Genomic DNA, 71,358 nt, shown 5'->3' with positions numbered 1-71,358 from the left:
CCACAGCACATAATAAGGGACTCGCCAGGCCAGTGGAGGAGGACAACGGCGGTGAAAAGCCCTGAGCAGCCTGTCACAGGTCCCGGAGTAAAAGAGGAGACAAGCTGACAACAGCCTGAAGCTTGTGTAGGAGAAGCCAGCGGAGCACTCCTGCACACATCAAGGAGCAGCTAAGCAGGTCAGACGGGGAGAAGGGATCCATCCTGTGCTTGCAGAGGTGGCAGCTACCTGGGTGAGTCACCATAATTGACCGCGGGAAGAAGATCAGTGCATGGTCTGCTCTCTGTGCCCTCCAGAGGGACGTCATCACCAGTACAGTGCACAGTATGATCTATCACATCCAATGCACCACTGCCCCCTAGTGGTCAAAGAGTAAACTGCGTGCAGACCAATAGCACATAGTCCAGAGACACTACTGCCACCCAGTGGTTGAAGAAAGAACAACGTGCAACTCAATCTCCATACTCAATTGTTGATAGAGATACAATTTCCCTGATACTGGCAATTAAGCCAGGTTTCTGGGATAAGTAACTCTTACACAACGAGCTAAATATTAAACCGTATGTTGATTTCCAGTTCCGACGCTCACATGTGAAACCAGATGGGAGAAAGCTCCTGATACCTTGCGGCCACAGTGAACAAGGCAGAACAGAGACAGCACATATCGCTGTAACAAAGGAGCTAGTCAGGTAGCGAAGGAAGCAACGAATGGAATGTTACCTCTTGAGGAGCGGACAGAAAGTACGAGGAAAGTTCCAGGCTCGAACACGCGTTGAATCCCAAAGTGAGATGACATCCACACCTCAAACCCCCAAAACCACCATACAGGCAAATGAAAGTGAAGACACCGTAAGCCCAGCACAACTAGACATGCAAGAAGAGGCTCCAGAGATTCTTCCCAAATACAGATAGCAGCGGAAGTGGCGCAAAGCATAGGTCCAGACATCCAGAAGATGATAGAACAAGCATTGCAGAACTCGCTGTCACGATTGCATAAGGAACTAACAATAGTCAATAACAGGGTGGAGACGTTAGAAAGTACAGTGAACCAACTATCTGCAGACAAGCATCACCTAGAAATGCAATTATAAGAAAGTACACAGTGTATACAGCGCATGATGGATAAAGTAGAAGATCTAGAAAACAGGTCTAGGCGCAACAATTTGAGAATAGTGGGCCTACCTGAAACGGTCAAACAGGGAGAGTTACAGCGAATCTGTGAAAAAGAACTGCCAGAAGCGCTGGGCCTAGGCCACTACTGCAGAGTGGAAAGAGCTCACAGAATTGGACCAGAGCAACCAGATCCTAAAGGATCTTCAAGGGGAAAACAACAAGTGCAACGCCCACGCCAGGTCATATTCAAGCTTCTTGACTACAATGACAAAATCTCGCTGCTGCAAGCATTCCGGACTAGAAACAAGCCTCTCAGATTTAAAAATCAAGAATTGCTAATTTTTGAAGATTTCTCAGCAGAAGTCGCCAAAAGAAGAAGAGCGTTCAACACTGTCTGCACAGCCCTATATAAAAGGAGGACCAGATTTCAACTCCAATACCCTGCGCAGCTGAAGGTGTTCAACACAGATGGAACCTTTAAGATATTCAGCACGCTGGAAGCAGCAGAGTTCGCCCTAAGAGTCTCGTCGCCACAGCACTCACAGAATCCTTCACCTACAAGAGAAGAAACAGAAGACCCAACACATCCCTGTCGCTCACCGAAATCCTTACCTACGACAGAACGCCAGCCATGATTCTAACACCACAGCATGTGATAAGAGTCAAACCCTCCCCCCTACCAAAAAAAAAAATAAAGTGACCCGAACAGACTGGAACTAAACCTCCCGGTGATGGGGGTTCAAAGCAAAAAAAAAAAGGGGGGGGATCCACATGAACATTTAGAATCACCTAGAATCACAAGTGCTACCCCAACACTGAACATTACATCAACCTCCAACTATAGCGCATTCCAGACCAGAGACTACTCCACATAATGCGCAAACACCTAACTAGACGAGAGTATGAAGAAAATTCTCACCAACACCTCCATGACATGGAAGGGGAGATTCCGATCAGAGAAAGGAGGCTGATACCAACATACACACAGGGGGTAGCACACAATTTTGGGGACTCAAAACAACAAAAGCGGCCAACGACATCACAGAAAAATGGTGGAAGAATTCATCTCAAGCTCTGATTCAATCAAGATATAAAGCAGACCGGAGGAAGGAGCCCCTCATGTGTCAGAAAAAAAAAGAAGTTTCAACAACACATTAGTGACCCAATAATTTTATAGTTACTTGGATAGTTATGTTTTTATATTTTCTAAGATAATACCAGTATAGGAAAATTTTTGGAAGGCACATATTGAAAGTCGGTAGCGGAGGTAGAGGTTAGATACAGGCTTTACTTTGGCCACTTTAGCTTAAATCCACAGGTTACGCTCCCCTTTTATTACATTGATTTAATCTTATTTATTTATTTTATTCTACTATCTTTTCTATTTTGTTGTGTGAAATTTGAGTACAGACCCTATACCTATCTCAAACGTAAAGGTTATCCGACTGCTTGACATAGTGAGCAAAAATGCATATAATTTCGTGGAATATAAAGGGGCTTGGTCACCTAATAAAAGAGTAAAGATATTGCGCTATCTTAAAAAATATCGACCAGATATAGTGTTGCTGCAGGCAACGCATCTGCAAGAAAAAGAATATGATCGCATGAAAAAGTTCTGGGTGGGGGAAGTGTTGGGATCCTCAGCCATAAATGGGAAAGCTGGAGTATTGACCTTGATAAATAAATCCTTCACAGGAAAAGTGATTTCAGAAAATCATGACCAGGAGGGCAGGCGGTCACATATAGTGGTTGAATACGAGGGAAGCAGATATAGTATATATAATATATATGCTCCAAACGAAGAAAACAAACAATTCTTCAGACAGCTGGAACAATCACTACACAGTGATACGATCACACAAAAGATAGTCGGAGGGGATTTAAATACTGTCATGTCCCTAGATGAGAATCGTAGAGGATCGGGAGGGGGCCCCCGATATAGAGATAGAGTACTGCGACCGCTAGCAGAGAACACAGATTTGTGTGACTCTCATGCACACCAGGCTTGGTGACGCATTTATTATATACTGGTATCCAATAATCTCTGCCAGAGAGTAACGGACACGGAAATCATGGACCTAGTAATTTCTGACCATGTGCCAATATCTACCAGAATACATGACACATACCAAAAGGGGACTGACTTCATGTGGCGTTTCCCTGCCTTCCTGGTTCAGGATGAACTTTTTGGAGACCCTGAAATCATGGTGGATAGAGTATGAATATTACAATGGGATGCACTCCTCAAACACGCCGCTCTTTTGGGAAACTGCAAAAGCGGTAATACGAGGGAAGTTTCTAAGCTGCATGTCGAACCTTAAGAAGACAATAAGCGCATAGTTTAATAGGGCAAGCGCAAATCTCAAAGAAGCATACACCACATTCCTGACCTCCCCATCCACACAGAATGGAGAGGCCTGGAAGATAGCAAAATTAGACTTTGATCTCTGGGTGGACAGAAAAGAAAGGGCCTACAAAACATACTTCCAGGCGGAGCTCTTTAGATATGGGAACAAAGCGGGACAACTGCTAGCCCGATTGGCCAAGGGACGCCTTCCCCCAAATCACATTACAACTTTGAAAGACGACACTAACTCTATACATAGACACCCAAAGCAAATCAATAAGGTTCTACAAAAATACTATGAAGCACTTTACAAAGCCCCAACCCCGAGCGCAAATAACGGGCAGAGTTTTTTGAACTCGGTCTCTATGCCATCCCTCCAAGAATCAGAAATAGAATACCTCAATAGGGATATAATAGAGGAAGAGGTCAAGCGCACCATACAATCGCTACACAACAACAAAGCCCCAGGCCCAGACGTGTACTCAGCGGAATTCTATAAAGCCTTAAAAGAACAAGTCTCACCAGCTTTGACAAAATACTACAACCACATATTACAAACAGGAGAAATCCCAAAGCACGCAAACACAGCACACATAAAAGTGCTCCCCAAGCCCAATAAGGACCCGCAACTACCAGGATCGTACAGGCCCATTTCACTAATAAATCAAGACCTGAAAATACTTGCTAAAATACTAGCAGAACGGTTAAGATCACTCATGCCCATACTAGTGGGACCCTCGCAAGTAGGGTTCATAAAACAATCGCTCAACAGTCGCAAATATTAGAAAGGTCCTTGCCGTATTAGACACACTAAGGCACCAGACACATCCAGCACCAAATCCAGTACTAATATCCTTAGACGCTGAAAAGGCATTTGACAATGTACAATGGAGATGGCTGGGTTTGGTCCTGGATAAAATAGCATTGCAGGAACCTTTCCGTACTTACATAAACAGCATCTACAGTAACCCAACAGCAAGAATCCACACACCGGGATTCTTATCAGACCCATTTCCACTGTATAGAGGTACCAGGCAGGGTTGTCCGCTGTCTCCCCTATTGTTTGATCTAGCATTGAAACCCCTAATACATCATCTGGAGGACTCCCCCTATTCCAAGGAATAAAAATCGGAACACAAGAAATCAAAACCACTCTTTTTGCGGATGACAGTCTCATATTTATGGCAGACCCTAAAGCACATTTGAAAAGAGTAATAGCAGACATTACTGAATTTGGGACCTTCGCAGGTTACCGAATTAATCCAACCAAAAGTGAAGTACTAGAAATAGGTGCGTCCTGCCCTAGGTCTTTTTGGATTTCCCTAGGATGGGGAGAAAAGGTAGTTAAACCAAATATTACATACCTAGGGATACAAATAGGTAAAGATCCCACTTCACTATGCACCCTAAATTATCTGCCATTGATTGATAGGATAGTGTCAGAATTAAAAAGATGGTCAAATCTTCCTCTCTCAATGCTGGGGAGATGTCAACTTATCAAGATGATGAGCTTTTCTAAGTTGCTGTACCCTATGCAAACTATACCAGTGCTGATCAAGCATGCGGACTTGTCGCGACTTAATTCAGCTTTTATAACGTTTATTTGGGCAGGAAAGCACCCGAGGATATCTTTGCAGAAGTTAATGTTGAGCAGGAGTGAGAGAGGCGTGAATTTTGCTAATATCAGAAGCTACAATATAGCGTGCCTAACAAGGCACATAGTAGATTGGATGAGAGGCACGGATGTATATTCCAACAGACTCATCAAATCGAGCCTAGCAGCCCCTTGGAACCTTATAGCATTTTTGCATACACAATTCTCCAACCTTCCACCATCAATTAAGTGATCCATAGTACTAAGAGACACGATAGTGACATGAAAGGAAGCAAGGAAACTTTTTGGACTTCCCTACTTGTTGTCCAAGTCTATGCCACTGATAGGCCACCCAGAATTCCCCAGAGGTCATGATGACAGAGTTTTTAAAGAGTGGCAAGAAAAAGGTTTAGCGGTAGCCCAGCACTTCTTGCACGAGAGAGAAAGCAGATGGCTTCATCCATTCGAGCTCAAGACCAAGTATAACATACCAAGGGCACAATTCCTACAGATTGCGCAGGCACTTCAGTTTTGCAAGACTAGGCTTAGAGATCTCAGTAGAGAGGCAGGAAAAACAGACTTTGATTCCATAATTGCTCAGCTAACAGGAAGATCCTCACTATCTACACTACAAAGGGCAATAAAAGACAAAATCCTAAAAATCAAAAAACATAAAATATTTTCCAGGTGGGAAAAAAAATAACACAAGACACGGATATAGGAGAAAAGATCCTGAAGGGTTGATCCAAATCAGAGCCTGCCTGATCAGTGAGACCTGGAGGGAAACCTTCTTCAAAATTATGCATCATGCCATATATGGCTTTGATATTCCAGCATCTCCTTCATTCCCAGAGCGCATCACACAGTGCCCAAAATGTGGAACACCAGCCACAGATCTACTTCATGGCATATGGAGTCGTGCTCAGGTGCAGGACTTCTGGAAGGAAATTACAAAATATATACAGGATCAATGGAGAATAGTAGTACCCAGGGAGATAGAAACTGTAATATTCCACAATGACGAGAGGACAGGGCCGGACGGATCTACTCCTCTAAAATTCCCAAGATTCATCCATATAGTTCTTCTAGTAGCGAAAAGACTTCTGCTCAAGCATTGGCTTCTGCAAACAATCCCAGGAGTAACAGAGCTGGTAACCCAACTTAAACACCTATTAAGCATGGAACGAGTGGAGACAGAGAGGCACAAAGAGAAGGCAGCAAAAACATTTTTCAAAAAATGGCAGATCTTCCTCCAGTCACACTACACCGACCAAGAAATTAGTAAGATAGTGACGCCCTTTCAGTATACAATATGGTACCAAATAGAGGAGGCTAAAGACTCTCTGGGAAGACTGAAAGTCAGCAGAAGGCAGGATAATGGGACGGACCGTAACAGAACATGAGGCATAGGATAGGGTCTGGACAGGGACAGCAGGAGAAGAGGAGGACAGAAATATTGAAAGTACCCCCTTCTGGTTATTCCCTTTTTCTTTTACATTTTATTATGTTTTATATTTTGTTTAATTTGAAACTCAGATTTATACAAAATAATGGGAGGATTCAAAATATTGAGTAAACTTTGGCAGGAAAGAGGCACAGGAGATCAATATGTTTGATATATCAATGTATCTTTCCAAGATGATTTGTTTCTGTATTATTTTATTAAAATTATTTCTTGCTTTTTCTTATTGAATGGTAATGGAAAATATTTGCAAAAATTTAAAATAAAAAAGATGTTTGGAAAAAAAAATGTGCCTCAACATCTTAATAAGTAACGTTAAAGTTTTTCAAATGTGCTTCCAGAATAAAGTAAACAGATGGAAATCAAAATATATATCTTATCAAAAAAATTTTACCGTATGTTTACACATTTTTGACATATTGCAGTTGAAAATGTGAAAAAAATTACAATTCTTTTTTCAAAATTTTCTCAGTTTACGCGTTTTAATAAATAAATACTAAAAATCTGTCTATTTTCACCACATAAATGAAGTACAATATGTGGCAATAAAACAATATCAGAATTACTTGGATATGCAAAAGCTTTATGGAGATATTCTATTAAAGAGACACGTCAGATTTCCAAAATTTGGTTTGTATTTCTCCTGCAGCGAACAATTTATTTATCCAACTATACATTATGCATCGATGCTGCCTAAAACCCTCAATACCAGTGCAGCGCTCAAACACCTGCATTATACCATCATTCTACAGCTGGCTCTGCAGTTCCACCATCAATGATAAACACGATGACCAGGATCCTACAATGAAGGAAGAAGCCAGCAGGGTCAGACCCAGGATCAGGCAGTAGACCGATGTCCTACATGGTTGTTATTCTGATGAGCTTCATGTTTTCTCCGTGTAGTATAATTACCCTCTCTTCCCCCGATACCCGGCGCAGCACTCCTCAGTGTTCTGCACATCCTTAGGATAGGTGATCCGCACAGGAGACCTTAATGTGTTTCCTGTTGATGGTGGAACTACAGAGCCCAGCTAATTCTTGTATAGGTTCACACCAGGTGCAAACGTATGCTGCTCAAATGGTCCCATCCTAGAATTTGTACCAAGTTGCTTATTTTTTTGAAGTGGTCGACCCCCAGCATCAGCTACTCCTGGGGTATGACTGATGGCTCTTCCAGATGAGCAGTGGAAACATCATACCCATTTTATGTGATACACATAACTACAGTGATGAGATGGATGGAGAAGAGACTGTGGTTTATCTCAGTGCTGTAATCTCTTTGATTATCTCCAATTAAAGTTTCTCACCCGTATCAGTAGCTGTATCCATGGCTGTAGACCTTGGCTATAGCTACTGCCACTAGAAGGTGGACACTAAGCAGAAAAGTGTTAGCGCCTTCTACTAGCTATTCTTAGTATCCGTCGGAGGCAGACCTGGTTCTCACTAGTCTTCAACAACCTCTTGGATTCAGGGAATACAGATAAGTAAGACTCTCCCAACAAAGGAGGGCAAACAGAACAGAGTTGACCATGCTGTTTTCAGTCCTGGCCTCAGAGGAAAAGGAAGCAAGCCCAAGCATTAATTCAAATGTAACCCGCCAACTATAGAGTCCCCCTTTTACCAGAGCACTCCCTCCCTACTTAAAGGCAGGCAAGACAGCGGAATACAGTGGCTTGATAAAGGGGTTCAGGACACCTTGAAACGTGTTTCCTATACAGACTTCTATATAATATATTGCTTGTACTGCTAATAAACAATTGGAAGAACATCTTCCCCTACTACCTGCTTTATTTGACTTGGTTAACCTGGATTTGGGGGGAGGTGGGGTGGAAGGGAGTTGGTGATTATCCAACTCCTCCCCTTCCCCCAATGAAGCCCTTTATATTTTCTCTTACATTATAGGTAGCACAAGGAATATTTTGGGGCTCATTGGGGTGACCATTATTACGCTGCTGGAACTAACAAATGTGTTCTTCCCTCATCTAGGATAGAGGGGAGTATTTCATCGCTTTCAGTGGTGCAGCGTGTGAAACCTTGCGTGCGAACTGGGCAGGTGTCTGGAGCGGAGCAGGTAGTCACTATCCTTGTCACGGGGCAGTAACACACCTGGGCCAGTAGGTGCACACGAGCAGGGCTCAAAGGATCCCACTGAGGAGTGGGGTTGGTAATCTAAAATAAAGTCACTCGTGACACCAGCACCTTTGTTAGTGTGAATGAAATCAAGACGTGATAGCAAATTCAAAGGTATAAAAATTTACTATGCTTCTTGTGTCAGTTCGTGAGGTAGATTTTCTTCACAGCAATTACAGAGGAGTATAAGACATGGCAATGAGACTTGTACTGGTAAAGATGTAGTATTTAGTAATACAGGGGAGAAGAGATTAAAGTAGCTATGCTATGTGCGGCTACAACGGACCAAACTGACTAAATAGAAATGCTGAAATACTGCTAAAATGACTGATTAGACATAGAGAAGGATCCCTGAGAGATTTCACTGTACAAACACAGAACCGCAAAATGGCCGCTGACACTGAGTGTAATAACTAATCCCAAAATGGCGGCTTGTACTGATCTGATCTGGCTTCTAGGGAGGCGCTGTTCCCTCCTGAGATGATTAAGAATGAATCGAGAAACGTTAGATGCTTTTCTGAGGTAAAATATTCAGGGAAATAACTCTGCTTGCTTTTATCTTCCTTCCAATTAGACTGAATGTAAACCTGAATTTCCCTGAGGTGATTTATTTAGTTCAGGCCGGTCACTCACGTATACAGGTGCCAGGCATGCACCGGACTATCATACATCAGGCCCGTATACAGGTGCCAGGCATGCACCGGACTATCCTACATCAGGCCCGTATACAGGTGCCAGCCATGCACCAGACTATCACACATCAGGCCCGTATACAGGTGCCAGGCATGCACCGGACTATCCTACATCAGGCCCGTATACAGGTGCCAGTCATGCACCAGACTATCATACATCAGGCCTATATACAGGAGCCAGGCATGCACCAGACTATCACACATCAGGCCTGTATACAGGTGCCAGGCATGCACCAGACTATCACACATCAGGCCCGTATGCAGGTGCCAGGCATGCACCGGACTATCCTACATCAGGCCCGTATACAGGTGCCAGGCATGCACCAGACTATCACACATCAGGCCCGTATACAGGTGCCAGGCATGCACCGGACTATCCTACATCAGGCCCGTATACAGGTGCCAGCCATGCACCAGACTATCATACATCAGGCCTATATACAGCAGCCAGGCATGCACCGGACTATCATTCGTCAGGCCTATATACAGGAGCCAGGCATGCACCGGACTATCATACATAAGGCCTTTATATAGGGGCCAGGCATGCATCAGACTATCATATATCAGGCCTTTATATAGGGGCCAGGCATGCACCAGACTATCAAACATCAGGCCTGTATACAGGTGCCAGGCATGCACCGGACCATCATACATCAGGCCAGTGTACAGGTGCCAGGCATGCACCGGACCATCATACATCAGGTCTGTATACAGGTGTCAGGCATGCACCAGACTATCATACATCAGGCCCGTATACAGGTGCCAGGCATGCACCAGACTATCATACATCAGGCCTGTATACAGCTGCCAGGCATGCACCGGACTATCATACATCAGACCAGTATACAGGTGCCAGACATGCACCGGACTATCATACATCAGGCCCGTATACAGGTGCCAGGTATGCACCGAACTATCATACATCAGACCAGTATAAAGGTGCCAGGCATGCACCGGACTATCATACATCAGGCCCGTATACAGGTGCCAGGCATGCACCAGACCATCATACATCAGGGCTGTATATAGGTGCCAGGCGTGCACCGGACCATCATACATCAGGCCTGTATAGAGGTGCCAGACATATACCGGACTATCATACATCAGGCCCGTATACAGGTGCCAGGCATGCACCAGACTATTATACATCAGGCCTTTATATAAGGGCCAGGCATGCACCGGACTATCATACATCAGGCCTGTATACAGGTGCCAGGCATGCACCGGACCATCATACATCAGGCCCGTATACAGGTGCCAGGCATGCACCAGACTATCATACATCAGGCCTGTATACAGGTACCAGACATGCACTGGACTATCATACATCAAGCCCGTATACAGCTGCCAGGCATGCACCAGACTATCATACATCAGGCCAGTATACAGGTGCCAGGCATGCACCGGACTATTATACATCAGGCCCGTATACAGGTGCCAGCCATGCACCAGACTATCATACATCAGGCCTATATACAGGAGCCAGGCATGCACCGGACCATCATTCATCAGGCCTATATACAGGAGCCAGGCATGCACCGGACTATCATACATAAGACCTTTATATAGGGGCCAGGCATGCATCAGACTATCATATATCAGGCCTTTATATAGGGGCCAGGCATGCACCAGACTATCAAACATCAGGCCTGTATACAGGTGCCAGGCATGCACCGGACCATCATACATCAGGCCAGTGTACAGGTGCCAGGCATGCACCGGACCATCATACATCAGGTCTGTATACAGGTGTCAGGCATGCACCAGACTATCATACATCAGGCCCGTATACAGGTGCCAGGCATGCACCAGACTATCATACATCAGGCCTGTATACAGCTGCCAGGCATGCACCTGACTATCATACATCAGACCAGTATACAGGTGCCAGACATGCACCGGACTATCATACATCAGGCCCGTATACAGGTGCCAGGTATGCACCGAACTATCATACATCAGACCAGTATAAAGGTGCCAGGCATGCACCGGACTATCATACATCAGGCCCGTATACAGGTGCCAGGCATGCACCAGACCATCATACATCAGGGCTGTATATAGGTGCCAGGCGTGCACCGGACCATCATACATCAGGCCTGTATAGAGGTGCCAGACATATACCGGACTATCATACATCAGGCCCGTATACAGGTGCCAGGCATGCACCAGACTATTATACATCAGGCCTTTATATAAGGGCCAGGCATGCACCGGACTATCATACATCAGGCCTGTATACAGGTGCCAGGCTTGCACCGGACCATCATACATCAGGCCCGTATACAGGTGCCAGGCATGCACCAGACTATCATACATCAGGCCTGTATACAGGTACCAGACATGCACTGGACTATCATACATCAAGCCCGTATACAGCTGCCAGGCATGCACCAGACTATCATACATCAGGCCAGTATACAGGTGCCAGGCATGCACCGGACTATTATACATCAGGCCCGTATACAGCTGCCAGGCATGCACCGGACTATCATACATCAGGCCAGTATACAGGTGCCAGGCATGCACCAGACTATCATACATCAGGCCCGTATACAGGTGCCAGGCATGCACCGGACTATCATACATCAGGCCCGTATACAGGTGCCAGCCATGCACCAGACTATCATACATCAGGCCCGTATACAGGTGCCAGGCATGCACCGGACTATCATACATCAGGCCAGTATACAGGTGCCAGGCATGCACCGGACTATCATACATCAGGCCTGTATACAGGTGCCAGGCATGCACCGGACTATCATACATCAGGCCCGCTTCACTCTATGAGGCACCCGGTCGCTTCTGATCGTACCCACATGGGAGCACAACCACCGGCATCCAGTCAGGACAGCGCACTTCTGGTCCATGGCTAATCTAACCACCTGTGTCCCCACAGCACCTCCCCCTAGCCTGCTCAACCACACAAAAACTTCTATGCACTGTTCTTACGGCAACCAATCAGCAAACCTAAGCGCAGTGTTGCCAGGTAGATTATACATTAAAGAAAAAACGATGGTTTATACAAAGCACAGTCACAGCAACAGAATATAACATGGCTAACTGCCTGTGGTCCCTGCAGCGCCACGCTCCGGGCCACTACGGGGGCATTGACTGCTGGTAGGTTTTCCCTCTTGGATTGGCACAGGACGTTGGAAGCCGAGCACATGATTCTGTCCATCGTGTCCGTTATGGTATTGCAAGTGCTGCAGGCAGATTCTAATGGTCAAAATTGACGTTTGCGATTTTTGCAGCGTATTGCTTTCGGACAATTCCTTTTATTCCACAAATGAATAGATAGATCAGCACTTCTGGGTTTTCTTAAAAGGAGACATCTTTATTCCTCAGACAGAAAATCATTGCGACGTTTCGATCCTATATATGATCTTTCTCAAGCATATGTAGAAATGCAGACAACACTAATTTATAGCACAGACTAATTTACAAACAACCAATCACAAACAGAAAGGCATACCATCACACCCACAAGTGGTTGCGATTGGGTCAGGAACCAGCAGCACAGCAGATAATAATAATAGTAGTCAGAGGGGGGAAAACAAGGCTAACTAAAGCACCTGTAAAAAGTTGAAAAAACACTCTTGAGGTGGGGGGCTATGGCGATTGATAAATGCAGACATCGACATGAGTTTGCCATGTATCAAGAAGTCATAGAGTGATGTCAAGTTGTTTGCTTTCCACCACGTGAATTGGGACTCCATCAGGCTGGGTGGGAAGTCAGGGTTGTCTCCAGAGCAAGATGGAGTAGAAGGAGAATTGCGAGCTGGTTTTTAAGTTGATTGGTAAGGGTGCCTTTGTCCATAAAAGTGTCGACCAGGTGAGTGGTATGAATTTGATTTCTTCTATAGTGGTCCATAGTGGGGCTTGGGGGCCTGTGTATATTGGGGGTGTTTGGGCTAATCTAGCAGCCTTGTAGTATTTCGTAATGCAAGGTACTGAGAGTCCCCCGAATTTCTTATGTAGGTACATCATAGATTTGGAGATTCTAGGACGTTTGTTAGCCCATATAAATATAAATAGTTTCTTTTGGAATGCTCGTAATTCCGAGACTGGGACTGGGATAGGAAGAGTTCTGAATAGATAAAGCAATTTCGGGAGTAGGGTCATTTTGATGCTGTGTATGCACCTGATCCATGAGAGGAGTGGAGTTTCCCATCTTGCTAAATCCGAGGTCAGTTGTCTAAATAACGGTTCGTAGTTCCATTTATACAGTGTTTCTAGTGAGTTGGTGATTTTAGTCCCTAGATAGGAAATGTAATGTTTTTGGGATTTAAATTGGAAATTTATTTCGATTAACTTTTGGGTATTCGGGGGAGTGTTGCAGTGAAATATTTCTGATCTTGAGTGATTTATGCTGAGGCCTGATATGTAGCTAAATTTATTTAGTGTGGCCATTAGGATGGGAAGTGAGGTCAGTGGCTTAGTTAAAGTAAGGAGTAGGTCATCCGCAAAAAGGCTTAGTTTGTTATCAGTGTTACCGATTTGTAGTCCTGTTTGTCACGACATTTAGTACCATCAGTCCATCAATTTCCAACATCCTTAGGAAACATTGGCATGTTTTGTTCGTGTGAGCCATCCTAAAATTCGGGAGTTCCAAGAGCTCCCACTGATGTCTTACCGAAGAGGGGCCAACATCTGTAATAAAGTTGTCTCTAAGGATGCACACAATCTTTCTATTACATCTAGAAAGGGATGCTTTCCCTGCATCATGCGGTAATCTTCTAAAAGGAGATACCTTTACCCACCCCAGGATGGGCCGCAGATATAGGATCAAGGGCATTTTTCATGTCGATCTTTGTGATCTACATGGTTGTTTGTCCGTGAGGTTTGCTCTATATAGGGGAAACTACAACAGAGATACGCCAACGTATCTCTAAGCACAAAAGCACAGTGCGTACCAGAAACAAAGATGTGCCAGTCGCCAAACATTTTTTGGAGGCTGGCCATTCTATAAGTCAGCTACATTTCTGAATAATTGATGAGGTCCGTGAGTCTCCGAGAGGAGGTGACCGAGAGGGAAAACTAAAATTCTTAGAGTTGAAATGGATATATGAGCTCAACACATTGACACCAGAGGGGCTCAACTTGGATTATAATGATACATCATTTATTTAATTCCTTCTTTTTGGGATATGCGGCTATTTAACCTTACTATGTTCACATTTTCTTTGAGCATTTTTTTTTTACATTCTCTGATTATTTGTATATCTGTGTACAGTCATATATTTTTTGGATCATGTTTTTAATTATATTTTTTGTTTTTGTTTATCCACAGGTGGTGCGTTGGGATAGGACCATGCAGCAGGCCCCCATTTGAGATATATATACATTAATATATATTACATATTAAATATATTATTTGAATGTCTAAATAAAATTTAATAATTAAGCATTATCAGTTATCTAATATCGTTCCTTCAATTGGGTCCCTCATTAATATACAATGTTAATTTTCCTCTAATATGGGGTTAACGAATTTGGCTGCGCAGGTCATTGTGTTGGGTGCATATTTATTTATATGCTGAATATCCCCCCCTTTGGAATGATTTGCATATTTGAATTTAGGAATTACAATACACCTGCTATTATAGAGGTCCTTCCACAGTTAATAGGATAAAGTGCAGGATGAAAGTAATTCCGGTTGGAATGGTATCTAAAATACCGTTTTCTGTTATTGACAGGACGGAGGTTTGTCTGCGCATGCGCCCTTGTGAGCGGGTGCCAAGCGCGGGTATGGGCAAAACCCCTGTTGTAAGGAAGAGGCGGTCCTAGCTACTGACGTGCTCAGGTGATGTGCCTAGAGCATGCGCAGTCTGAATATTGGATCAAGAATGGGTATGGGCATAACCATCATTGGCTGTGCCCTCGCGCATGCGCAGAGACATGGATGGGACGCCGGATACAGCAGCGCACAGCGAGTGGTATGAGGTCTTTCAACTTTTTACAGGTGCTTTAGTTAGCCTTGTTTTTCCCCCCTCTGACTACTATTATTATTATCTGCTGTGCTGCTGGTTCCTGACCCAATCGCAACCACTTGTGGGTGTGATGGTATGACTTTCTGTATGTGATTGGTTGTTTGTAAATTAGTCTGTGCTATAAATTAGTGTTGTCTGCATTTCTACATATGCTTGAGAAAGATCATATATAGGATCGAAACATCGCAATGATTTTCTGAGAAAACCCAGAAGCCCAAGAAAACCCAGAAGTGCTGATCTATCTATTCATTTGTGGACTTGCTGTATTGGATCCTTGGGTCCGGATTCCATCTCTGGATCGTGCACTGGTGGCCAAGGTGTGCCTGACAAACTGCTGGACGTGCTGTTATCTATCCAATCCTTCTTATCCCATCGCTTCGCCGGCCCTTTTTACAAATTTATGCCCCTGCTTCATACCTAGGCAGGACACTAAGGGGGGTGACTTAATAGTATGCAGGCAAGAAGTAAAGGAGTCAGGGCTTCCTCTGTTTTTCACCAATGCCTGCACAGCTTTCCTCGCTTTCTGGGTGTACGTTGTGTATCAGGTGGCTGCTGAACAATGTCTGCCCTCCCATTCTTTCTTCAGAACCTTCAACTTTAGTTCTTCGCAGGAGTTTGCTAAGACCTGTAGTACAGAGCACTTCTCATAAGAAGTTCCAACTCTCCCAGCAAGGATTCTTGGGATCATTATCCCACAACTCTGCTTTGGACCAGGTACGCTTTGCCGGTGGCTAGCTCCCCTGCACTATTGCATCTTCTGGTGTACATTTTGCAGTAGTCTATATCACAGTAATTGTTCAAGTGCTATTTTAGCTCCAGATCCAACTCCAGAGCAGGAAAATCCAGATAGAATTAGAGCAAGAGCATGAATGGTATGTATCTCTGGCCGACCTCTAACTTTACATGTGGCCAGTTTAAACCCTTTGTCCTGACTGCATTCCATCACTGCAGGCGGCCATAGATCAAACTACTGGAACCCATTCTGCCCAGCCTATACAAATTGCTGAACCAAAATGGGCACACTCCCTCTCACAGTTGAACTCAGTTTAGTTCCTTTTGATGCTCCAACCCCAGAAATTTGCATACTAAAAAGGACATGCAGGAATAGAAACGATGGCCCTTGTTTAAACAGAGACCATCATGGTGTTGCGGGTCTCAGGCCTCCAAGGCTTCTTCTACTAAACCTTCTACATAAAAGGCAGCCCCCTATCCGATCCATCCAGGGTGGGCGACCAATTATCCCTATTCAGGAAAACTTGGTTTGCCCATGTTTCAGACACCTTGTGTCTTCAGGCTATGCCATAGAAATTTCAGCTCCATCGCCGGATTGTTTTTTCAGTTCCAGAATTCCAAAGTCTCCTTTAAAAGCCAGAGCTCCTGTAATTCCAAAACCGGGTAAGGATTGTTCGCAGTGCGCTAGTTACAGGCCCATCTCTCTGATCAATATAAATATTAAACTATACTCTAAATGCTTAGCAAACAGACTTAAAGGGGTTGTCCCACGACAGCAAGTGGGGTTCAGCACTTCTGTATGGCCATATTAATGCACTTTGTAATATACATCGTGCATTAAATATTGGCTATACAGAAGTTATACACTTACCTCCTCCGGCGCTGGCGTCCCCGTCTCCATGGTGACGATGAAGCCTCTTCTCTGGTTGCACGAACAGTCGGGCTTGCACACTGAAGAATTCCTCTTCTGTCTCCCTCCGGGCTCACGAGCTGCGTCCTGGCTCCTCCCTCTTCTCAGCATCATCGTAGCTCCGCCTCCGTCACGTGGTGTCGATCAGCCAATGAAGTGGCTGTAATCGGCAGTGGAACGCAAGACTGGACAAGAAAATTCACGGTGCACCATGGGAGAAGACCCGCGACGCACCGTGGGAGAAGACCTGCGGCGCCATCTTTGAAAGAAGAAAAGAAGAAGCTGCAGAACGGGGATCCAGGTAAGCGAATTTTTTTTTTTTTAAATAACAAAGGGATGCTTTTTAACTTTTTGCACAATGTGGGGGTATGTTTAAAAAAAATTTTTTGATTTCGCCGCGGGACAACCCCTTTAATCCTATCCTTCCATCATTAATACAGGGAGACCAGGTGGGGTTTGTAGGGGCGTAGGAAGCTTGGGATAACACCAACAAAACCTTAGTTTTGAAAAAAGAAGCTAAAAAACTAAACTCCCTTTATGTTTAATTTCGGTAGATGCTGTAAACGCCTTTGACCGGGTGCACTGGGGTTTCCTCCGAGCATCACTCACACAGATAGGCATAGGGCATGGATTTATTGACAAAATCCTCTCCCACTATGAAAGACCTTCAGCGCAAGTCAGAACGAACCGAATACTCTCAACTCCATTCTCCATTAATAATAGTCCCAGACAGGGCTGCTCCTCTCTCTGTTACTCTTTGCACTGGTCATGGAACATTTAGCTATAGCCTTGTTGCGAAACTGTAGTGTACACGGTCTCACCATTGGTTCCCAGCAGTATAAGGCATCACTATATGCTGATGATTTGCTTCTATATGTCACCCAGCCCTGTATTTCTCTCCCATCTATTCTGTAAGAAGTACAAAAATATGGGAAACTCAGTAACTTTAAAATAAATAACATTAAATTCAAACTTTGGTATACTAATCTCTCGAGACCGCTCTTCTCTGTATGCCCTGAACTATCTCCCCTTATTGGATCGCACATTGAAAGACTTGAACAACTATAATAAAAAGTACCTATTCTGGTTTGGCCGAGTAAACGTTCTAAAGGTGGACGTCGTCCCCAGTTTCCTGTACTTATTTCAGACCTTGTGTATCCAGTCCCCAAGGATCTTCTTTAAGTGCATACAATCTGCCTTTACTCAATTTATATGGGAGGGAGATATAGTCGCATTAGCTACCAAACCCTCTTAAACCTAAAACTGCAGGAGGGGGGCAGGGCTCCCAGACCTTAAACTCTACCATACTGCTACTGTCCTCTTATAACTGTATGACTGGCACTGGCATGGGGAGTCCAAACTATGGATCCAATTGGAAACAGACATTGTGGTAACTTCTCTAAAAATGTTATCATGGTTATCCCCCTCATTCAGACCCTACAACAAGGTTAAAAGCTCTCGCTTCACCCAGGATTTCTGCACCACGTGGGATAAGATTTCTGCAAAAAAAATTCTATCCAGACAAAGAAGCCCTCTGACTTCCCTCTTCCATAATCCTGAGTTTCTCCCAGGCCTTGCAACAGAGAGATTCATGGGGTGGCGTGAGTCAGATGACACTAGAAATCATCAGATTCTGAACAGAAACAGGACACCCTCTTTCACCGAACTTAAAAACCTGCACCCAGAAGTCTCACTCATGGTTTTCATACATGCAACTTTCACATTTTCCCAACACTAACATATCCAACTCTGCATTTACAGCCCTACTGACTCCATTTGAGACTCTATTCACTAAAAAGTGACCTCCGATCAGAAGCCTCTCACTTTAAACACCACTAGATGGTGCTGTAAGCACTCATTTTACCTCAGCAGTGTAAGAAATGAGAGCTGCGCTGTGATTTGTTGCTACGAGCAACAGCGACAGATTTTCTTTTAAACAACTTTTAACCGTGTGGTGGCGGGCTATTTCACCCGCACCGCACAGGCCATGATGTGTATATGTACACTACAAGGATACGGCTCTGCTGCATGGATATAACACCCACACCGCTCTGCTACGACCAGCACAGTAGAGTCTTGTAGACGCTGATCACTTCCTGGTCATGTGACCCTGACTCCTCCCACACCGGTGACATGATCACAGGTCCTGAAAGCTGCTGTGGGCTCTGCAGGAGGGAATCAGTGTGGCCCCTCATGGCAGGTAATTATTAACCCTTGACTCCCTGATGTACACAAAGGGGCCATATATGTGTGCGCAATGTAGAAGGAGGGAGCCGTGTGTAGACGGAGGGGGCCGCGCGCGCACAATGCAGGCGGAGGGGGCCGCGCGCGCAATGCAGGCGGAGGGGGCCGCGCGCGCAATGCAGACGGAGGGGGCCGCGCGCGCAATGCAGGCGGAGGGGGCCGCGCGCAATGCAGGCGGAGGGGGCCGCGCGCGCAATGCAGGCGGAGGGGGCCGCGCGCGCAATGCAGACGGAGGGGGCCGCGCGTGCGTTTGCGCGATGTTTAGCGGAGGAGGCAGTTCGCGTGATGTTTAGCGGAGAGGGCTGCGCGATGTAGACGAAGGGGGCCCACACGTGCACGTGTGTACGCGTGCAATGTAGACGGAGGGGGCCGCGCACGCGTGGGCGCAATGTAGACGGAGGGGGCCGCGCATGCGTGGGCGCAATGTAGATGAAGGGGGACGTGCATCTGTGCGCTCGCAATGTAGGGGGCTGTGCGTGTGTGTGCGCGCAATGTAGACGGAGGGGGCCTCCCAAGTTAATTAACCAATCAATAACCATAACGGTTCATGTAAACTCTGTCTTACAGAAACGAGTTTACCACCACCAAACTCTCCCCAAGTTTACCTGCCCACCCGCCTAATGCAGGCGACAATCTTCTAATGACATGGCCCCCCCTCTACATGAACTGTTATGGTTATTGATTGGTTAATTAACTTGGGTCTGTAAAACAGAGTTTACAGGAAGTGTTATGGTTATTATTGGTTACATTTCTCCCCGTTAATAAACACTGCGGCCTTCTTTATCCAATATTGGTGTCTGTGTCGGGTATTTATAAGAGTTTGGTAAGGGTTTAATAAAGCGTAAGATCCCATGTGCACGCGGGGATCGTATGTATATAGGATGTGCGCGTGATGGGGGCCATGTGGACGTGGAATGTGCACGCAGGGGGCGCTTGTGTGCACCTGGAATGTGCGCACGGGGGGGGTCGTGTGTGCATAGACTGTGCACGCGCGGGGGTTGTCTTTGTATGGGATGTGCGCATTGGGGGGGGCGCGTGTGTGCGCTGAATGTACTAGCAGTCGGGGGCGCGTGTGTCCAGAATGTACGCGCGGGGAGGGGGCGTGTGTGCGCGGAATGTGCCCGCAGGGGGAGGGGCGTGCGTGCGCTGAATGTACTAGCGGGGGGGGGTGTGTGCACGGAATGTACCCGCGGGGGTGTGTGTGTGTGCGCTGAATGTACTAGCAGTCGGGGGCGCGTGTGTCCAGAATGTACGCGCGGGGAGGGGGCGTGTGTGCGCGGAATGTGCCCGCGGGGGGAGGGGCGTGTGTGCGCGGCATGTACACGCGGGAGGGGGCGTGCGTGCGCTGAATGTACTAGCGGGGGGCGTGTGTGCATGGAATGTACAAGCGGGGGGGGCGTTTGTGCGTGGAATGTACACACAGAGAGCCCATATGTGTGTGTAATGTAGTCGTAGGGGCCGGCCGTGTGTGCGTGTGATGAAAATGTATGTGTGCGGGGGGGGTGTATGTGTGTGTAACGCCGCCTGCAGACAAGCGGGTCGGATCCGGCGGCGAGAATTCTCGCCGCGGGACCCGACCCGAGAGCCTGCAGGGACGAGCGCGTACTCACCCGTTCCTGGCGGCCCCGGCTCTTTCATGTGCCGGCTGCCGGGAAGCCGGCGCATGCGCAGACCGGAGCCGGCGGCTGGGTAAGTGACGTTTCTCTGCGAGGCTCTGCGAGCCCTGCACAGAAATAGGACATGCCGCGGTTTGTTTGCCGCGCGAGATTTCGCGTGGCAAAACCGCGGCCGTCTGCATAGGAGTGCGTATTGTAATGCATTCCTATGCAGGCTTTCAGTGGCGGAAATACCGCCGCAGGATTTCCGCCCGTGTGCAGGCGGCCTAAGTGTGTATCTCTAAGACAGCTTTTATAACATAGTGAATTAGAATCGTCTGCTCTGCATCACATGACTCCCCTCTCCCGCTCTGACCTCCGTGTGTCTGGAGCTGGGGGGAGGAGTCGGGTGAACAGGGCAGCACTTTTGTCAAGTTAACAAAGGATGGCTATTAATGGTACTTATGAACTGAGGTTGAAAAGTGGTGGCAGAGGTGGTGTGTTGTTGAAGAGGAGGCGGCGCATGTCTCCTGACTAACAGGACAATTCCAATATAAGGAATCTGAAACAGTTAGGAGGCATGACCATGCCACTACCGTATCGCTTTGTTAAAAGAGCAGAACAACATTATTAACATCATTAACCCCTTCTTATCTCCAGTAACTGTATTATTACAGAGAACTTTGTATGATGTTACATTGTCTCGTCTTCTCTCCATTCAGGATCCTCGGCTGATATCTTCATCAGAAAATTATCCTGATTGACCCGACAAGGATGGAGAGGAACCGGGACAAGATGGCGGAGAGTATATTCACCCTCACCCTAGAGATACTCTTCCAGCTTACAGGGGAGGTGAGAGATTCTGGGGATGACGTCACGTTCCATCATTCTTATCTATGTCAGTCTCTGGTCACATCTACGGCAGAGGATTTACTGCCGATTCATCATAAATGATAGAAAAATGATAGAGCCGGTTGTTCTGGTAGAATGACGGAAACCCAACAGATCTACCATAAGGCAATTGGAGGTCGTTGGGGGTCATTATTGTCTGTCATCTAACAGAACCAAAACTCTGATCATTTTGTTTTTCTTTTCCTGTGACTAAGTAGAACACCGGAGATGATGAACACAGATGTGAAGAAACTCCTAATAATTGTTGGCCATAACTGGAGACATGAAGGACTCTGGGATTGTCTGCAGTGATATTTATGGATGTGTCTCCCTATAAACAGGATTACACAGTAGTGAAGAAGACTTCTAGTGATGGCTGTCAGGCCCCGGTGTCTGATGGATGGGGAAGACCCCTGAGCCCAATCACAGGGCCTCCACCTCACCCCCTGATACTGGAGGAGATCAATGAGCAGAAGATCCTAGAACTCACCAACAAGATGATTGAGCTGCTGACTGGAGAGGTGATGCTGCTGGGAATGCTGGGACATTATACAGTAATGCTATGGCGGTATAACGTGTCTGGGTGATGATGGTATCATTGTGTTGTCAGGTTCCTATAAGGTGTCAGGATGTAGCTGTCTATTTCTCCATGGAGGAGTGGGAGTATTTAGAAGGACACAAGTATCTGTACAAGGACATCATGATGGAGGACCACCAGCCCCCCCCATCACCAGGTAATAGACAGGACTAAATCCACACGGCCTTTATTATTTGTATGTAGAGAATGAATTCAGTGGCTGTATGTGTTTTCTGCAGGTAGATCCAGTAAGAGAACAGCAGCGGAGAGATGTCCCCGTCCTCTTCTTCCACAGGATGATCAGGTAGATGGAGAGAAGGTCTCATGAAATCTCCCCTCTGGTCTGTAGGACGGCTGGGAAGGTCTTGTGTTTAGTCTTATTATATGACTGATACTTGTGTAATGAGAAAGCTGGAGATGGCAGGATTACAGCCGACTGCAGACATTAGATCTCCGCATCTTATCACTATTTTCTGGTTCTGGAGACTTCTGGTTGGAATAAAGAAGCAACAGGTTGGAGTTATACAGGAGACCTGCAGCTATTTGGCCCAGATCACTACTGCTGTCATGTCATTCCGTCTCCTCATACTAATTAATGACCTTTTCTGGCCATATAAAACCTCCCACACGACTTCTCCAACTGTGTGATGACTTTTACAATATTTATTTCACAGCTGGTGAAACTGGAGGAAGATCTGATCCCTATTGATGCTACAGAGACACATGTGAGGGGGGATCAGCCGTGTAAGGAGGGGATTCCTACAGATGACCTCCCAGGTGAGACTACATGTAGGGAAGAGTCTGTGTTGTCGGGGTTTGCAGCTGTATATACCCTTATTAAGGCAAAATACATAATAAAGTGTAAGTGGTTTTTAATGCAGAACAATGTTAAGCGTTTTTTTCAATATACGTTGTTCAAAGTATTTCAAAGAACATTTAAATCACATAAAGTGCAAAACTGGAAATAAAACAAGTAATGTGACAGCATAAATTGTGCAAAAAATACTCCATACTCATAAGTGCTATTTCGACTTAGTAGTCTTTATCTTTTATCAAGCAAATCAGATCCGAAGACTGTGATTTCTCAGGAGTGACGTTCTCCATCATAATGTTCCTCCAATGGCTCCTCTTCATTCGAGTCAGTAGAATACAGCCTTATGCTAAAAGTAGTCTGCATTTCCTCTATGCCTCCCCCAACTAAAGGCAATTGCTCTAAGAAATGTTCTTATTCTACCAACTCTGATGTTCCAAATTAGGAGACTCCTGCCTGTGACTTACAAACATATCCAGACACAGATGCTCCTTTAACCATAAACAGAATAAAGGAGCTGATTTTATCTTTTTAGATAGAAAAATTTCTAATCAATTTCAATTGCTCTATACAAATTTCTTAATCAATATCATCAGCTAATCTCTCCCTTTGGAATACTGCTAAAATTTATTGTAAGATTCGCAGCACTCAACTTTTTTTTTCTATTCTCCCAACGATGATCAAGTAGGTTTTGTCCCACAGAGACACAGAGACAGGCCCCGGATGGAACCCGGGAGTTTCTAATTAAAACCTCTGAGCTAGGTCATACACCTTCTTTATTGTTGGCTTTGGATGCATTTCTCCTTTATTTACAATTCCTAATGGCACTCAATAAAGTTACTCTCTTCAAAGGAATTGAAATGGGACATCAGGAACACAACAGAGGATTTTATGCTGGTGATGTTAGCTTTAATGGATCCTATCTCTTTAAAACGAGCACAATCTTAACTTTTTGATTTGGGGAAAATTTCATACTATAGGGTAAAAAATACAAAATCCCAATTGTGGTGTGTTTAGGATTGACGATAAAATTAGATGACATATAATTGATTCCTTCCCATATGTGTGGAATTATCACTCCATACCTTATTTATTTAGATATTCATTTAACAAGCCCTAGCTACTATACATTCTCCAAAATTATTTGCTCATGCTTAACTGCATTCCACAACTCCTAAATAATTTTCATAAACCCTTTATTTCTTGGATAGCTAGGACATATTTTAAAACTGTAGAGATTTCCATCCCAAACTCATTTTTCACTAAAGTGTAGACTATCCTCAGTAATTATATTTGATGCGGCACCCATGCTAGAATCAAATTTTCCACTTTAGCTAAGCAATAGGTGGTATGAAGGCCCCTGACATTAAACATTTTTTTCACACCGTTATTCAGGACCAAAATTAAATAATGGTGGAGGACGTCTTCGAATAAAAGAGGCTTGGTTTCAATTAGGTCCATCATCTTAGGAGCCCCTCTGATTTCCCTCTTGGGGGTTAAATCTTCCGCCTTTACCATCTAGCTCTTTACAGGGCCTGCAAATCTCAGCCCGTGTTTGGAAACATTGTTTTTTCATCAACAGCTTTGGTTCCAATCTCTGTCCTTCCCATATATTTTCTGTCCTCCATTCACACTGATTTTTGAATCTTGGGAAGCTCTGGACATAAGAAAAATTGGTAATTTTATGAGAATAACTCTATTAGATTTCCCTACTGTATGTAAGTCATTTCAAGTACCTAGTAATATGTTGGGTTTTTTTTTGCCATTTTTAGACTGCAACATATCCTTCGATCCCTAGATGTTTATAAGCCTACATTCCCCCAGGTCTGCCTTTTTTTTCTTTATCTTCTACAGGCATCCAATGTCATCTTGATCTTTTATGATGACTTTTTTTCTGAGCTTTTCAATGTAAATCTCTTCATATGCAACTATGGGAAAAAGATTTCAAACATAATTTCCACCTGACAGAATGGAGGACAGCTCCAAAAGGTTTCACATGGAATCTGGCACCTGGAGTCCTCGCCAAAAAATATTTTTGTGTTGTTATCTAACTCCTGCTGGACTCACTAAAATGAACAACACTGTCTCTAAAATATGTTGGAGAGGATGTGGCTTCAAGGGCACTTACTTCCATATATGGTGGTCCTGGCCTGTCATTCTTTCTTTTTGGAACATGATCTTTGATTTTGTATCACAACATTTTGTGGCCCCTAGCTTTTTGCCTACTGATAAACTCCCATCCCATTACTCACTTCTTATCTCCCACATGTTTGTAATATCTCGTTTGGTAATTGCGAAAACATAGAAATCTTTAGATGCACATTCGATGAACTAAGTTATTAATTCCATTTATTTTACATATCATTTGGGGTAACTGGTGAGCTATTCCTCCATTGAAGTTTATATGGGGTGAAATGTATTTTATTCCTTTGTTCTTTATTTTACAGCGCCGTAGAACAATCACATTTAGAATTAATGGTGCTTTAAAAATAAATTAAATTTCGTGCCTTCAGTGTTAATCTACTCTCTGCAATATACATCAGAAAAACCCCTGAGTTCTGGTTTTCATTTTTGGCTCATAATTTCTATGAACATTTTATAAGAAGTGTAATAAACTGTATTGATGTAATTCTAATATTCAAAAATAATGGAATCCATGTTATTCTTGGCAGATAATGTAACGAGGAGCTCAGAGGGAGATCTGCTATCTTCAGATTTAACAGCAGAAGATCATGGTATCACACATGATACATATGAAGAACCTGTCATTATCCAAGATATACCCTTAGCACTTCACAACAAAGATCTATTGTCTGATCCTTTTATACAGGTTCCATCTTCTGATTCATCAGAGACTCTAAATATAATTTACAGAACGGCCTTAGGAAATCAAAGAGTTCACAAAGGGGAAAAGCGATATTCATGTACTGAATGCAATAAATGTTTTACATGTAAATCACAACTTATTCAACATCAGAGAATTCACACAGGGGCGAAGCCATATTCATGTTCAGAATGTGGAAAATGTTTTAACCAAAAATCATCTCTTGTTAGACATCAGAGGCTTCATGCAGGAAAGAATTCCTATTCACATTCAGAATCTGGAAAAAGTTTTAACCAACAATCGAATATTGTTGAACATCAGAGAATTCACACAAGAGAGAAGCCATTTTCATGTTCAGAATGTGGGAAATGTTTTCACCTGGAGTCACAACTTAATATACATCAAAAAATTCACTCAGGTGAGAAGCCATTTTCATGTTCAAAATGTGGGAAATGTTTTCCCATAAATTCATATCTTATTAAACATCAGAAAATTCACACAGGGGAGAAGCGATTTTCATGTTCAGAATGTGGAAAATGTTTTAGTGAGAAGTCACACCTTGTTAAACATCATAGAATTCACACAGGGGAGAAACCATATTTATGTTCTGAATGTGGGAAATGTTTTATAGCTGAATTGGATCTTGTTAGACATCATAGAACTCACACAGGGGAGAAGCCATTTTCATGTTCAGAATGTGGGAAATCTTTTAATCGGAAATCAGTTCTTGTTGCACATCAGAGAATTCACACAGGGGAGAAGCCATATTTATGTTCAGAATGTGGGAAATGTTTTAAACAGAAATCGTATCTTCTTGCACACCACAGTATTCACTCCGGGAAGAAACCATATTCATGTTCTGAATGTGGGAAAAATTTTGCTCGGAAATCAAATCTTAATTGCCATAAAAAAACTCATACAGAGGAGAAGCCATGTTAATATTAATATGGTAAATGTTTTATGGCTAAATCATATCTTGCTAGACAAAGAAATCATACAGGTGAGAAACTTTACAGAACAACCTTAGGAAATCAAAGAGTTCACAAAGGGGAAAAGCGATATTCATGTACTGAATGCAATAAATGTTTTACATGTAAATCACAACTTATTCAACATCAGAGAATTCACACGAGAGAAGCCATGTTCATGTCCAGAATGGGGGAAATGGTTTAACCAGCTATCACAGCTTATTTAAAGTCAGAGAATTTATACAAGGAACAAACCATATTCATGTTCCAAAAACATTGTAATTGTGGGTAATGTTTTACTTGGAAAACAAATCTTGTTGACCATCAAAAACTCAGGGAAGAAGCTATATTAATCTTTTGAATTTGTGAACTGCTTCACCAACAAATCATATCCTGTTAAAATATCAAATAACGCATCAGGGAAGTAGCCTTTTTTAACTTAAAATGATTTATATTTGATTTTTTTTCTTTTTTACTATTTGTTAAAGCAAAGTCACATTTAGTATAAGATGATTATAAAATGTATGCAATCGCCAATTAATGTCTGCTATCGAAAGGTCAAACAGAAACCAGATAGCACATCTATGTACCAACCTTGTGCATGAAATAGCTCACATTTATATAATTAAGTCTCAAAACTTCTTGCCAATAAATAATGTTAATAAAACTTGCCTGTTTGTGTTCTTGTTTTGAATTTGGAAAATACTTCACTTACAAATCACTTACTGTTAAACATCCACTAACTCATTAGGGAAGAGGCCACTTTCTTTTAAATTGATAAATATTACAAAAAAATCCAACATTAAAGGTCAAAGCGAAGTTACATGTATTACAAGATGATTAAGAAATATATGCAAGTGCCAATTAATATCTATTATTTAAGAATCAAGTAACATAACATAGTTCGTAAGGCCGAATGAAGACAATGTCCATCTAGTTCAGCCTGTTTATCCTCCTATGTTGTTGATCCAGAGGAAGGCAAAAAACCCCAAGAGGCAGGAGCCAATTAGCCCATTTGGGGGAAAATACCTTCCCGACTCCCTAATGGCAATCAGACTGTTCCCTGGATCAACCCCTAATAGTTCCTACCTGCCTGTATACCCGGATTAACAATTAAGCTAAGTAGAACTCAGATCTATATATCAAACATCTATAGAATATTTCAGATATTAGCAGCTAAAGAGGCTTCAGTCCTCCTCCAAATGTAGCCGATTCATAGTCACTTTAGTGCTGCGAAGGCTTTAATATACAACCAATGTTGTATAGAAGATTCTTCTCACTCTTCACACCATGCGATTAGTCAACAGAATCAGCTGAGCTCTGCAGTGCCACCATCAACAGACAACACATTCAGAATGAGCAGAACATAGAGGAGCGCTGTGCCGTGTATCAAGAGAAAAGAGCGTAATTATACTACACAGAGAAAACCTGAACAAGCATCCTCAGAATAATAACTATGAAGGACACCAGTCTACTGCCTGCCCTTGGGTTTTAACCTCTTGGTTTCTTGCTCAACGCAAGATCTTGGTCGACATGTTATGGTTAATGGTGGAATTGTAGAGCCCAAATGGAGATAGTTTTTTAAATATAGGCGTTTGAGCGCTGTACTGATATTGAAGGTTTGAGGCAGCATCGATTTTGTAATTTACGTATGGATAAATGTATTTGAATTGCAGGATGTGATTGTTCTCAGTCAGAGAAACCACGTAATCTTGTAGATATAATACTTAATAGATTATTTTGTTTCTCTTACTGAGAACAATCACATCGTACCAAACATGTTTCATTAATTGCAGGGAAACTCCCAATAAAAGATAAGTAAAGATTACAGTTGAGCGAACGTATTCTGGCGAGCTTGATGCTCGTTTGAGTATTAGCGTACTCGATGGTGCTCATTACTCGAACAATCATCAAATCGTGTTCGACCCCGCCCCAGCTTTTGCCTCGTCCCTGCCATAGCGTGCGTCATTCGAAAATTTTGGGGCTGGCAGGAAGGGGAAAGGGAGAGGGAGAACCAGGAAAAAAAACATAGCTCGGGACCCTGCGTTCCATATGCTAAAATGCTTGAGTCTCCGATTGTTGTCAATGGGGTTCGTTACCCGAGTAGAGCTCTCGAATTTTACGAAAAGCTCTACTCGAATAACGCGGACCCGAGCATTTGGGTGCTCGCTCATCTCTAGTAAAGATCCAACTCAGTACTTCTGCCAATTTACTGCTTAATGTACTACAGCCTCGTCATTCTACAGTAATGAAGAAAATGTATTTTGCTCATAGCTTTTGCTGTCAATCAGTTGCCAACATTCTATTCCCCTTATGATATTTATGTATAACAATGAAGGAATACATCTAATCAATAATCACAATGGCTTTGCAATTATCAGTGGCCTTTGGCATATCGTCCTGGTAACTGCAACAGGTTGTATGTCAAATCTATCAAACTTTACAGGAGAGACAAAAAACATTTGGCCCTCATCATCTTGGCTGCTTTTCTAAATTGAAAATGGCTTTGAGCTTTTCTTATTGGTCTGTTGACATGCGACGTATTGCCATTGGTGTAGTTATCAAGGAACCATAAGCCAAGATTGGTTTTTTTTGTTTTTTGTTTTTTTACATACAATCTCATGCAGTTACCACAACAATATATTTTTGTACAACTGTTCTGCATTCTCTATCTTCCTTAATGTTTATGTTACAGAAAGGAATGGAATCTTCTTGGCCAGAAGGGTTTCTGATGAGCTCTGGGGTGATGAGGACACGTTTCACTAAAATACATGATAATCTTACACTGTAAAACCAGAATTCTTGCATGTCTTCTCTGTCAATGCCATGTCTTTACCTTTGTCCTGTTTAAAAGCCGAGCACCATGAATTGCATAGTGGTTGTGCCTTGTATTGCACCTCAATCCTTGTTACTTCAATAGTGCAGAGCTTTAGAAAGGCACGTGACCAAACAACATGACGTCACAGGCCAAAGAAGAGGCTGAGGTTCTCGCTTGAGGGCTGCAGCCACTACTAAACAATAGAACAATAAAATATACCAATACACCACAGAACAGCCAAGCTCAACGGAATAGCCGAAACCTCCATACACTAAACACTAGAGAGGAAAATCAGCCATGCTGAACAGGAGGACTAGGAGAAGCAGAAATGTTGATAAGACACTATATGCAAATAAGGAAGATGGAACAATACCTCTGCAGCGCTACCTTTTGGATGGCAGCATTCCTTCAAATCAATGTAAAACAAGTCTTTAACACAATGAATGGGAATAGAAAACCAAGCCGAAAAACCATACACTGAGTGCTGTTTCGGGGTGTTTGCCCCTCCTCAGTGTGCAGTAGGTTTCTGTCTTGGCTGTTGAGAGGCCTTGACAAAGACCTCTTCGGAGATCGAAACGTCGTGTCTCCTCTGTGATGGGGGAATAAAGATTATGATTTCCTTTGCACCGAATGATGCTGCCACTCATCTTTATTTGGTCGTTACATTGGTGGGTATGGTCCCGACCCATGTGGCTGCTGCATTAAATCTTCTGATCCCTGCCCATGCCTGGGAGTGAGGAGTGCTGCTTGTAACTTTTGATTTACTGCAATCAATGTATCTGTGATTTATAGAAACAATGATATGAAAGCAGATAATTATATACAAAGAAAAGATGAATAAAAGAATAACTGATGGAATGAAAATGTATTAAAATGGAAGGCCCAAACCTTCTGTGAAGAAGTAGCACACGGCTATATGGGTCCTGGGAGTGAGCCTTGAACATGGAGATTTGGCAGGGTCTTCTCTTCTCGATCTGTTGGGGACTGGAGTGGAATGACGAACACCTTAAACACCCTAAACACTCCACCATTTTCCTGAACAGAATCATGTGCCATTCTGAGCACCATAGCCACATACAGTGTAGTGCAACAGTCACTAGTAGTTGGCGTCCCGCTGCGATAGCGGGGGGGCATCAGAGATGCGCCCCCCCCCCCCCCCCCCCCGCTGTTAACCTCTAAGTAGATCGCGGCAGAGAAAGGGTTCACAGAGGGAGTGACTCCAGACGGCGCTCGCGATAATATCGCGAGAGCCCGGCTGGTTGCTATGACAACAGGACGCCAGATACCGGTGTCCTGTATTGCCATAGCCTGTAATCGCCATAGTAAGCTATAAGGCATGGCAGGAAAGAAGTCCTGCCATGCCTTATCGTAGCGATCTGCAGTGCTGCAGTAAAAGTCCCTCAGAGGGACACAAATGGTGTAAAAATAACATCAAAATAAAGTATAAAAAATAAAAATGTAAAATAAAATGTTGAAAACACTTTTTTAAATCCTTTTTCTTATATTAGTATAAAAATTTTTTAAAAATCCCACATATTTGGTATTGAGGTGTCAGTAACGACGCATACAATACATTGAACGTGCTTATTATCCTGCACGGCAAAAAGCGTTAAAAAATGCTAAAAAACTGTCAGTTTTATTGCGTTTTTTTGGGAGGCAAAATTAGCATTTTGCCTCCCAAAAAAACGCAATACAACTGATAAAAAAAAGTGTGTACCCCAAAATGGTACCAATAAAAATTACAGCTCGTCTCGAAAAAAATAAGCCCTCAGAGAGCTCCGTCCATGAAAAAATAAAAAAGTTACAAGACTTTGAATGTAGTTAGTTTAGAAAAAAATAATAATTTCCAAAAAAAGGGTTTTTATTGTGAAAAAGAGGAAAAACCTAAAAAAAATGTAAGAATTTTGGTATCGTTGTAACCGTACCAGCCCGCAGAAAAAAATGGATTGTGTCATTTATGCTGCATGATTAACGCTTAAAAAAAAAAAATAAAAAAAATCTATGGCAGAATTGATCCGTTTTCTCCCCCTACAATCATAAAAAAAATAATAAAAGTTTTACAATGTAGTCTATGTAACCAAAAATGGTACCAATAAAAACTACAGTTCGCTACGCAAAAGACAAGCCCTTATACAGCCGCGTTGATGGAAAAATAAAAAAGTTATGGCTTTTAAAAAATGGAGATGAAAAAATACCAAAAATCGTTTGGTCCTCAACGCCAAAATAGGCTGTGTCCTTAAGGGATTAACTATTAAAACACAGTGGACTAGCTTGTCACGTCTCCTTCATCCGTAAAGTACAGAACTGAAAGCGGGACTGATGGAGAGATATAAACCAACGACTAACAAATACCCAAAACACTCACCTTGCATACCTGCATGCATAAACAGATGGAATAGATACAGTACAAGGTATTCGTATTTGTTTTTTATTTCAAGAAATGGAGCATCCTATATTGCAGCATCTGGAGCAGATGGATTGTTCCTCCTGAAGATATGGGATATCCCTATTAAACAAGTCACACGCCCTAAACAAGTAAGTCCCCATCCTTGAATCATGCAAGAATGATTCTTTTTTTTCAAGAATGGTCTTCATTCTCCACAGCTGAGCAGCCCAATTTAGCATGCAGTTGTCCCTCTAGGAAGAAGGTAGGCCAGACAGGCTGTGTATGTGGCAGGCCTGCCACAGTGGCAGTAGACACTCCCCCTTGTGAAATCTGTGTTCAGCGCAGGCGCCAATGGATCTGCATGCCCGGTGGTCCCCGGGAGGCCCACACCCTAATGTTTCTCATTTATCCACCAGAGCAGGGAGAGGGCTGGAGGAAGACCCCATACCAAGGTGGGTAAATAAGCAGGCTGCCCGCTCTAGGGGAGGACGGAAGACCACAAGGTCACAAGGTCCAGTCATGGGGGTTGTGATCCTAGCATTGGCAGGGAGCTATACTTTGAGCCTGCAGCTAGGGCGCAATCTCTCTTGCCACTATCGGCTGTATTGGACGTTCTGGAGAAAGTTGGGGCAGGGCCAGTTAGGCTCCAAGTGCCTTTGGGTGTCCCCGGAGAAAACTTGTAGAGTGTGAGGAGTTCCTGGAGTAGATTTTGACGCGGTGCTGTGTGGAGCTCCAGATACAAGCGTCTGCCCAACCCCCCCCCCCTTCCCTCACACCTTTTTTAGCTTCACAACCAGATAACAAAAAAGAGGAGTATTAATTGTAATCCGTAATTTGGTATCATTCTCTTAATAGAACATATACTTAGATTCCCTGTGAACAATTTATGAATCTTGTCTGCGGGATTAATAATGACCATTTTGCTTTAGTAAATATTTACTTTCCTCCTAAATGGTAAATTAGATTTTTTACACACGTTTTGAAAGAAATTGCAAAAATCCGGTTATGGATCAGTTGTGGATCCATCCTTTGATTTTTCCTCTAAATCCAGTTTTAAAAAGAGAGAAGCTACATGATGTTTGGCACTGTCTTCATGGTTCTGAGAGAGAGTATACCTTTCTATCTTTACCTCATTCTTCCTATTCAAGAATTGATTTTTTTTAGATGCCAGGGGATTGGGAGAAGTTATATGGACTAAGATCAGAACCATTTCTTGTTCGGGTCATACTCTAGTGTCTATCAATACACGGGAGGTTTCCTCATTCTCCCTCCTTCCCTTGGAGACTTAAATATATATAAATCTAACCTGAAAAAAACAAGTTTAAATATTTTTTAACATTAACTCGTCAGTTCCTAGTGTCTTTTCGGCGTGCAATATGGAAAAAAAGGTTTGGTATTGTGTTAGCCAGTAGAGTACAGTGTGATTGTTCACAGTAAGAGACACCAATCTTGTAGATATGATACATTTTAATGGCTAACAAAAATACATGATGCTACAGTAAGCTTTCCGGATATCACCCCTTTGTCAGGCTAATAAATGAAACTAGTTTGGATGGCATATAATAGCATACAGTTGCAGAGGGGAGGGGGACACCCTTCTTGATCTAAATAAATGCTCACACACAGAAATTTGAGACTTAAAAAAACACAGGACAATCGGAGTAGAGAGATAAACACTAAATTAGTCCACTGAGCTGAGGAATTCGACAGTTTTATGATGTCTCTAGAAGATGGAAATACTACCTCAGCAGCATGTTGCTGTATTTGGGACCTGAGCTGAAAGTAGTAAGGAAATTGTGGCTGAAGGTTTGAGAATTAGCACTAGGTCTTGTCTGCTGTAGACACTCCTTTTTGGTTGAGGAATTGATCCTTGTGAAAGTATTACTTACAAGAGATTTTGTATAGTGTTTCTGCCTATTGGTGAATACCTTGGGTTGTTGCCAAGGAACCATCATCGGAACAGTTCTTATTAATCCTTGCAACTATGGTTTGTAATGGACACTTTTAAAATTAAGGTAGCTATTGACATCCAGCTGCTTATTGTGAATCTATGTGTATCTTATTATGCACTCCAAGATTGACTCATAAATCTAAGAACACTATTTGGTCAGTAGAATATTCTTTGTGAGAAAAGGAAACACCAAAATCATTAGTATTGAGCCAAGATAAGAAAAGGTCAGCCTTCACCTTGTCACCTGACCACAGGAAGAAAGATGTTATCTTTGGTAGTAGAGAATTTTAACCTTAAATTGCGTGTTCTTACCCAGGAATTAATGTTCAAAATACCCATTGTAAACATTAGCATAGGACAGCACCCACTTGATGGGGTCACCAAGAGGTAACAAATTTTATATTGAAAATATTGTATAAATTGAAGTGTTTAGCCACTATTTAGCCAACAGGAGTTAAGTGGCTTACTTAATTACAGGTAATCGATTTAAAATATAGCAGTATTGCGTGTGAATAGGTGATGTAATTTGAGTGGGCGGCCCATTTCAAATGCTAACACGCCCACTGTAATGGACACTAAACAGTGATAAAATGGACTTGTGTCCAGTAGAGATGAGCGAGTATACTCTTTTCGAGTAATTACTCGATCGAGCACCGCGATTTTCGAGTACTTCCGTACTCGGGTGAAAAGATTCAGGGGGCGCTGGGGGGCGGGGGGAGGCGTGGTGGAGCGGGGGATAGCAGCGGGGAACAGAGGGAGCCCTCTCTCTCTCCCTCTCCCCCCCACTCCCCGCTGCAACCCCCCACTCACCCACAGCGCCCCCCGAATCTTTTCACCCGAGTACGGAAGTACTCGAAAATCGCGGTGCTCGGGCGAAAAAGGGGCGTTGCCGAGTAGGTTCGCTCATCTCTAGTGTCTAGTGAACAGTATATTTGAGAAAGGGGTTATGTATCATCCCAAAACGTGTCGCAACCTCCTTGTTTGTTTGTCAAGTTTTTTGTCTTTGTTTATTAAATCCATGAACTTGTTAAATTTACCTTGGCTCAACTGTCTTACATGGCATAAATTTTAAAGGTGGATCTCTATTTTATTGGCAGTCCTTCAGAAGGTGTTTCTCTTACTTGAGGATACCCCCTCCAAAGTAAGTGTTTCAATTAAATTTCTCAGTATTTTTATGCAATGCTGATCCTAGGGGTGTTTTTCTATTCCCAAATATTGTCTTTCTCGGATCACTTTTATGTTGTGAGGTGTTCCAATCAGATCTGCTGCTCTCCACTGTCCAGTGGATATATTAAATATATTTACATAATTTTCCTGGATTTAACCACTTGTGATGACCATTTTGTTGAGTTGCCCCAAAACCATGGGGCCTTTGCTTATATGTGTACATTATACATCGTGAAATTATCTATTTACCAAAAAGGTATCCTTTCTCTTTTCATTTTTAAAATTAGGTTAGTTATTGACATCCAGCTGCTTATTGTGAGTCTGTGTGTATCATATAATGCACACCAAGGTAGACTCCTAAATCTAAGAACACTGTTTGGTCAGTAGAATATTCTTTGTGAGAAAAGGAAGGACCAAAATTGTTAGTATTGAGCCAGGATAAGAAAACTCCTGCCTCTACCTTGTCACCTGATCACAGTAAGAAGAGGTCATCAATGTACCTTCGGTAGTAAAGAGTGTTAACCTTGAATTGCGTGTTGTTATCCAGGTATAATGTTCAGAATACCCATTGTATAGATTAGCATAGGACGGTGTGAAGCAGCTCCCCATTGTGCATCCCTTAACCTGTCGAAAGATTGAACCATCAGAGTGGGGGTTGATGTGGCCAGCGGCGCATGGAGGAAGAAATGTAGTCCTTTACTGCCAGATCACTCAGTTCAAAATCGGCATGTATACACCCATTACACTTACCTTTGAAGTGACATTTTGATCCTCTAACACCACTGATACTGCTGGAATAATGGTTTGGGGCAGGAACAAGCAGAGCCCACTGAAAATTACTGAGTTCTTCCTGTACTTTGCAAGACAAAACCTCAGGGACAGCTGGTTGTACCCGTTTTCTTCATAAACAACCTGAGTTATTAACATTGATATGTGCACAGCTCAGCTTTTGTGGTTGCTTCCTTTAGAGAAATATAGGTCATGTCTTATTCCTCACTTTGCAAGTATATATAGGTCTTGCTTCTAAAGAAACAACCTAAAATCTGAGCAATTATCATCAATAAAAATACAATAGAATTGCCATCAGAAAGGGAACACCACCCTGAAGTTCGTAATTACTCTGTCATCTGAATACTATATCCTATACTTCAAACAGACAATCAACACCCTCTAATTGCTCCACTTTGAGAGAATTTCTCTAATCTTAATTTCCAACCAGATTCTAACCACTCTAATCTCTCTAATTTTAGGACAACCCTCTAAACTCCTGAATGCTGAGGGCAACAAGAACTCAGAAACGCAAAAGAGACTGCCACATCTGCTTTGTGGGTGCAATAACTGCAACCCAAAATATAAAATCTCTGGCAGTGATCACATCACACCACAAAGGTACTCCACCACATGCAATGAAAAATAAACAGAGAGAAACGTTCCCTAAGGGGAACTAGAAGATGACAACCCCTACATACTAGTGGATGGCCCACCCTGATATGGACGTGTCCACCCTTGTGCCCGCGCCACTCACTAACCCTAGCAAATGACAAATGAAAAACCAACTTAAGAGTAAATCAAAGACCTTCAAGAATAACCACTGAAAGGAATATAGAAACCAGATCTAGTGACATCCTCACTCCACAACAGAAGGAGACTGAACTACAATTGACCAGTACAGAACTCGGGCCAGGAAGGAACTAAAAGCCCTCCCTAATTGCCCCAGGTGTACACCAACAGTTGACGCACCAATTAGTGTCAAAAAAGATAAATGCACAGTCAGGCTTCACACTGACACAAAAGTACCTCCCCTTCTAGAAGGGGCCTCTGGACCCATAGGAATCAGCCTACTAGGGTTATGTTTATGATAGCTTTTTATGAGAAGGTCTGTATTGACATCTGCAGCCAGGACCCACATCCTTTCCTCTGGCCTGTATCCCCACTCATGAACCAAATACTATAGTGTGTTCCTTACATGGCGGGAGTCTATAATGCAACTGATCTCAAATTGAAGATCTTCATCCACTTAAAGGCATGCTTCATCCCTGCAGTCCATGGGCGCTTCCTTATGTAGTTTACAGCCTTTCAGTATATACACATAGAGGTCAGTAAGATTGTTCTCAGTATATACCCATAGAGAAGCAGTAGATTCTCCTCAGTACATAGACACAGAGGAGCGGTAGATTCTCCTCAGCATATCAACATTGAGAATCAGTAGATTCTCTTCAGTATATACACATAGAGGAACAGTAGATTCTCCTCAGCATATAGCCACAGAAGAGCTGTAGATTCTCCTCAGTATATACACATAAAGCTAAGGTAGATTCTCCTCAGTATATAAACATAGAGGTGAGGGAGATTCTCCTGAATATACAAATCATTTCCCTAGACTTTATGGTGTCTAAGAAAAGAACTGTCATGTATCATGCATTTTCACAGTTTTTACGCTTCAAGTTAAATATTGAAGTTGCAACCCCTTTACTTTTCCTATCAGGACGTAAAGAATGGTCGTGTTAAATTTCATGTTTGTTCGGTTCAGATGTGTGTTGTTAGTTACATTACATAGGAGGGGTTACTTACTTTCGCACTTAGAATTGAATAATTAAGTTGCGACCACTTTACTTTTCCTATATAGGTCCTAAGCAATGGTTGTGCCAAATTTAATATTAGTACGATACCGGGAAGTTAGAGAATTAGATTAGGTAAATAACATAGGTAACAAGTAATTGCTTACTTTTGCAATTAGAATTGAATAATCAAGTTGCAACCCCTTTATTTTTCTTATTTACGACCTATAGAATGCTCATGCCAAATTTAACGTTTGTATGACAGCTGGAAGTCACATAACATAGTGGGTAACTTACTCTTGCACTTGGCATTGAAAAATCTAGTTGTGACCCCTCCTTTTTAGGACCTAAAGAATGGTCGTGCCAATTTTCATGCTTGTATGACACCGAGGAAATTAGAGAATTAGATTAGGTACATTACATAGGGGTGCACTTACTTTTACGATTAACATTGGATAATCGATTTGTGACCTCTTTACTTTTCCTATTTAGGACCTAAGGAAAGCTTGTGCTAAATTTCATGCATGTACAACACTGGGAAGTTAGAGAATTAGTGTCAAGTTAGTCAGTCAATCAGTCAGTGAAGGCTTTCATCTTTCTATCTATTTATCAATATAGAAATATATATAGAGCGAGAGATATGCAAAAGGTCACTGGTAATTGCAAGGCAATTTTGATTATTGTATAGATATTTTTCTTTATCATTGTACATATATATTATAAAGGAGAATACAATGTTGGCAACTGATTGGTAGCAAAATCTATCAGCACAAGGGTGGACACCCACTGCGCTGCGAGAGTAAAGTTAAAGTGTCGCAGCTCAGTGCGAGAAAAAAGCCAGCATCACGCCGGGATATCGGCATATCACCAGTCTTTTCAATGGGGCCAGCAGTAGCAACGCTAGCCCCATTGAAAGGAGAAACAGAATGCCGGGGACGTCTGTCACAGCTGTGGCTGGAGTTTCCTTCATCCCCGCGGGGACCACGGGGATGAAGGAATCCTCTGCCACAGCTGTCATAGCTGTGGCAGAAGTCCCCGGCATTCTATCCCATTGCTTTCAATGGGATCAGCACTGCTGCCGATCCCATTGAAAACAATGGTTTCTGCCAAGCCCCGCAGTAAGATTATTGGGGAAGGGCTTGAAATATAAGCCCTTCCCCAATAATCAGTAGAAAGTGTGTAAAAGTGTGTTAAAAAATGACACATAGCCCATAGCTACTGCTTAGCTATTGGCTGAGCACTCAGCCAATGACACATAGCCCTTAGCTATTCATTCAGCCAATAGCTAAGCAGTAGCTGCTATTGGCTGAGCCCTCAGCCAATCAGCACAGCCCTTTCAGGAGGCGAGGATTTTTAAATCCCCGACTGCTGAAAGAGCTTAATAGCAGTGCAGGGGAGCCGCCAGGAGGACGCATATGAGCGCCGGAGAGGTGAGTAAATTTTTTTAAACACTTTTTGCTGATTATTGGGGAAGGGCTTATATTTCAAGCCCTTCCCCGATAATCATTCCGCGGGGCTTGACAAAGCAGTGCTTTCAATGGGATCGGCAGCAGTGCCGATCCCATTGAAAGCAATGGGATAGAATGCCACGGGCTTCTGCCACAGCTGTCACATCTGTGGCAGAAGTCTCCGGCATTCTCCCTATGTTTTCAGTGGGGCTAGCTCTGCTGCCGCTGGCCCCATTGAAACCACTAGCGATATGCTGGTTCTATACCAGCATCTTTCTTGCGCTGCAAGGTGAGAGTTTTCTCGTGCTCTCGCAGTGCAAATAAAATAAAAGAAATCACCAGTGAGCGTCCACCCCGATAATGATTTTTTCCTTACAACTGTAGAACGAAGAGACTGTAGTACTTGCCCTCAAGCAGTACATCGACAGGAGTACCGAGTCAGATCCTCAGTAATCTTTTATTGAGTGTTTCCACAGCAATTAGCAATGCATTTATCCAGCTTTACATTATGAATTATTGATGCCTCAAACCTTCAATATTACTGTAGCGCTCAATCACCTATATTACAAAATCTATCTGTGTTTGGGCTCTGCAATTCCACCATCAACAGAAAAAATGATGACCATAATCTTCCATTTAACAATAAGCCAACAGGGTAAGACCCAGGGTCAGGCAGCAGATTGGGTCCTACATGGTTATTATTCTGATGAGCTTCATGTTTTCTCTGTGTAGCATGAGGGGCTGCTGATAAGTCTTTGGCTTTACCCAGAAAGCAACGAGATAGGAACTGATGTCAACACACTTCTTACATTGGTAAATCCTCCTGTAAGCCTTGCAAAAAGAAGGATTTCGGTTGTGCCTTAAACCAGTCATCCGTACCAGCCATGGCATCAGAAATGGTGTGAAATTTAGTACCCCTGAGGTGTTTCTATAGGTTTGGAAACAGATGATAGTCAGAGGGAGCTAGATCTGATGAATAAGGTGGGTGTTCAACTAGCTGGAAGCGGAGGCATTGTCTTGCAGGAACAAGATTCCTTTGGACAGCTTGCCGTGCCTTTTGGGCTTCAGAGCTGCCTTCAATTGGTCCAAAAGTTCAATGCAATAGCTTGCATTGATGGTAGAACCATTTTGAAGGTAGTCCACTAGCAGCACGCCCTCCTTATCCCAGAACACAGACGCCATCACCTTAGTGGCTGATTTTTGCACCCTGAACTTCTTTGAGCGAGGAGAACCACTGTGCCTCCACTCTTTTGACTGCTCCTTGGTTTCAGGGTCATACAAATAAATCCAGGTCCGTAGTGACCAGTCGATCCAGGAAGTTCTTATCAGTCCAGAAACGCTGACAAATGGACTGGGAAGTTTTGACTCACATGCTTTTCTGATCTGTTGTCAAATATTTGGGCACCCACTTTGCAGATAACTTCTTCGTGTTCAAATGTTCATGGATAATGACACAAACACGTTAACGAGAAATTCCCATGATGTCTGCTATTCCTTTGGCTGAAATTCGCCGATTCTCCAGTATGAGGTTGTGCACAGCATCGACGATCTCCAGAACAACCTCTCTCGGTCATCCAGGGCAATCCTCATCATTGGTGCTGAAGTGGCCCGTTTTAAATTTGGCAACCCAGTTCTTAACTGTAGAATATGAAGGGCATTGATCCCCCAATGTCTGCGACATATCACCATGAATATCCTACGCGGGCTTTGCTTGCAGAAACAAGAATTTTATCACTCCTCTGCTCTCATTTGCTGTGAATATCGCCTTAGACTCCGCCATTTTGATTTCCCACGTGCCGAGATCACTGTTGCCATAAGCTACAAACACAAAATTTTGAAAACATATATTAGACACATAAGGCTTTCATGTGATGTAACATTTATTACCATAGAAACAAAAAAAAAACCACAAAGCCAAAGACTTATCAGCACCCCCTCGTATAATTACACTCTTTTTCTCCCGATACACTGCACAGCGCTCCTCTATGTTCTGTACATCTTCAAAGTAGGTGATCCGCACAGGAGACCTCAATGGGTTTCCTGTTGATGGTGGAACTGCAAAGCCGAGCTGATTCTTGATGGATTCATATCACATGCAGTGTCTGTTGACTATTGCATGGCGTGAAGAGTGAGGAGAATCTTCCAGAGTAAAAATACTACTTTTATATTATAGTCTTCGCAGCAGTGAAGGGACTATGAATCGGCTACATTTGGAGGAGGACTGGAGCCTCTTTATCTGCTAACGTCTGAAATATTCTATAGATGTTTGATATATAGATCTATCTGAGTTCTATTTGATTCTTAAATAATAGATATTATTTGGCCGTTGCATATATTTCTTAATCATCTTGTTATACATGTAACTTCGCTTTGACCTTTAATGTTGTATGTTTTTGTATTATTTATCAATTTCAATGATAAATGGCTTCTTCCCTAATGAGTTAGTTGATGTTTAACAGTAAGTGATTTGTAGATGAAGCATTTTCCAAATTCAAAACAAGACCACAAGCATGCAAGTTTTATTTACATTATTTATTGGCAAGAAGTTTTGAGATTTAATTATATAAATGTGAACTATTGCATGCACAAGGTTGGTACATAGATGTGCTATCTGGCTTCTGTTTAACCTTTCGATAGCACGTATAATGAAGTGCAGGACAGCACTGCTCCACCAAACCCTTAGGGTGGGACCAACCGTATGCAAGCCACAGAGGGGATCTGGATCGCTAGACCCCAGAACAGCACAGCCAGTAAAGAAAATCCTGTGGCAGCAAGCAATGATGCAGAATATCAACTCTTCCTTTATTCCTCCACACACACCATACGACGTTTCGATCAGTTTCCTGATCTTTATCAAGTACTGTGCTTGCTGCCACAGGATTTTCTTTACTAACCTTTCGATAGCAGACATTAATTGGCGATTGCATACATTTCATATTACATTTGATATTTTAACAGGATATGATTTGTTGGTGAAGCAGTTCGCAAATTCAAAAGATTATTATAGCTTCTTCCCTGAGTTTTTGATGGTCAACAAGATTTGTTTTCCAAGTAAAACATTACCCATAATTACAATGTTTTTGGAACATGAATATGGTTTGTTCCTTGTATGAATTCTCTGACTTTAAACATGTTGTGCTATCTGGGTTCAATAAGATTTTTGAATAACAGATACTAATTGGCAGTCGCATATATTTCTTTATCATATTGTAATACATGTGACTTCGATTTGAATTTTTTTGTTGAATTTTTTTTACTAGTTATTATTTTAAAAGAAAAAGGCTTCTTACCTGACGAGTTATTTGATGTTTAACAGTAAGGCCCCCTGTCCACGGTCGTTGCGGTATCCCATGGCGGAGCTCCGCCATTGGAGGCACCACCCTAGAGCAGGAGCCGCCGCTGAATCTCCGCCAGTCAACCCTATCTGATAGACTGGCTGACCGCGGAGAATCGGGGCAATTCGCAGCATGCTGCGAATTGCCCGCCGCGAGCAGAGAATCACAATGATTCTCTGCTCATGGACAGTGTGCCGGCGCTTTCCCTAGCAATGCTACGGAAAGCTTCACATGGCGTGTTTCGCCCATGGACAGGCACCCTAAGTCATTTGTAGGCGGAGCATTTCCCAAATTCAAAACATTAACATGAATACAAGCATGCAAGTTTTAAACATTAATGATTGGTAAAAAGTTTTGAGAGTTATTAATATAAGTGTGAAATATTATATGCACAATGTTGGTACATAGATGTGCTATCTGATTTCTTTTTGACCTTTGGATAGCAGACATTAATTAGCAATTGCATATATTTTGCAATCATGTTATATTACATGTGCTTTGCTTTGACCTAAATAGTAAATAAAAAAAAAACATCAGTTAAAAATAAAAAGGCCACTTTCCTGATGCGTTATTTAATATTTTAACAGGATATGATTTGTTGGTGAAGCATTTCCCAAATTCAAAAGATTAATATGGCTTCCTCCCAGAGTTTTTGATTGTTAACAAGATTTAATTTCCAAGTAAAAAATTATACACAATTACATTGTTGCAAACATGAATATGGTTTGTAGGTATGAGAGGTATGAGTACAGAGGTATGAGTTCTCTGATGTCAAACAAGCTGTGATATCTGGTTAAAACATTTTCCACATTAATAGTATTAACATGGCTTCTCCCCTGTGTGAGTTTTTTGATGGTCAATAAGATTTGATTTCACAGTAAAACTTTTCCCACATTCAGAACATGAATATGATTTCCTTACTGTGTGTTTTCTCTGATGTGCAAGAAGACATATTTTTCGACTATAACCTTTCCCACATTCTGAACAGGAAAATGGCTTCTCCCCTGTATGAGTTCTCTGATGTCTAACCTTCTCCGATTTATTTGTAAAACATTTCCCACATTCAGAACATGAATGGAGTTTTTCTCCTGTGTGAATCCTCTGATGTATAACAAGATCTGGTTTATAGCCAAAACATTTCCCACATTCTGAACATGAAAATGGCTTCTCCCCTGTGTGAGTTGGCTCATGTTTAACAAGAGAAGATTTAGCTGTAAACAACTTCCCACATTCAGAACATGAATATGGTTTCTCTCCAGTGTGAATTTTATGATGTTTAACAAGATTTGACTTCTCACTAAAACATTTCCCACATTCTGAACATAAAAATGGCTTCTCCCCTGTGTGAATTCTCTCATGTGTAATAAGATGTGACTTCAAGTTAAAACATTTCCCACATTCTGAGCATGAATATGGCTTCCCTCTTGTGTGAATTCTGTGATGTGCAACAAGTTTTGATTTATATGTAAAACATTTCCCACATTCTGAACATGAAAATGGCTTCTCTCCTGTGTGAATTCTCTGATGTTCAACAATATTCGATTGTTGGTTAAAACTTTTCCCAGATTCTGAATGTGAATAGGAATTCTTTCCTGCATGAAGCCTCTGATGTCTAACAAGAGGTGATTTTTGGTTGAAACATTTCCCACATTCTGAACATGAAAATGGCTTCTCTCCTGTGTGAATTCTCTGATGTGCAACAAATTTTGATTTATATGTAAAACATTTACTGCATTCAGTACATGAATATAGCTTTTTCCCTGTGTGAACTCTTTGATTTCCTAAGGCCGTTCTGTACACTTTATTTAGAGTCTTTGATGAATCAGAAGATGGAACCTGTATAAAAGGATCAGACAATAGATCTTTGTTGCGAAGGGCTGAGGGTATATCTGGGATAATAATAGGTTCTTCATATGTATCTTGTATGATACCATGATCTTTCGCAGTAAAATCTGAAGATAGCAGATGTCCCGCTGAGCTCCTTGTTACATTATCTGCCAAGAATAACATGGATTTTATTGTTTTTGAATAGTAGTTATATCAATATTTTGTTACACTTATAAAATGTCCATAGAAATTGTGAGCCAAATCAATAGGAAAAATATGAAAACCAGAGCGCAGGGGTATTTCTGATGCATATTGTAGAGAATAGATTAACACTGAAAGCACTCATCATAATGTATTTTTAAAGCGCCATTAATTCTAAGGCATTGTAAAATTAAGAACAGGGGATAAAATACATTTCACTACATACAAGCTTCAATGGAAGAATAGCTCACCATATACCCCCTTCCAGGCTTTCTCCACAATTCAAAAGTGAATCTAATACATGGAGTTTAATCTATTTATCTCAATGAGGACCACAATAGGCAAAACATCCATCCAAAAAAAAAACAGGCAACACATTTTGGAGGCACAAAACTCTGAATAAGCCTCCTTTTTCAAGATAGATATATATATATATATATATATATATATATATATATATATATATATATATATATATATATATCTTGAATAAGCAGAATGATCAGTTCTTCAATTCTTTGAACATTTCTTCAGGTGGAATTGATGTTTGAAATCAGGCTCCCATAGTTGCATATGAAGAGATTTACTTTGAGAACTTAGGAAAAAAGTAATCATAAAAGATGAAGATGCCCTTGGATGCCTGAGAAGATAAACAGAAAAAAGCAGACCTGGGGAATGTAGGCTTATGAAGATCTAGGGATCGAATGACATGTTGCAGTCTAAAAAAGGAAAAAAAACCATGACATACTACTAGGTACTTGAAATGACTTACACACTGTAGGGAATTCTAATAGAGTTATTCTCATAAATCACCAATATTACTTATGCCCAGAGGTTTCCAAGCTTCAAATTCAAAATCTGTGAGAATGGAGGACAGAAAATGTATGGGAAGGACCGAGATCAGAACCAAAGCTGTTGATGAAAAAGCATAATGCTTCCAAATATGGGCTGGCATTTGCAGGTTCAGTAAAGAGCAAGATGGTAGGGGTGGGGGGTTAACCAACAAGAGAGAAATCGTTGGGGCTCCTAAGATGGTGGACTTAATTAAAAACCCATCTTTTATTCGAAGATGTTGTCCACCATTATTTAATTTGGTCCAGAATAGCTGCGTGAAAATAATGTTTAATGTCAGGTGCCGGCTATTTCTTAGCTATAGTGGAAAATTTGATTCTAGCATGGGTGCCGCTCCAAATATAATTACTGAGAATAGTCTGCACTTTAGTGAAAACCCAGGGACAGTATTACATGAAGAAATCAGAGTGCCCAAACATGGCAGTTTCACCCCGCCCAGGACCTCGGCCCACACTTCTGCCCTAGTCAGTGTATTTGTGCCAGATAGGTAAAACAATGCAATGGGAAAGCCGTCTGCACCCTACCCAAGTCAGTCAGTGTATTTCTGCCAGATAGGTAAAACACCGCAATGGGAAGTCTTTGTGCACCCACAGCATAGGCGAGCCCATAAAACTCAAAGATGGTATTACACATAAAGAAATCAGTGTGCCCAAACATGGCAAAGTTTCAACCCACGCAGGACCTCGGCCCACACTTCTGGCCTAGTCAGTCAGTGTATTTCTGCCAGATAGGAAAAACATCGCAATGGGAAGTCTTTGTGCACCCACAGCATAGGCGAGCCCATGAAACTCAAAGGCGGTATTACACATAAAGAAATCAGAGTGCCCAAACATGGCAGAGTTTCATCCCGCCAAGGACCTCGGCCTCGGCCCACACAATCAGTAATCGTGGGCATAAAGCGGACTCGGATGCTAGTACAGCTGTGAACGTCTCATTAACTGAGTAACGCTCCTTTTGTTTGGCTCAAACCAGTGTCTCAGATAACTGTGGTAACACGAGAGCAAATACATGTTTCCCAGCGCTGATCCCAAGGCCCCAAGCAGGAGGAGGTGGCATAAGCCCGAGAAACCATTACCGAGGTAGGACTTGCAATACTCTGTGTGGGAAGTACGTGAGCGGGCCCTGGGTCAGGCTCGGTCACAGCCTCCACCTTGTGTGACCCAAAGTGCCGTGAGTTACATAGCTATGGGAAATCCATGTGTCCCCACACACTGTATATGTGTCAGGCAGCTGAACACCGCTATGGGAAACCTTTGTGCACCCAAAGTACAGGCGGACCCCTGAAACTTTTCTGTTGCAAGAGTATAGGCGAAGCTCTCAAACCTTTCAGTAGGAAGTGTATAGGCGGACCCCTCAAACCTTTCAGTAGCAAGTGTAGAGGCGGACCCCTGTAACATTTATGTAGCAAGAGTATAGGCGGACCCCAGTAACATTTCTGTAGCAAGAGTATAGGCGAACCCCTCAAACCTTTCAGTAGCAAGTGCGTAGGGGGACCCCAGTAACATTCATGTAGCAAGAGTATAGGCTGACCCCTGTAACATTTCTGTAGCAAGTGTATATGCGAACCCCTCAAAACTTTCAGTAGCAAGTGTATAGGCGGATCCCTGTAACATTTCTGTAGCAAGAGTATAGGCGAACCCCTCAAACCTTTCAGTAGCAAGTGTATAGGCGGACCCCTGTAACATTTCTGTAGCAAGAGTGTAGGCGAACCCCTGAAACATTGGTGTACCAAGGGTATAGGTGAACACCTGAAAAAATTTGGCTACCAAGAGTGTAAGCGAAGGCCGAAAAAACTAGTTAGATAACAGTATAGGCAAGGGCCTGAAAAATTGGTGTACCAAGTGTACCCCTGAAAAATTGCTCAACCATGAGGGCAGGTGAAACCCCTAAACATTTTTTGAAAGATACAGCTCGCTGTTGCTTAATTTGTAACAGAGCCTGGAGGCAGCCCTCCAAAAAAATTAGTTTCAGTTAAAGTATAAAACCTTTTGAAACTTTTAAAAATTTTAAATAACTTTTAAGAGACTTTTGGGCCACAGATAAATTGGCAGTTCAGCGTGATGACATGCTGTTTTAGGAGGAGTAGTAATAATATCCGAGAGTGATTGACAAAGCTAATCCCCCCTTTTTTTGTGGTGATAGAGGATGCATTTTTCTCCTGTTGCAGCGAAAAGAATCTTTAGGTTCCGCTGCTTTCCGCCGGTGGAGAAGAGAAGTCTGGGGAAATCCAGCCTTTGTTCCTCTTTATGAGTGTAAGCATGTCGGCGCTGTCAGTTGACAGGCGGGTACGCTTATCCGTGATGATTCCCCCAGCTGCACTAAACACCCTCTCTGACAAGACACTAGCGGAAGCGCAGGGCAGCACCTCCAGGGCGTACAGCGCAAGTTCGTGCCACGTGTCCAGCTTTGACACCCAATAGTTGTATGGAGCAGAGGGATCATAGAGGACGGTGGTATGATCAGCTATGTACTCCCTCACCATCTTTTTATATTGCTCCTTCCGACTCAGCCTTGACTGGGGAGTGGTGATAGTCTTGCTGGGGAGCCATAAAACTGGCAAAGGCCTTGGAGAGTGTTCCCCTGCCTGCGCTGGACATGCTGCCTGATCCCTGTGCCTCCCCTGCTAGTTGGCCCTCGGAACTGCGTCTTCTGCCGCTAGCACTGTCAGATAGGAACTTTAGCATCACTTTTTCCACCAGGGCTCTGTGGTATTGCATCACTCTCGTACCCCTTTCTTCTTCGGGAATGAGAGTGGAAAGGTTCTCCTTATATCGTGGGTCTAGAAGGGTGTACACCCAGTAATCCGTGTTGGCCAGAATGCATCTAACGCTAGGGTCATGGGAAAGGCAGCCTGACATGAAATCAGCCATGTGTGCCAGGGTTCCAGTACACAACACATCACTGTCCTCACTAGGAGGATAACTTTCAGGATCCTCCTCCTCCTCTTCAGCCTATACATGCTGAACAGATGAGAGGCAAGCAGCATGGGTACCCTCTGGAGTGTGGCCAGCTGTCTCTTCCCCCTCCTCCTCCTCCTCCAAAACGCGCTGAGATATAGACATGAGCGTGGTTTGGCTATCAAGCGACATACTGCCATCCCCCGTCTCCTGTTCCAACCACAAAGTGTTGGCCTTTATGCTTAGCAGCAAACTTCTTAGCGGCCAAAGCAGCAAGATGGTAACGCTACTGATGGCCGCATCGCCGCTCACCATTTGGGTAGACTCCTTAAAGTTTCCGAGGACCTGGCATCCATGCCCACTCCTCAGTAAAGAATCGCGGAGGCTGACTACCACTCCACTGCCCATGTTGGAGCTGGTATTCCACTATTGCTCTACGCTGCTAATATAGACTGGCTAACATGTGCAGCATAGAATTCCAGCGTGTGGGCATGTCGTACAGCAGTCGGTGCTCTGGCAGCTGAAACAGACGTTGCAGGGTCCTCAGGGTGGCAGCGTCCGTGGTGGACTTGCGGAAATGTGCGTAGACGCGGCGCACCTTGCCGAGCAGCTCAGACAAGTTGGGGTAGTTTTTCAAAAACCGCTGAATCATCAGATTGAAGACGTGGGCCAGGCATGGCACGTGTGTAAGGCTGCCGAGCCGCCATCAAGTTACCGCCGTTGTCTCACAAGACCATGCCCGGTTGGAGGCTCAGCGGCAAAAGCCAGAGGTCGGTCTGCTCTGTCAGACCCTGCAACAGCTCGGGGGCCATGTGCCTCGTCACCCAAGCTGATTAGTTTCAGCATGGCTTCCTGACGCTTGCCCACCGCTGTGCTGCCGCGCGCTACCGACTGCTGGCGACGTGCTCACACTTCTTAATTGAGAGGTGGAGGTGGCAAAGGAGGAGGAGGGGGGTTTGGAGGAGGTGGCATAAAACGCTGCAGATACCAGCACCTAGGTAGGACCCGCTATTCTGGGTGTGGGTAGGACGTGAGCGGTCCCAGGCTCTGACTCGGTCCCAGCCTCCACCAAGTTCACCCAATGTGCCGTCAGGGAGATATAGTGTCCCTGCCCGCCAGTACTTATCCACGTGTCCGTGGTTAAATGGGCCTTCCCAATAACCACATTGGCGAGGGCGCGGTTTATGTTGCAGGAGACGTGCTGGTGTAGGGCGGGGACTGCACACTGGGAAAAATAGTGGTGACTGGGGACCGAGTAGCGCGGGACCGCCGCCACCATCATGTTTTTGAAAGCCTCAGTTTTCACAAGCCTGTACAGCAGCATCTCCAGGCTGATTAATTTGGCAAAGTGCACATTTAAAGCTTGTGCATGCGGGTGGGTGGCGGCGTATTTCCACTTTCACTTTAACGCTCATTTTAGCTACAGCTGAACGCTGCGCTGAGAGACATTGCTGGATGGAGTGGAGGACCGTGGAGGTGAGGGTGTGGGTGCAGGCCGGGAGGCGCTCGTGCCTGCATCCTGAGAGGGGGATTGGATCTGTGTGGCAGGTTGTGGCACAGGGGAAGAGGCAGCGGGGTGACCCAGAGGCAGTGAATGGCCTTCGTCCCACCTTGTGGGGTGCTTGGCCATCATATGCCTGCGCATGCTGGTGGTGGTGAGGCTGGTAGTGGTGGCTCCCCTGCTGATCTTGGTGCGACACAGGTTGCACACCACAGTTCGTTGGTCGTCCACACTCTCACTAAAAAACATCTACACCTTTGAACACCTAGCCCCCTGCATGGAGGCTTGCTGCGAGGGGGGTACTTTGGGAAACAGTTGGAGGATTCTTTGCTCTGCCCCTGGCCATTCCGCTGCCTCTTCCAACCTGTCCTGCTGCTGCAGTTGCCTCCCCCTCTGAAGCCCTGTCCTCAGCAGGCTTAGCAAGCCAGGTGGGGTCAGTCACCTCATCGTCCAGCAGCTCCTCCTCCGAATCCTCTGTGCGCTCCTCCCTCGGACTTACTGCCCTTACTACTACCTCACTGGACAGACAACTGTGTCTCATTATCCTCATCCACAAAAAGCTTGAGACAGTTGCCATAAGTCCCCAGCCTCATCACCCGGACTCCGGCAGCTATTGAATGACAGCTGAGAGCTGCCTCTGATTGGTCCCTGCGCTCAGCCAATCAGAGGCAGCACTCACCCATTCATAAAAATGGGTGAGTGACAGCTGCCTCTGATTGGTGAGGGCTGTGACCAATCAGAGGCAGCCCATTCAGCAGGCGGGGATTTTAAATCCCTGCCTGCTGAATACTACACAGAGCAGTTCAGGAGAACTGCTGGCCGGACGCGGCTGAACTCCGGCTGCAGGAAAAAGGTGAGTATACTTTTTTCTTTTATTTTTACACATTTTCAGGACAGTTTTCGAGGAAGGGCCTATATTTTAAGCCCTTCCCGAAAATTCATCCAGCACTTGCTGGCAGCCCATTGCTTTCAATGGAGCCGGCTGTATTGCCGGCTCCATTGAATTCAATGGGCGAACATCGTTCTCCTCTGCCACAGCTGTGCCACAGCTGTGGCAGAGGATAGCGGGGCCGTTTGCTGAAAACGCTGCTAGGTGCAGATTTTTCAGCAAATCGTCGGCCCCGGTCACGCGATTTGCGGATGCGCATCCGTTATGCGATCCGCAAATTGCGTGAAAAAACGCCCGTGTGACTGAGGCCTAAGGCTGTGTTCCACTGTCTCGAATGAAGAGGAGCCATTGGAGGAATGTTGTGATGGAGAACGTCTCTCCTGAAAAGTCGCTGCCTTGTGATCTGGATCTAGGCTGGAACTATAGGAATCTGTGTCTCTTTTGTTGATGTGAGGGCCAGAAGGTGAAAAAAAAAACTAAGTTTCCTGGGAGCTGCAGATTTGGTTTGTTTTCAGCCCATGGTAATACTCCCTTGTAGAAGGTTATTTGTCTCCAGTAAATTGCTCTCATGGTCTACAAACAATAGGTTAAGAATATTCGTTGTATCTATTGCAAAAATGACAAAAACTGAATTGAATGGGTCAGGTTATAAGCTGCTTTGGAGCCATAAATAATCAAAAATGCAGGTTTCAAATTGACCATGGTCCTTGAATGTGCAGCCAGGGATAGAAACATGGTCCACTGGGGGAGCCATGTATAGGCCAACGCCATCATGTGCTGGAAAAAGAACTATGAGGGCAATTCCACAATAAGCCACTGTATAGTAGCTTCCTGGCAAATAAGAAATGAATATAAAAAGTTATTGTAAAAATATTTCTGTTTTGAAGAGTCAGACAGTGGCAAATTTTCACTCCACTTATTTCTGCCATTGGCACCCCATTCTCTTCAGAGATGAAAACAGGTTCACACTGAGCCCATGTGACTGACATGAAAGAGTCTGGAGAGGATGGAAATCATCAAAAACTAATGCAAAATTTAAGGGTTCCATGAATTATTTTGAGAAGAGTATATTGAAGAAATGCTTCAAATTGCCTTTATATAAAAAAAAACATGACATAACATTTTATTATGTATGGATTACTAAAAAGCTGCTATTTGAAATCTCTGTGAGCTGGACTGAAAGTTTTGCACTTTATTTGATTTCAAATATTTCCTTAATTATTTTGAAAAACAGAAAAATTAATATAGGGGCGGCGCCTTGAAATGTCACAAAAAAAATCCAATACTGAAAACAATTCATATATATAGAAGTTAAATAAGACTCACCTGGTGCCAAGTGGAGGGTCCCCAAAATAAACTTGGAGACCCACCCGAAGTCCTGGCAGACTTTGGTGTAGAAGGTACGCTTGAAATCCCACAATGGATCCAGGATCATGGAGAGCAGCCCCATAAGGAATTTTTCATTGATTAATTTTTTTCATTTATTCTGGAGGTATACTTTAACCCTTTCCAATCCAATTTTGGATTCAGGGTTTCCTAGGGGGCTCTCTCTTTTTGCCATTATACAATACCGCCATCTGCTGGCTAGAGCCAGTACTGCAGTATGTGACATGCCGGAGAGGTCCCAGACAACAAAGCGGCTGGCAGTATACAGTAAGAATACCCTGCCGGACGTCTTCAGACGTCAGAGCTGCACAGGCTTCAATCAGAATGTAGGAAGAAGTTAGACAGTGGATTGGAAAAGGGCAATGAATCAAAAGCTACACCTTTAAGGGAGCAGCTCTATGTGAAACAGGACATGTCTTAGTGTGTCCGTGGATTCCTAAGAGATAAAAAAAATACTAAAAATATATATATGTATAAATATATATATTGTATTAATGTATTTATCATAAAGTTTGTTAGTAAAGAAATCAAGATTCGATGGGATTGAGGCTGGCTCAGGAGCTCTCTGTATTTTATATGTATTGTATTTATATCTGTTGTCTGAATGCTACTATAAGATGAATTGATTTACTATATATACTAGCTGATACACCCGGCTTCGCCTGAGATAATTTGATACAGCTGTTTAGGTGCTGTTTGCAAGGAACATTTTATGAAGTCAAGATTACTATTAGAGGAACAGAGGAATAAAATATATATACACAGAAAAGCGTTAGATTCTCCTCAGACTGCATGTACCGATGTCCCATTGCAGAATGTGCCACACTCCCATTCTCATTTAGGACCTAAAGAAATGTTCGCACTGAATTTCACGCTTGTACAACCCCGGGAAGTTACATTACATAGGGTTGCTCTTGCTTTTGCAATTGGCATTGAATAATCAAGTTGTGACCCCTTTATTTTTCCTATTTAGGACTCAAAGAATGCTCCTGCCAAATTGCATGTTTGTATGACACTGGGAAGTTAAGAGAATTAGTAGAGAGTCAGTCAGTCGGTGAGGGCTTTCACCTTTATATATTTTAATATGAATTTTTTTTTATATAGAATTTAAATAGGATTATTATTAATCTTTAGTTTTTATTAGATTGATATATTCATACCAGAATGATTTAACCTATTCCTTCTATACAGTGAATGTTTTCCACAACCATGTATTTTATTCTATATCCTTTTTTAGATGTGTTTCCTGTAATTCTGCAGTCTGGCACACGGTACTTATAATACATGCTCTCCTATGTACGTGTGGAGCGCATACGCGCTCCATACAGCAGCCATTATGCGCCCATACGGCTGAGGATGACTTCATTAAGTCACTCGCCATTTTCCCACAAGCTTTAACTAGTATCTGATGGAGTAGTCTGTGGAGCGCATATGCCTTCCATATGGCGGACATCTTTGCAACGTCATCCGGCCATGTCGGCTGGATGTGCTGACATCACTTATCGGGACGGCGTCCCACAAGCCTGCGAGGGAAAAGTAACCAGTGGGTTCAATTTAGTAAGTGGCTAGTATATATAAATATGAAAGTTGTTTTATGTTGTTTATGCTGGAAAAGGGCACTTTTGTACAGCTCCGAAACGCATTGCATATGTTTTTTTTTTGTAATAAAAACACCTAAAAATTCCTTTTGGGTGTGATTTACCTACCTCTCCAAGTGGAGTTACTATTGATGATACCCTGGGGATAGACCCTTACCCTCCTTTTTGCTACCAGCACGAAGGAATGTGTTCAAGCAGTCACTCCATAATTTATAGAACTTTCTTTTGGCTGTAATTTGGCGGAATAAGGGAAAATAAAGCTGAAAACCCCGACAACACAGACTCTTCTCTACATGTAGTCTCACCTGGGGGGTTATCTGTAGGGATCTCCTCCTTACACGGCTGATCCCCCCTCACATGTGTCTCTGTAGCATCAATAGGGATCAGATCTTCCTCCAGTTTCACGAGCTGTCAAATAAATATTGTAAAAGTCATCACACAGTTGGAGAAGTCGTGTGGAAGGTTTTATATGGCCAGAAAAGGTCATTAATTAGTATGAGGAGCCGGAATGACATGACAGCAGTAGTGATCTGGGCCAAATAGCTGCAGGTCTCCTGTATAACTCCAACCTGTTGCTTCTTTATTCCAAGCAGAAGTCTCCAGAACCAGAAAATAGTGATAAGATGCGGAGATCTAATGTCTGCGGTCGGCTGTAATCCCGCCATCTCCAGCTTTCTCATTACACAAGTATCAATCATATAATAAGACTGAACACAAGACCTTTACAGCCGTCCTACAGACCAGAGGGGAGATTTCATGAGACCTTCTCTCCATCTACCTGATCATCCTGTGGAAGAAGAGGCCGGGGACATCTCTCCGCTGCTGTTCTCTTACTGGATCTACCTGCAGAAAACACAGACAGCCACTGAATTTATTCTCTACATACAAATAATAAAGGCCGTGTGGATTTAGTCCTGTCTATTACCTGGTGATAGGGGGGGCTGGTGGTCCTCCATCATGACGTCCTTGTACAGATCCTTGTGTCCTTCTAAATACTCCCACTCCTCCCTGGAGAAATAGACAGTGAAGTCCTGACACCTTATAAGAACCTGACAACACAATGATACCGTCATCACCCAAACATGTTATATCACCATAGCGTTACTGTATAATGTCCCAGCATTCCCAGCAGCGTCACCTCTCCAGTCAGCAGCTCAATCATCTTGTTGGTGAGTTCTAGGATCTTCTGCTCATTGATCTCCTCCTGTATCAGGGGATGAGGTGGAGGCCCTGTGATTGGGCTCAGGGATCTTCCCCATCCATCAGACACCGGGGCCTGACAGCCATCACTAGAAGTCTTCTTCACTACCGTGTAATCCTGTTTATGGGGAGACACATCCATAAATATCACAGACATTCCCAGAGTCCTTTATCTCAGTTATAGCTAACAAATATTAAGATTCTCTTCACATCTGTGTTCATCATCTCCGTTGTTCTACTCCGTCATAGAAAAACAGTACAGAATGATGGAACGTGACGTCATCCCCAGAATCTCTCACCTCTCCTGTAAGTTGGAAGAGTATCTCTAGGGTGAGGGTGAATATACTCTCCGCCATCTTGTCCCTCCTCCTATCCATCCTTGTCGGGTCAATCAGGATAATTATCTGATATAGAAGATAAATCCTGAATGGAAAGAAGATGAGACAATGTAACATCATACGAAATTTCCTTAAAAAATATATATATACACTGAACATAAATCTGGGGAAAATGTTGTTCATAATAGGAGCAGAGCAATAAAAGTAAGAAATCTTCATGGCTTTCTGGGCTTGGATAGAGAAGAAAAATGGACGACTCCAATCATAGGAGAAGCATCTGTAATCACTGGAGGTAACTGCACTGCAATCACTATCACTGTGTATAACTGGTATAGGAGTATTACTCGGTGATAGTATTATTTCGGTGTATACTAGAGTTTAGCTGCTGGTCCAAGTACATTAGGTTTTAAAAGTTGTCTAATATATATGGTCTCTGCAGTCTCCAAGCTGAAATCAGTCTTTAACTACACGAGCCAGAATAATGTCTGCTTAAAGAAATCTCTGAAAGCAGCATGGTTAGCCCTGATCCCAGCTTCATCAGCACTGCACCCAGCACCTACTCACTATCTACGCTAGAACCAACGACAGAGGAAGAAGTCTCCAGGCTCCTTTCCACTGCCCGCCCTACCACCTGCGCCAGCGACCCTCTCCCCTCTCACCTCCTCCGCTCCCTTTCCCCAGCTCTCATTACTCACCTTACCACAATCTGCAACCTCTCCCTAATCTCTGGCACTTTTCCCTCCTCATTCAAACACTCCATTATATCCCCTCTGCTTAAAAAACCAACCCTGGACCCGACTAACGCTGCTAACTACCGACCCGTCTCAAACCTTCCCTTTATCTCCAAATTACTGGAACGCCTGGTCTACTCCCGGCTTACTCGCTTTCTCTCTGACAACTCACTCCTCGACCCCCTCCAGTCTGGTTTCCGCTCTCTACACTCGACCGAAACTGCCCTTACAAAAGTAACAAATGACCTGATGACTGCAAAGTCGAGAGGTGATTACTCTCTACTAATCCTCCTTGACCTGTCTGCTGCATTTGACACTGTCGACCATAATCTCCTTCTCACTATGCTCCACTCTATTGGTCTAAAGGATACTGCTCTCTCCTGGTTCTCCTCCTACCTCTCTGACCGCTCTTTCAGTGTTTCCTTTGCTGGTTCTATCTCTGCTCCACTTCCTCTCGCTGTCGGGGTACCCCAGGGCTTGGTCCTTGGTCCCCTTCTTTTCTCTATCTATACTGCCCCAATTGGACAAACAATCCACAGATTCGGCCTCCAATACCATCTCTATGCTGACGACACCCAACTATACACCTCCTCTCGTGAGATCTCTGGACCATTCCTCCAAAATATCACCGACTGTCTGTCCGCTGTCTCTAACACTATGTCCTCCCTTTTTCTCAAACTAAACCTCTCTAAAACTGACCTCCTTGTCTTTCCACCTTCTAACCGACCTCCCCTCAACATCTCCATTCCAGTGTCTGGCACCATCATAACCCCCCGACGGCATGCCCAATGCCTTGGGGTCACACTGGACTCTGACCTCTCCTTTGCCCCCCATATCCAATCTCTGGCCCAAACATGCCACATGCACCTCAGAAATATTGCTAAAATACGTCCGTTCCTAACCACGGACACGCTAAAGACGCTCGTGGTTGCGCTCATCCACTCCCGGCTTGACTACTGCAACTCGCTACTCATTGGCCTCCCCCGCACTAGACTCGTTCCGCTCCAATCCATACTAAATGCAGCAGCTAGACTCATTTTTCTATCCAGTCGTTATTCAGACGCCTCTGCATTATGCCAGTCGCTGCATTGGCTGCCCATCCACTGCAGAACTAAATTTAAACTCCTCTACCTCCCTCACAAAGCTCTGCATGGCGCTGCACCACCATACATCGCCTCCCTACTGTCAGTACACCACCCAGCCCGCTCACTCCGATCGGCTAACACACTCAGACTAAACACCCCTGTAATACGAACCTCTCATGCTCGCCTACAGGACTTCACTAGAGCAGCACCCATCCTCTGGAATGCTCTACCCCAAGGCATCCGGACAATTCCCGATGCACGAAATTTCAGACGTGCCTTAAAAACGCACCTCTTCAGGGAAGCATACCAAATCTCCTGACCTAGTCCCTCGCCCCTCCCTATGGTGCTCCACCCTGTTTGCCTTCTGATAAATGATCTGTACATAAAATTTCCTATTGCCTGTGTTCCCCACCCCCTGCACCTCCTGTACCACCCCTAACCCATTTCTGTCTAACCCAATGTACCTTATATTGTAATTGTTGTATTGTTTTGCATTTATCCATGCCTGAAAGCGCTGTGGAATAAGTTGGCGCTATACAAATAAAGATTATTATTATTATTATCTCTCCAGAGATATCCTGGCTGCACCGGCGTCTGGTCATCTGCGTCCCTGAGCCTCAGCCGGTGTAGTGCTGTTGCAGTAGATCTACTTGTGGCGCAAACTACTTACTGTCCAACCCTCCATGCTGCTCAGTGAAGCTTCTCCAGAATCAAGTGGCCACTCAGCTAATGGCCGCAATGACTATTCTCATCAACCTCCTCACAAGACTCTCCAGCCGCCTCCTCAGGAGGTAGAGCATCCTTATGCTTACAATGACAGTCCTGACCACTCAGTCTCTTTTGCTGAGCCGTGGGAGAGCTGGGCTACAGCTGAGCTCACCTCTACAACCCAGCTTTCCCAGGGTCCCACTGATTTGCTCCGCAGGATTCCCAAGATCTGTTGCGCTCCACCACACTATACGAAGCTAGTAGCTTCCTAGGTCGGCTCCACCCCAGCAGTGTTATTACGCTGCCTCTGCTCACTCTTTATAGGTCAGTTGTGATGGGTGGGCTGGGCGCTTGGACCATCATGGTGAAGGTGGCTTTACTTGCTGTCTTCTCCCGTCAGCAAGCAAGGGAGGACAGTCCTCTTCCCCTCCACAGCGGCTCTACTGATTGATGTCGGCACCACCAGTCAAGCCTCAGGTTCAAGGATCTGGAGGTGTGAACTTGGCATAAGTGGGGAGAGGGGCGGCATATTTCATTCATTAGTTTGCTTGTCAATCCAAAAGAGAAAGAACTATTTTCTCAGCAAGTCACTGGTCAGACCACACATGGAAGATTACGGGCAGTTTTAGGCACCAGTACTCAGAAAGGACATATCAGAGCCTGAGCGGGTACAAAGGCGGACAACTAAAGTAATAAACGGAATGGGCGGACTACAATACCCAGACAGGTTATCAAAATTGGGATTATTTAGTTTAGAAAACAGATGGCTGAGGGGCGGCCTACCCTGTTTCCCTGAAAATAAGACATATCCTGAAAATAACACATAGCATGATTTTCCAGAATTTTTGAGGATGCAAAATGATTTTTCAGGCTTTTTGAGGATGCTTGAAATATAAGCCCTACTCCAAAATTAAGCCCTGCTAACAGTTAATTAAAAAAGTCAATTTAAATAGTGTCCAGGCAGCTATACATGTAAAAAAGTTAAACCTTTTTGAACAAAAATTAATATAAGACACTGTCTTATTTTTGGGGAAACACGGTAATAGCTATGTATAAATATATCAGGGGTCAGTACAGAGATCTCTTCCATTATCTGTTATACTCAGGACTGTAACAAGGGGGCATCTTCTATGTCTAGCGGAAAGAAGGTTTCTACACTGACATAGAAGGGAGTTCTTTATTGTAAGAGCAGTGTGACATGGAAGAAATTGCAGCATGTTCAAAGGGATTTTTCTTCCTTCCACCAAAAAAAAACAACTGAAAAAGATGATTATTGTAGAAAAGAATCATGCTCTTTCCAGTGGTAGGATACAAAATACATTTGGCGCGGTCCCACATTGAGATATTTGACCTGGAAATTAGGTTAGATTGGGCTTTTAAGCATTCGCACCATGTTTGTTTGTTAATATCTCCGCAGATCTGTGAGCCTTTGTTCTGATTTCGCAGCCATATATCGTCATGTCGGTGGTTAGTGGACCGGGAAAAGCTGAACCTGCCAGCTGGTTTTGTTTTTGAGTTGTGCAGTGTCAAAATTTAGCTTTCGCAGTACGCAATGTAATTTTGAAGCCACTTTCAGGTTAAATTGCGCACCACATATTGTTGTGAGTGTTGATAGTACATTTTTCGTGTTCACAGCCACAAGTCGAGCTGCCACGGTTCTGCGATGGCCACATGTCAAACTATGCAAAATCTTTGCTGTTGAGGCTGTGTGGTTGGTGGGACCTCCACGCAAAGGGCTGTGGTGCTCCGGGTATATGATATCTGGAGCTAAAACTTTACAGAACCTCATTTCTAACATATATGTACATCCGTGTAAATTTTCAGTAAAATTGGAGATAGTCGAGTGGGGACGATTTTTAAAACTTGTCCAGTTGACATGGAATGACCCTACTACTGGCTTGTTACCCGTGACTTCATCTGCGTGGAATTGGTATCTTTTATCTATGTTTTGCTGTATATGGAAACTAAGGTCCGACGGCATCAGATTGCTCCAGTGTCTCTGTAGCTCTAAGAGACACGTGACGCCCATAATTTAAAGCCCGCCGGGCCCGAGATGCTCCGGGGTCTCCACTGCTCTAAGAGACACGTGACGCCCATAATCTAAAACCCGCCGGGCCCGAGATTCTTCGGGGTCTCTAGTGCTCTAAGAGACACGTGACGCTCATAATCTAAAGCCCGCCGGGCCCGAGATGCTTCAGGGTCTGTGCAGCTCTAAGAGACACAGGATGCTCATAATCTAAAGCTCGCCGGGCCCGAGATGCTTCGGGGTCTCCACTGCTCTAACAGACACAGGACGCTCATAATCTAAAGCCCGACGGGCCCGAGATGCTCCTGGGTCTCCACTGCTCTAAGAGACACGTGACACTCATAATCTAAAGCCCGCCGGGCCCGAGATGCTTCGGGGTCTCTACTGCTCTAAGAGACACGTGACGCTCATAATCTAAAGCCCGCCGGGCCCGAGATGCTCCGGGGTCTGTGCAGCTCTAAGAGACACAGGATGCTCATAATCTAAAGCCCGATGGGTCCGAGATGCTCCTTGGTCTCCACTGCTCTAAGAGACATGTGACGCTCATAATCTAAAGTCCGCCGGGCCTGAGATGCTCCGGGGTCTCCACTGCTCTAAGAGACACAGGACGCTCATAATCTAAAGTCCGCCGGGCGTGAGATGCTCCGGGGTCTCCACTGCTCTAAGAGATACAGGACGCTCATAATCTAAAGCCCGCCGGGCCCGAGATGCTCCGGGGTCTGTGCAGCTCTAAGAGACACAGGATGCTCATAATCTAAAGTCCGCCGGGCCTGAGATGCTCCGGGGTCCGTGCAGCTCTAAGAGACACGTGACGCTCATAATCTAAAGCCCGCCGGGCCCGAGATGCTCCGGGGTCTCCACTGCTCTAAGAGACACATGACGCTCATAATCTAAAGCCCGCCGGGCCCGAGATGCTCCGGGGTCTTTGCAGCTCTAAGAGACACAGGATGCTCATAATCTAAAGTCCGCCGGGCCTGAGATGCTGTGGGGTCTCCACTGCTCTAAGAGACACGTGACGCTCATAATCTAAAGCCCGCCGGGCCCGAGATGCTCCGGGGGCTGTGCAGCTCTAAGAGACACGTGACGCTCATAATCTAAAGTCCGCCGGGCCCGAGATGCTCCTTGGTCTCCACTGCTCTAAGAGACATGTGACGCTCATAATCTAAAGTCCGCCGGGCCTGAGATGCTCCGGGGTCTCCACTGCTCTAAGAGACACAGGACGCTCATAATCTAAAGTCCGCCAGGCATGAGATGCTCCGGGGTCTCCACTGCTCTAAGAGACACAGGACGCTCATAATCTAAAGCCCGCCGGGCCCGAGATGCTCCGGGGTCTCCACTGCTCTAAGGCCTCATGTCCACGGGGAAAATAAGAATTAAAATCCGCAGCGGATTTTAACTCTTCTCCCGCGCGCGGATCCGCACCCCATAGGGATGCATTGACCACCCGCGGGTAGATAAATACCCGCGGATCGTCAATAAAAGTGATTTTAAAAAAAATGGAGCATGAAAAAATCTGGACCATGCTCCATTTTCATGCGGGTCTCCCGCGGGGACGGCTCCCGCGGGCTTCTATTGAAGCCTATGGAGACCTAAAATAGGAATTTAAAAGCATTTACTCACCCGCAGCGGGCCGGGAAGGTCTTCTCTTCCTTACGGCCGCATCTCCCTTGCTTCGGCTCGGCGGATGTGCCCGGCGCATGCGCGCGGCACGTCGACGACGTGCCGGCGACGTGCCGCCGGCGTGACGAATTCATCCGCCGGCCGAAGAAAGAAGATCCGGCCGCGACGCAGAGAAGAAACGGAGCGGATGGGAGGTGAGTTTATTCTCATTTATTCTTATTTTCAGCGCTCATGTCCGCGGGGCAGGAGGGACCCACTGCAGATTCTACATGGAGAATCCGTAGCGGGCCCGATTTTCCCCGTGGACATGAGGCCTAAGAGACACAGGACGCTCATAATCTAAAGTCCGCCGGGCCTGAGATGCTCCGGGGTCTCCACTGCTCTAAGAGACACAGGACGCTCATAATCTAAAGCCCGCCGGGCCCGAGATGCTCCTTGGTCTCCACTGCTCTAAGAGCAGCTTGCCCTTCAGCTTCCTGAAGGGCATCAGATTGTTGGGTTCTAGTTAATTTTACAGCTCGAGCTCCGCTGGACCCGCGCGCTGGATCCGACTTGTGCAGCATACCAAATGAAGACCAAAAAATGGATAGGAAATCCGATTATCAAAAGGAAACCATTTCATACACAGCTGAGGTAAAGTGAAAGCAGCGCTGTGATTGGTTGGTATGTCTAATACTGCTGAGGTAAAGTGAAAGCTGCACTGTGATTGGTTGGTATGTCTAATATTGCTGAGGTAAAGTGAAAGCTGCGCTGTGATTGGTTGGTATGTCTAATACTGCTGAGGTAAAATGAAAGCTGCGCTGTGATTGGTTGGTATATCTATTACAGCTGAGGTAAAGTGAAAGCTGCGCTGTGATTGGTTGGTATATCTATTGCTGCTGAGGTAAAGTGAAAGCTGCGCTGTGATTGGTTGGTATGTCTAATATTGCTGAGGTAAAGTGAAAGCTGCGCTGTGATTGGTTGGTATGTCTAATACTGCTGAGGTAAAGTGAAAGCTGCACTGTGATTGGTTGGTATGTCCAATACTGCTGAGGTAAAGTGAAAGCTGCGCTGTGATTGGTTGGTATGTCTAATACTGCTGAGGTAAAGTGAAAGCTGCGCTGTGATTGGTTGGTATGTCTAATACTGCTGAGGTAAAATGAAAGCAGCGCTGTGATTGGTTGGTATGTCTAACACTGCTGAGGTAAAGTGAAAGCTGCGCTGTGATTGGTTGGTATGTCTAACACTGCTGAGGTAAAGTGAAAGCTGCGCTGTGATTGGTTGGTATTAGAGATGAGCGAACACCAAAATGTTCGGGTGCTCGTTATTCGGAACGAACTTCCCGCGATGCTCGAGGGTTCGTTTCGAACAACGAACCCCATTGAAGTCAATGGGCGACCAGAGCATTTTTGTATTTCGCCGATGCGCGCTAAGGTTTTCATGTGTGAAAATCTGGGCAATTCAAGAAAGTGATGGGAATGATACAGAAACGGATAGGGCAGGCGAGGGGCTACATGTTGGGCTGCATCTCAAGTTCACAGGTCCCACTATTAAGCCACAATACCGGCAAGAGTGCCCCCCCCCCCTCCCAACAACTTTTACTTCTGAAAAGCCCTCATTAGCATGGCATACCTTTGCTAAGCACCACACTAGCTACAACAAAGCACAATCACTGCCTGGATGACACTCCGCTACCACTTCTCCTGGGTTACATGCTGACCAACCGCCCCCCCTCCCCCCCACAGCGCACACCAAAGTGTCCCTGCGCAGCCTTCAGCTGCCCTCATGCCACGCCACACTCATGTCTATTTAGAAGTGCGTCTGCCATGAGGAGGAACCGCAGGCACACACTGCAGAGGGTTGGCACGGCTAGGCAGCGACCCTCTTTAAAAGTGGCGGGGCGATAGCCCACAATGCTGTACAGAAGCAATGAGAAATAGAATCCTGTGCCACCGCCATCAGGAGCTGCACACGTAGGCATAGCAATGGGGAACCTATGTGCCACACACTATTCATTCTGTCAAGGTGTCTGCATGCCCCAGTTAGACCGGGCTTTTTAATTCATAGACACAGGCAGGTACAACTCCCTATTGTGAAGTCCCTGTGGACCGACAGCATGGGTGGGTGCCAGGAAGCCACCGGCGGTACATAGAAATATCCCATTGCATTGCCCAACACAGCTGAGGTAGTAATGTCGTGCGTAATACAGGTGGGCTTCGGCCCACACTGCATGCCCCAGTCTGACCGGGGTTCTTTACAAGTGGACACATGTAGGTTACACTCCCTGTGGACCCACTGCCTGGGTGGGTGCCAGGAAGCCACCGGCGGTACATAGAAATATCCCATTGCATTGCCCAACACAGCTGAGGTAGTAATGTCGTGCGTAATACAGGTGGGCTTCGGCCCACACTGCATGCCCCAGTCAGACTGGGGTTCTTTAGAAGTGTACAGATGTATTAAAAACTCCGTGTGCACCTACAGCATGGGTGGCTCCCTGGAACCCACCGGCGGTACACAAAAATATCCCATTGCATTGCCCAACACAGCTGAGGTAGTAATGTCGTGCATAATGCAGGTGGGCTTCGGCCCACACTGCATGCCCCAGTCAGACTGGGGTTCTTTAGAAGTGGACACATGTAGGTTAAACTCCCTGTGGACCCACTGCCTGGGTGGGTGCCAGGAAGCCACCGGCGGTACATAGAAATATCCCATTGCATTGCCCAACACAGCTGAGGTAGTAATGTCGTGCGTAATACAGGTGGGCTTCGGCCCACACTGCATGCCCCAGTCAGACTGGGGTTCTTTAGAAGTGTACAGATGTATTAAAAACTCCGTGTGCACCTACAGCATGGGTGGCTCCCAGGAACCCACCGGCGGTACACAAAAATATCCCATTGCATTGCCCAACACAGCTGAGGTAGTAATGTCGTGCATAATGCAGGTGGGCTTCGGCCCACACTGCATGCCCCAGTCAGACTGGGGTTCTTTAGAAGTGGACACATGTAGGTTAAACTTCCTGTGGACCCACTGCCTGGGTGGGTGCCAGGAAGCCACCGGCGGTACATAGAAATATCCCATTGCATTGCCCAACACAGCTGAGGTAGTAATGTCGTGCGTAATACAGGTGGGCTTCGGCCCACACTGCATGCCCCAGTCAGACTGGGGTTCTTTAGAAGTGGACACATGTATTAAAAACTCCGTGTGCACCTACAGCATGGGTGGCTCCCTGGAACCCACCGGCGGTACACAAAAATATCCCATTGCATTGCCCAACACAGCTGAGGTAACGTCAGCTGGAATGCAGGTGGGCTAAAAATTAATTTGATTACACTGTAGGCGAGGGCCCACAAAAATTGCTGTATCAACAGTACTAATGTACATCCCAAAAATTGGCCATGGCCAGCCAAGAGGGCAGGTGAAACCCATTAATCGCTTTGGTTAATGTGGCTTAAGTGGTAACTAGGCCTGGAGGCAGCCCAGTGTAACGAAAAATTGGTTCAAGTTAAAGTTCCAACGCTTTTAAGCGCATTGAAACTTATAAAAATTGTTCAGAAAAATTATTTGAGTGAGCCTTGTGGCCCTAAGAAAAATTGCCCGTTCAGCGTGATTACGTGAGGTTTCAGGAGGAGGAGCAGGAGGAGGAGGAGGAATATTAGACACAGATTGATGAAGCAGAAATGTCCCCGTTTTGGATGGTGAGAGAGAACGTAGCTTCCATCCGCGGGTGCAGCCTCCGTATTGCTTACGTATCGCTGCTGTCCGCTGGTGGAGAAGAGAAGTCTGGGGAAATCCAGCCTTTGTTCATCTTGATGAGTGTTAGCCTGTCGGCACTGTCGGTTGACAAGCGGCTACGCTTATCTGTGATGATTCCCCCAGCCGCACTAAACACCCTCTCCGACAAGACGCTAGCCGCAGGACAAGCAAGCACCTCCAGGGCATACAGCGCTAGTTCAGGCCACGTGTCCAGCTTCGACACCCAGTAGTTGTAGGGGGCAGAGGCGTCACCAAGGATGGTCGTGCGATCCGCTACGTACTCCCTCACCATCCTTTTACAGTGCTCCCGCCGACTCAGCCGTGACTGGGGAGCGGTGACACAGTCTTGGTGGGGAGCCATAAAGCTGGCCAGGCCCTTAAAGACTGTTGCACTGCCTGGGATGTACATGCTGCTCGATCTACGCACATCCCCTGCTACCTTGCCCTCGGTACTGCGCCTTCTGCCACTAGCGCTGTCGGCTGGGAATTTTACCATCAGCTTGTCCGCAAGGGTCCTGTGGTATAGCAACACTCTCGAACCCCTTTCCTCTTCGGGAATCAGAGTGGGCAGGTTCTTCTTATACCGTGGATCGAGCAGTGTGTACACCCAGTAATCCGTCGTGGCCAGAATGCGTGCAACGCGAGGGTCACGAGAAAGGCATCCTAACATGAAGTCAGCCATGTGTGCCAGGGTACCTGTACGCAACACATGGCTGTCTTCACTAGGAAGATCACTTTCAGGATCCTCCTCCTCCTCCTCCTCCTCCTCAGGCCATACACGCTGAAAGGATGACAGGCAATCAGCCGGTGTACCGTGAGCAGCGGCCCAAGCTGTCTCTTCCCCCTCCTCCTCATCCTCCTCATGCTCCTCCCCCTCCTCCTGTACGCGCTGAGAAATAGACAGGAGGGTGCCCTGACTATCCAGCGGCATACTGTCTTCCCCCGCCCCCGTTTCCGAGCGCAAAGCAGCTGCCTTTATGGTTTGCAGGGAATTTCTCAAGATGCATAGCAGAGGAATGGTGACGCTAATGATTGTAGCATCGCCGCTCACCACCTGGGTAGACTCCTCAAAATTACCAAGGACATGGCAGATGTCTGCCAACCAGGCCCACTCTTCTGAAAGGAATTGAGGAGGCTGACTCCCACTGCGCCGCCCATGTTGGAGTTGGTATTCGACTATAGCTCTACGTTGTTCATAGAGCCTGGCCAACATGTGGAGCGTAGAGTTCCACCGTGTGGGCACGTCGCACAGCAGTCGGTGCACTGGCAGCTTAAAGTGATGTTGCAGGGTGCGCAGGGTGGCAGCGTCCGTGTGGGACTTGCGAAAATGTGCGCAGAGCCGGCGCGCCTTTACGAGCAGGTCTGACAAGCGTGGGTAGCTTTTCAGAAAGCGCTGAACCACCAAATTAAAGACGTGGGCCAGGCATGGCACGTGCGTGAGGCTGCCGAGCTGCAGAGCCGCCACCAGGTTACGGCCGTTGTCACACACGACCATGCCCGGTTGGAGGCTCAGCGACGCAAGCCAGCGGTCGGTCTGCTGTGTCAGACCCTGCAGCAGTTCGTGGGCCGTGTGCCTCTTATCGCCTAAGCTGAGTAGTTTCAGCACGGCCTGCTGACGCTTGCCCACCGCTGTGCTGCCACACCGCGCGACACCGACTGCTGGCGACATGCTGCTGCTAACACATCTTGATTGCGAGACAGAGGAGGAGGAGGAGGAGGAGGGTGCTTTAGTGGAGGAAGCATACACCTCCGCAGATACCACCACCGAGCTGGGGCCCGCAATTCTGGGGGTGGGTAGGACATGAGCGGTCCCAGGCTCTGACTCTGTCCCAGCCTCCACTAAATTCACCCAATGTGCCGTCAGGGAGATGTAGTGGCCCTGCCCGCCTGTGCTTGTCCACGTGTCCGTAGTTAAGTGGACCGTGGCAGTAACCGCGTTGGTGAGGGCGCGTACAATGTTGCGGGAGACGTGGTCGTGCAGGGCTGGGACGGCACATCGGGAAAAGTAGTGGCGACTGGGAACTGAGTAGCGCGGGGCCGCCGCCTCCATGATACTTTTGAAGGACTCCGTTTCCACAACCCTATACGGCAGCATCTCAAGGCTGATGAATTTTGCTATGCGGACGGTTAACGTTTGAGCGTGCGGGTGCGTGGCGGCGTACTTGCGCTTGCGCTCCAACAGTTGCGCAAGCGACGGCTGGACGGTGCGCTGAACTACACTGCTGGATGGGGCCGAGGACAGCGGAGGTGAGGGTGTGGGTGCAGGACAGGAGACGGTAGTGCCTGTGTCCTGAGAGGGGGGTTGCATCTCAGTGGCAGGTTGGGGCACAGGGGGAGAGGCAGGGGTGCAAACCGGAGGCGCTGAACGGCCTTCGTCCCACCTTGCGGGGTGCTTGGCCATCATATGTCTGCGCATGGTGGTGGTGGTGAGGCTGTTGGTGTTGGCTCCCCGGCTGAGCTTTGCGCGACAAAGGTTGCACACCACTGTTCGTCGGTCGTCAGGCGTCTCTGTGAAAAACTGCCAGACCTTAGAGCACCTCGGCCTCTGCAGGGTGGCATGGCGCGAGGGGGCGCTTTGGGAAACACTTGGTGGATTATTCGGTCTGGCCCTGCCTCTACCCCTGGCCACCGCACTGCCTCTTGCAACCTGCCCTGCTGATGCCCTTGACTCCCCCTCTGAAGACCTGTCCTCCTGAGTAAGCGTTGCACACCAGGTGGGGTCAGTCACCTCATCGTCCTGCTGCTCTTCCTCCGAATCCTCTGTGCGCTGCTCCCTCGGACTTACTGCCCTTACTACTACCTCACTGCAAGACAACTGTGTCTGATCGTCATCGTCCTCCTCACCCACAGAAAGTTGTTGAGACAGTTGGCGGAAGTCCCCAGCCTCTTCCCCCGGACCCCGGGAACTTTCGAATGGTTGGGCATCAGTGACGATAAACTCCTCTGGTGGGAGAGGAACCGCTGCTGCCCAATCTAAGTAGGGGCCCGAGAACAGTTCCTGGGAGTGTTCCCGCTCCTGAGCAGGTGTCATTGTAGTGGGGTGAGGAGGCTGGGAGGAAGGAGGAGCAGCAGACAGAGGATTCGGATTTGCAGCAGTGGACGGCGCAGAACTGCGGGTAGACGATAGGCTGCTCGAAGCACTTTCTGCCATCCAGGACAGGACCTGCTCACACTGCTCATTTTCTAATAACCGTCTCCCGCGTGGACCCATTAATTGGGCGATGAATGTGGGGACACCAGAAACGTGCCTCTCTCCTAATCGCGCAGCAGTCGGCTGCGACACACCTGGATCAGGAGCTCGGCCTGTGCCCACACCCTGACTTGGCCCTCCGCGTCCTCGGCCGCGTCCTCTAGGCCTACCCCTACCCCTCAGCATGCTGTATTACCAGTGATTTGATTTCACAGGCAGCTAATAAATTGGCGCAAGACTGCAGGCCAAATATAATTTTTTCCCTTTTTTGAAAACGAAAGGCCCCACTGCCTCTAGTGAATGAATAATCTAAGTTTAATAACTGTGCTGTTTTCCTGCTAATGTGTCACAGAACGTGAGGGTAGCAGAGTTATTAACTGTGGCAGAGCAGGTATTTTTTTTCCCAATTAAGGAAAGCAAATGGCGAAGCCAGGAGTAAAACGTAGCTGGGTGCGTCTGATTTTTACAGGTTGCACACGCAGCCGACACGTGTCCACCGCCCTTAGGACGGACAGAGGCAGGACAAATAGAATTATTTTCCGTTTTTTTGCACCAAAAGGCAGCACTGCGTATATTCTATGAACATGAGAAGTTTAATAACTGTGCTGTTTTCCTGCTAATGTGTCACAGAACATGAGGGTAGCAGAGTTATTAACTGTGGCAGAGCAGGTATTTTTTTTCCCAATTAAGGAAAGCAAATGGCGAAGCCAGGAGTAAAACGTAGCTGGGTGCGTATGATTTTTACAGGTTGCACACGCAGCCGACACGTGTCCACCGCCCTTAGGACGGACAGAGGCAGGACAAATAGAATTATTTTCCGTTTTTTTGCACCAAAAGGCAGCACTGCGTATATTCTATGAATAATAACTGTGTTGTGGCCCTGCCTATACAATTCTTTCCCTGCAGTATCAATGGAGGGTGCAATGCTCTGCAGAGGCGATTTTGAGAAGCAAAAAAAAATGCAGCACAGCTAACAGCAGCCTGGACAGTACTGCACACGGTTAAATATGGCCCTAGAAAGGACCGTTGAGGTTCTTGAAGGCTACACTCACTCCTAACACTCTCCCTGCCTATGCAGCACTTCTGTCCCTAATGCCGGGTGCAACGCTCTGCAGAGCCGATTTTGAGAAAAAAAAAATTGCCACTGCTAACAGCAGCCAACACACAGCTATCAGTGGCCCTAATAAGGACCTTTGGGGGGTCTTGAAGCCTACACTAACTACCAATTCTTTCCCTACAGCAGCTCCGATACAAACAGCACTGTCCCTCATCTAACTCACACCGCATCTGAGGCGAACCGCGGGAGGGGCCGACTTTTATATTAGGCGAACACCTGATCTTCCCAGCCACTCACTGTAGGGGGGTGGTATAGGGCTTGAACGTCACAGGGGGAAGTTGTAATGCCTTCCCTGTCTTTCAATTGGCCAGAAAAGCGCGCTAACGTCTCAGGGAAGGAAGTGAAAGTAACCAGAACACCGCATGGTGTTCGTTACGAATAACGAACATCCCTAACACCCTAATATTCGCACGAATATCAAGCTCGGAAGAACACATTCGCTCATCTCTAGTTGGTATGTCTAATACTGCTGAGGTAAAATGAAAGCTGCGCTGTGATTGGTTGGTATATCTATTACAGCTGAGGTAAAGTGAAAGCTGCGCTGTGATTGGTTGGTATATCTATTGCTGCTGAGGTAAAGTGAAAGCTGCGCTGTGATTGGTTGGTATGTCTAATATTGCTGAGGTAAAGTGAAAGCTGCGCTGTGATTGGTTGGTATGTCTAATACTGCTGAGGTAAAATGAAAGCAGCGCTGTGATTGGTTGGTATGTCTAATACTGCTGAGGTAAAGTGAAAGCAGCGCTGTGATTGGTTGGTATGTCTAATACTGCTGAGGTAAAGTGAAAGCTGTGCTGTGATTGGTTGGTATGTCTAATACTGCTGAGGTAAAGTGAAAGCTGCGCTGTGATTGGTTGGTATGTCTAATACTGCTGAGGTAAAGTGAAAGCTGTGCTGTGATTGGTTGGTATGTCTAATACTGCTGAGGTAAAGTGAAAGCTGCACTGTGATTGGTTGGTATGTCTAACACTGCTGAGGTAAAGTGAAAGCAGCGCTGTGATTGGTTGCTAGGGACAACACAGACTTTCTATAAAATTTAAATCCATGTTAATGTGTCTTTTATTCACGTTTTAATTCCAGGAAACACGGGTATCCCTGCCAGCTTAATAATGGCATACGTGCGGCAACGACCTCTGCCCTTTTGTGTCTGCCGGTTTGTGTAGGCCTAGCTTATGAGGTGCACCTCGTTCCCTTCCACCACACCAACCAGCGCAGCGGCAGAGCGGAGGGGCATCACCAAATAACCCTGTCGTCGCTCCATAGAGAACTCTATAAATATTCGGGATAAATCGTAACCGATGTCCGTCCTCAGGATCAGCCATCACCCTGCAAATGTCAGCAAACTCACTGCAGCCGGGAAAAGGCAACAAACAGACGGACGGAGTTACTGCCGCATTTATAATACTAGCAGGGACGTTAATGATAACTCTGCCCCCCAGTGCTGGAGACCCCACATACCTTCACCTGCAGCCGGACAGGAGCCGTGGGGTTGTTCTGTGCTTACAGGACCTGTGATGATGTCACCGTCATGTGATCAGTGTGTGGGAGGAGACAAGGGGTCACATGACCAGGTCTGTCTGCTCAGTGGATGGTGGACTCTGCTGTGTGAGGATGTATTCAGAGAGTGTATGGAGCAGAGCCGTGTGTGTGAGACGGGGGAGCAGAGCCGAGCGTGTGTGAGACGGGGGAGCAGAGCCGAGCGTGTGTGAGACGGAAGAGCAGAGCCGAGCGTGTGTGAGACGGAAGAGCAGAGCCGAGCGTGTGTAAGACGGAGGAGCGGAGCCGAGCGTGTGTGAGACGGAGGAGCGGAGCCGAGTGTGTGTGAGACGGGGGAGCAGAGCCGAGTGTGTGTGAGACGGAGGAGCGGAGCCGAGCGTGTGTGAGACGGAGGAGCGGAGCCGAGCGTGTGTGGGGGAC

At 45.1% G+C, this 71,358-nt stretch overlaps 2 protein-coding genes across 2 annotated transcripts; one reads left to right on the top strand and one right to left on the bottom strand.

Moving 5' to 3' along the window:
* Window positions 1-19,048: 19,048 nt before the first annotated feature.
* LOC136624476 (gastrula zinc finger protein XlCGF66.1-like) lies at window positions 19,049-22,493 on the top strand. Its single transcript, XM_066598456.1, has 4 exons — window positions 19,049-19,173; window positions 21,535-21,664; window positions 22,045-22,224; window positions 22,314-22,493. The coding sequence occupies exons 2-4, from the start codon at window positions 21,587-21,589 to the stop codon at window positions 22,452-22,454; spliced, it is 399 nt and encodes a 132-aa protein (XP_066454553.1). The 5' UTR covers window positions 19,049-19,173; window positions 21,535-21,586; the 3' UTR covers window positions 22,455-22,493.
* Window positions 22,494-42,165: 19,672 nt separating this feature from the next.
* LOC136624368 (oocyte zinc finger protein XlCOF22-like) lies at window positions 42,166-70,935 on the bottom strand. Its single transcript, XM_066598334.1, has 7 exons — window positions 70,900-70,935; window positions 55,197-55,320; window positions 54,836-55,015; window positions 54,623-54,746; window positions 54,476-54,540; window positions 54,003-54,105; window positions 42,166-44,540 (listed from the first exon to the last, which is right to left on the bottom strand). The coding sequence occupies exons 2-7, from the start codon at window positions 55,272-55,274 to the stop codon at window positions 43,366-43,368; spliced, it is 1,725 nt and encodes a 574-aa protein (XP_066454431.1). The 5' UTR covers window positions 55,275-55,320; window positions 70,900-70,935; the 3' UTR covers window positions 42,166-43,365.
* Between the last annotated feature and the right edge of the window lie 423 nt (window positions 70,936-71,358).

The sequence above is a fragment of the Eleutherodactylus coqui genome, chromosome 4, assembly GCF_035609145.1.
Source record: "Eleutherodactylus coqui strain aEleCoq1 chromosome 4, aEleCoq1.hap1, whole genome shotgun sequence".
NCBI classification, from domain to species: Eukaryota; Metazoa; Chordata; class Amphibia; order Anura; family Eleutherodactylidae; genus Eleutherodactylus; species Eleutherodactylus coqui.
The sequence above is the reverse complement of the archived record's forward strand: the minus strand, read 5'-3'. Positions and strand labels throughout refer to the sequence as shown.

Coding starts and splice junctions, on each gene's coding strand:
- LOC136624368 (XM_066598334.1), bottom strand. CDS start 55,274: ATGGATAGGAGGAGGGACAAGATGGCGGAGAGTATATTCACCCTCACC. Junction 55,016..55,196: donor TCTTCCAACTTACAGGAGAG/GTGAGAGATTCT, acceptor CCCCATAAACAG/GATTACACGGTAGTGAAGAA. Junction 44,541..54,002: donor CCCTACAGATAACCCCCCAG/GTGAGACTACAT, acceptor TATTCTTGGCAG/ATAATGTAACAAGGAGCTCA.
- LOC136624476 (XM_066598456.1), top strand. CDS start 21,587: ATGGAGAGGAACCGGGACAAGATGGCGGAGAGTATATTCACCCTCACC. Junction 21,665..22,044: donor TCTTCCAGCTTACAGGGGAG/GTGAGAGATTCT, acceptor CCCTATAAACAG/GATTACACAGTAGTGAAGAA. Junction 22,225..22,313: donor TTGAGCTGCTGACTGGAGAG/GTGATGCTGCTG, acceptor TTGTGTTGTCAG/GTTCCTATAAGGTGTCAGGA.